This window comes from Panthera pardus, unplaced genomic scaffold (assembly GCF_024362965.1).
Source record: "Panthera pardus isolate Hobbes unplaced genomic scaffold, ASM2436296v1 HiC_scaffold_24, whole genome shotgun sequence".
In the NCBI taxonomy this organism is placed as follows: Eukaryota; Metazoa; Chordata; class Mammalia; order Carnivora; family Felidae; genus Panthera; species Panthera pardus.
In genome coordinates, this window is record NW_026526810.1 from 64992489 (window position 1) to 65048087 (window position 55599).

Genomic DNA, 55599 nt, shown 5'->3' on the forward strand with positions numbered 1-55599 from the left:
TCCGACTTCGGCTCAGGTTACGATCTCACGGTCCGTGAGTTCGAGCCCCGCGTCGGGCTCTGGGCTGATGATGGCCCAGAGCCTGGAGCCTGCTTCCATTCTGTGTCTCCCTCTCTCTCTGACCCTCCCCCGTTCATGTTCTGTCTCTGTCTCAAAAATAAATAAACGTTAAAAAAAAAATAAAAAAAAAAAAAGAAAAGTGTGTTCAGTACGATGACTGCCTCACTTTTCCTAGCTCCTACGGTGTCTTTTGATTAAAGACTTTGTCTTTATGACAAAATTATTTTAATGTTTATTTATTTTTGAGAGGAGAGAGAGACTGTGAGATGACCTGTGCCAAAGTTCAACACTCAACCGACCAAGCCACCCAGGTGCCACTATGACACTTTTTGAATAGCATGAAGACATCCAATACTTCATGTATTTGCTGTCCCTTTCAGAAGGTTGCATGAGAGGGTTAAGAAATGTTAAAAAGTTAAGAAACCTCATTGTCTTCATAGTATTTGGAAGCTGTGAAGGACATTAAAAGCATATTCACTGACACTGACTACATAAGTTTTTGTAAATTGACATGCCCTAGAAAGATCTACTAGTTCAGCCACTAGAATTAGTATCGCTTCTGCTAAATGATGGGATTTTATAAAGGAGTCTGGAGTGGTCATTGCATGACAAGTGTGGTAGTGTCTCTTTCAATGTTTAAGATAAGATGATTAAAAATCTACTTATTCAGAATCTGGTCTAAGAGTCTGCAAAAGATTAAACCTGGACATGGACACTTCTTGGGTGACAGAAGCACAATCATGAGACTCCCTTCATTGAGAAATGTGTTAGAGTTGAATAATAGGAGGAGAAATTAACAATATTTCACATTTACTCAGCCAGCTGGTAGAAAAATGTTAGGTGTTTTCAGAGAGTTATAGTCTATCTCTTAGCAGGACAGTTGTACTGTATGTGGTTCCATCATATTTCATGGAGACTGTAGTACAAACTCTGAAGATGCTTCAACCAACTTAGCTGAGGCAACAATGATTTTGAGACGAGGATGTTAAGCCTTGGCTACTCTTTCAGGAGACAGACAATGATGGGCAATAGATCTTTGCAGTTTGCCATGATGTTGAGGAATATCCCTAGGGCACACCCTTCCTTTTTTTTTTTATTGCCAGAAGCCAAGCTATCCAACTAGCCTGATGGGAGGGCCGGGGCAGTGGACGGATCAGGACTGCATGGCTGCCCACCGAAAGTGAAGCTTCTTGTACTCATGCTTTTATGTAATTTGGTCTTAGCATTGGTCAGGGCAGCTCCCCTACCAGTGAAAGTACCTGGGGATTTGTCAGTTGGGGAATTGCCCACGACAGGCCCCCTGGGACAAGAACCATCGAGGAAAGAAATAAGATTCCGCAGAGAAATTATAAAGCCCTACATCTAGCCACCACCCCCTACAAAGACTCCTCTACCTAACGGAAAGATAGCCCCATATATTTCCCAGCCAAGGAGGGGATAAATGGGTTCAAAATCCTCACTCCAGCAACAAAGGAATATATCCATGGATACAAGTTACTCCAACCCCTAGGCCCACTTGGCCCCCAGGAGGCATTCCAGATGATGATTGGACCTGGTGGGTTAAGGTACAGAATGGTTCATTAGTTCCTAGGTATACATTGTCTCTCTGGGAGCGCATAAGGCATGGGTTCCCAGGGCCCTCTTGGCTCCCTCCTGGCACCCCAGACCAAAGTGAATACTTTTGTTCCTTGTACCACAAATGCTTCAAAGAAACATTTAAGAAGTCATGTTCCGGAGGGAGGAGCCAAGATGGCGGAACAGCATGGAAGCTTTTTGTATGTCTCGTGTCTGTGAAATACAGCCAGACCAACACTAAACCATCCTACACACTTAGAAAACCGATTGGAAGATTAACACAATAATCTGCACAACCTGAACCACAGAATTCAGCAGGTACGCAACACAAAGAGCTGAACTTGGGGAGCAAGAAGCCCCAAAAGGTAGGGAACCACTTTTGCAGATGGAGAGAGGACAGAGACTGGGGAGGGGGGGAGAGCATACGGGAAAAGCACCCCTCCCCAAAAGCAGGTGGAGAGAAAGTGGACAATTGGAAACGGCCACAGGGACTAAACTAAAAAGGGAGAAAGGAGAAAGGAGAGGGTTTAAATGCCACTGAGACTGTAAACAAGGGGAGCTCAAAGGCTGCAACTCTGCAGCTCCCTACCTGGTGGTGCTCTAGTGGGAAGGGCGAATCCTCAGGAACAGAGTGGGGTCCGGGAGGTTCTCGCGGGCCACACGGGGAAAAGCGGTTCCACTGCTGGAAGGACGTTTGGTAGAGACGGTTGAAGCCACCTGGTCCCAGCAGACCCCAGAAAACAGCCACATTCACTGGTGCTGGAACAAGGTCGTTAAGGATGAAGCCTGGTGCCAGATGTGTGTTGTGATTTTCCATGGTCCCTGAAACGCTGAGGCTACACTGTCTCGCAATTTTTTGGGGTGGCGGGCTGGCACCTGCCCGCAGTCTTGGGGCACCGGCAACAGCAGGGTCCAGTGGGCGTTCCTGAGTACAGCTGACATTTGGCCATCACTCATTCTGCCATCTCTCGGTGAGACCCTCCTGCAGAGGGGTGGAGCGGGTCAAAGCCACAGTCCTTCAGAAGTAAGGGGCCAGGGAAAACAGCCGCATCTGAGACAAAACTTGGGAGAGAGGTACTGCCTGGGCCTGGTCACGGAGAGTGGAAAAGCGGGGAGTGGACGAGAGCTGAAGACGGAGGACTGGTGCACGACTGCTGATCCAGGAGAACAGACTGGGTGGCTGGGTGGCGCCATTTTTCACCACTCCCGCGCATGCACATGTGCACTGAACAGAACCGCAACAATCCACCTGCGTAGGCTAGCAGCGCCATCTAGGGGAGAACAGAGCTGTTATACTGAGCCCTGCCCAACTGGACCAACTTCGCTCTTCAAGAACACAAACCTCACCGCTGGCATAATTTATGGACTATAAAGAGCTACATGGACTGACCTCTAGGGGAAAACGAAGCAATTTCAGTCCTACTTCAATCTGTTAGCAGGTTCATCTATTCAAATTTTTTTTCTCTCTTTCTCCTTTTTCTCTTTTACAATTCTTTTCTTTTTCTTGAATACAGAAAGAGAAAAAACTCATTTTTATTTTCAATTTTTATTTAAAATATCTGTCTTTAATTTTTATTACTATATTTTTTACTTTCGTGTAAATTTTTTCAAATTCTACTTTACTTCCATCATTTAATTTTAGTCTACTTCAGTGTACTCACCTTTTCACATTTTCAAACAATTTCCTTTTTTCTTTTTCTTTTTTCTTTTTAATTTCTTTTCTTTTTCTTGAATGCAGAAAGAGAAAAACTTCATTTTTACTTTCAATTTCTTTTAAAAATATTTTTAATTTTTTTTTACTATATTTTTGGCTTTTATGTAAATTTTTTCGAATTCTATCTTACTCCCATCGTTTTATTCAGTCTACTACAGTGTATTCACTTTTTCAAATTTTCAAATGATTTCTTTCTTTTCGTCTTCTTTCTTTTATAATCATTTTTCTCTTTTTCATTTCTTTTTTCTTAAATACAGAAAAAGAAAAATTTCATATTTCTTTTTAATTTTTATTAAAAATATTTTTCTATATTTTTCTACTACATTCTCTACTTTTGTGTATTTGAGTCTACTTTAGTGTATTCATTTTTTTCAAATTCTCAAACGATTTCTTTTTCTTCTCTCCCTCCATTTTTTTCGTTTTTTTATTGGTTTGTTTGTTTCTCTAATCTGTCAAACCACTTTCTACACCCAGATCAAAACAAACCTAGGATCTAGCATCATCTATTCAATTTTTGTGTGGGTGTGTTTTCAATTTTTAATTTTAGTATTTTTTTAATTTTAATTTTCTTTTTAATTTCAATTTTTCTACCTCATTAATTCCTTTTCTCCCTTCAAAATGATGAAACGAAGGAATCCACCCCAAAAGAAAGAGCACAAAGAAACGACAGCCAGGGATTTAACCAACACAGATACAATAAGATGTCTGAACCAGAATTTAGAATCATGATAATAAGAATACTAGCTGGAGTCGAAAATAGATTAGAATCCCTTTCTGCAGAGATAAAAGAAGTAAAAAATAGCCAGGATGAAATTAAAAATGCTATAACTGAACTGCAATCATGGATGGATGCAGCAGCGGCAAGGATGGACGAGGTGGAACAGAAAATCAGTGATATAGAGGACAAACTTATAGAGAATAACTAAGCAGAAAAAAAGAGGGAGATGAAGGCAAAAGAGCATGATTTAAGAATTAGAGAAATCAGGGACTCATTAAAAAGGAACAACATCACAATCATAGGGATCCCAGAGGAGGAAGAGAGAGAAATAGGGGTAGAAGCGTTATGTGAGCAAATCATAGCAGAAAACTTTCTAACCTGGGAAAAGACACAGACATCAAAATCCAGGAAGCACAGAGGACTCCCATTAGATTCAACAAAAACTGACCACCAACAAGGAATATCATAGTCAAATTCACAAAATACTCAGGCAAGGAGAGAATCATGAAAGCAGCAAGAGAAAAAAAAGTCCCTAATCTACAAGGGAAGACAGATCATGTTTGCAGCAGACCTATCCACAGAAATCTGGCAGGCCAGAAAGGAGTGGTGGGATATATTCAGTATGCTGAATCAGAAAAATATGCAGCCAAGAATTCTTTATCCAGCAAGGCTGTCAATCAAAATAGAAGGAGAGATAAAAGGTTCCCTGACAAACAAAAATTAAAGGAGTTTGTGACCACTAAACAGGCCTGCAAGAAATATTAAAGGGGACTCTCTGAGGGGACAAAAGATGAAAAAATATATATACAAATAAATAAATACCAAAAGCAACAAAAGATTAGAAAGGACCAGAGAACACCACCAGAAACTCCAACTCTACAAGCATCATAATGGCAATAAATTCATATCTTTCAGTACTCACTGTAAACGTCAATGAACTCAATGCTCCAATCAAAAGACCTAGGGTAACAGAATGGATAAGAAAATAAGACCCATCGATATGCTGTTTACAAGAGACCCACTTTAGACCTAAAGACACCTACAGATTGAAAATAAGGGGATGGAGAACCATCTATCATGTGAATGGTCAACAAAAGAAAGCTGGAGTAGCCACACTTATATCAGACAATCTAGACTTTAAAATAAAGACTATATCAATAGATGCAGAAGGGCATTATATCATAATCAAAGGGTCTATAGACCAAGAAGACATAACAATTGTAAACATTTATGCATCAAATGTGAAAGCACCCAAATATATAAGTTGATTAATCACAAACATCAAGAAACTCATCGACAGTAATACCATAATAGTAGGCGACTTCAACACCCCACTAACAGCAATGGGCAGATCATCTAATCAAAAAATCAACAAGGAAACAATGGCTTTGAATGACACATTGGACCAGATGGACTTAACAGATATATTCAGAACATTTCATCCTGAAGCAGCAGAATATACATTCTTCTCCAGTGCACATGGAGTGTTCTCCAGAATAGACCATATACTGGGACACAAATCAGCCCTAAGTAAGTGCAAAAAGATCAAGGTCGTCGTACATATTTTCACACCACAACGCTATGAAACTCAAAATCAACCACAAGAAAAAATTTGGAAAGGAAACAAATACTTGGAGACTGAAGAACATCCTACTAAAGAATGAATGGGCTAAACAAGCAGTTAAAAAAGAAATTAAAAAGCATATGGATGTCAATGAAAATGATAACATCACAACCCAAAACCTCTGGGATGCAGCAAAGGTGGTCAGACGAGGAAAGTATATAGCAATCCAGGCCTTCCTAAAGAAGGAAGAAAGATCTCAGATACACAACCTAGCCTTACAACTTAAGGAGCTGGAAAAAGAACAGCAAGTAAAACCCAAAACCAGCAGAAGACAGGAAATAAGAAAGATTAGAGCAGACATTAATGCTATTGAAACCAAAAAAAAAAAAAAAACAAAAAAACCCCCAGCAGAACAGATCAATGAAACCAGAAGCTGGTTCTTGGAAAGAATTAACAAAATTGATAAACCAGTAGCCAGTTTGGTCAAGAAGAAAAAGGAAAGGACCCCCCCCCCCCAGAATAAAATCAAGAATGAAAGAGGAGAGATCACAACCAACACAACAGAAGTAAAAACAATAATATACAATAATAAGAGAATATTATGAGCAATTATATGCCAATAAAATGGGCAATCTGGAAGAAATGGACAAATTCCTAGAAACATATACACTACCAAAACTGAAACAGGAAGAAATAGAAAATTTGAACAGACCCATAACCAGTAAGGAAATCAAATTAGTCATCAAAAGTCTGCCAAAAAGCAAGAGTCCAGGGCCAGATGGCTTTCCAGGGGAATTCTACCAAACATTTAAGGAGGAGTTAACACCTATTCTCTTGAAACTGTTCCAAAAAATAGAAATGGAAGGAAAACTTCCAAACTCTTTCTATGAAGCCAGCATTACCCTGATTCCCAAATCAGACAGAGACCCCACTAAAAGGGAGAACTATAGACCAATTTCCCTGATGAACATGGATGAAAAATCCTCAACAAGATATTAGCCAACCGGATCCAACAATACATTAAAAAAATTATTCACCACGACCAAGCAGGATTTATACTTGGGATGCAGGCAGGGGTGGTTCAATATCCAGAAAACAATTAACGTGATTCATCACATCAATAAAAGAAAGGACAGGAACCATATGATCCTCTGAATAGATGCAGAGAAAGCATTTGACAAAATACAGCATCCTTTCTTGTTAAAAACCCTCAAGACAGTAGGGATAGAAGGATCATACCTCGAGATCATAAAAGCCATGTATGAATGACCCAATGCTAATATCATCCTCAATGGGGAAAAACTGAGAGCTTTCCCCCCAAGGTCAGGAACAAGACAGGGATGTCCACTCTTGCCACTGTTATTCAACATAGTATTGGAAGTCTTAGCCTCTGCAATCAGACAACACAAAGAAATAAAAGGCATCCAAATCGGCCAGAAGGAGGTCAAACCGTCACTCTTTGCAGATGACATGACATGCTACATGGAAAACCCTAAAGTTTCCAGCAGAAAACTGCTAGAACTGATTCATGAATTCAGCAAAGTTGCAGGGTATAAAAGCAATGCAAAGAAACTGGTTGCTTTTCTATCCACCAACAAGCAACAGAAAGAGAAATGAAGGAATCGATCCCATTTACAGTTGCACAAAAAGCCATAAAATAGCTAGGAATAAATCTAACCAAAGAGGTGAAATATCTATACACTGAAAACTATAGAACGCTGATGAAAGAAATTGAAGAAGACACCAAAAAATGGAAAAAGATTCCATGCTCCTGGATAAGAAGAACAAATATTGTTAAAATGTCGATACTACCCAAAGCAAACTGAATTGATATTCAGCGCAATCCCTATCAAAATAACACCAGCATTCTTCACAGAGCTAGAACAAACAATCCTAAAATTTGTATGGAAAAAGAAAAGACTCCGAATAGCTAAAGCAATCTTGAAAAAGAAAACCAAAGCCGGAGGCATCACAATTCCAGACTTCAAGCTATACTACAAAGTTGTAATCATCAAGACAGTAAGGTACTGGCAGAAAAACAGACACTTAGATCAATGGAATAGAATAGAGAATCCAGAAAGGAACCCACAAACGTATGGGCAACTAATCTTTGACAAAGCAGGAAAGGATATCCAATGGAATAAATACAGTCTCTTCAGCAAGTGGTGCTGGGAAAACAGGACAGCGACATGCAGAAGAATGAACCTGGACCACTTTCTTACACCAGACACAAAAATAAACTTAAAGTGGATGAAAGACCTCAATGTAAGACAGGAAGCCATCAAAATCCTCAAGGAGAAAGCAGGCAAAAACCTCTTTGATCTCGACCACAGCAACTTCTTACTCAACATGTCTCCAGAGGCAAGGGAAACAAAAGCAAAAATGAACTACTGGGACCTCATCAAAATAAAAAGCTTCTGCACAGCGAAGGAAACAATCAGCAAAACTAAAAGGCAACCGACAGAATGGGAGAAGATATTTGCAAACGACATATCAGATAAAGGGTTAGTATCCAAAATCTATAAAGAACTGATCAAACTCAACACCCAAAACCCAAATAATCCCGTGAAGAAATGGGCAAAAGACACGAATAGAGACTTCTCGAAAGAAGACATCCATATGGCCAACCGACACATGAAAAAATGCTTCACGTCACTCATCATCAGGGAAATACAAATCAAAACCACAAGGAGATACCACCTTACACCTGTCAGAATGGCTAACATCAACAACTCAGGCAACAACAGATGTTGGCGAGGATGCGGAGAAAGAGGATCTCTTTTGCATTGTTGGTGGGAATGCAAGCTAGTGCAGCCACTCTGGAAAACAGTATGGAGGTTCCTCAAGAAACTAAAAATAGAACTACCCTACGACACAGCAATTGCACTACTAGGCATTTATCCACGGGATACAGGTGTGCTGTTTCGAAGGGACACATGCACCCCCATGTTTATAGCAGCACTATCAACAATAGCCAAAGTGTGGAAAGAGCCCAAATGCCCATCGATGGATGAATGGCTAAAGAAGATGTGGTATATATATACAACAGAGTATTACTTGGCAATCAAAAAGAATGAAATCTTGCCATTTGCAACTACGTGGATGGAACTGGAGGGTATTATCCTAAGTGAAATTAGAGAAAGCCAAAGTCATATGACTTCACTCATATGAGGACTTTAAGAGACAAAACAGAGGAATGTAAGGGAAGGGAAACAAAAATAATATAAAGACAGGGAGGGGGACAAAACAAAAGAGATTCATAAATATGGAGAACAAACTGAGGGTTGTTGGAGGGGTTGTGGGAGGGGGGATGGGCTAAATGGGTAAGGGTCATTAAGGAATCTACTGAAATCATTGCTTCACTATATACTAACTAATTTGGATGTACATTTTAAAAAATAAAAAATAAAGTTTAAAAAAATATAGATGATATTAATGATATAATATTATATAGATATTATATATATTATATTATAATGATATAAGATTATATAGATATTATAATATTATAATGATATAATAATATAGATGATGAAAATAGAAAAAAAAAAGAAGTCATATCCCTATAAATGTTCCACTTGATGTTTTGAGAGCTAGGTGACTTTTCATGAAAATAGCAAAGCAAACGCTTTATGAACTATAAATAAAAGTAGATACATAGTGAAAGTATTATGAAGTAATTAATCAATAAGCAAAAGGCAGGAGGGAACGTTACAAAGAAATAACCATGAGTTTCCTCAGTGGATGATTACAGAAAGTAATGTTTTTAAAAAAGGTTTTTTTTTTTTTTTACGTTTATTTATTTGAGACAGAGAGAGACAGAGCATGAACGGGGGAGGGGCAGAGAGAGAGGGAGACACAGAATCTGAAACAGGCTCCGGGCTCTGAGCGGTCGGCACAGAGCCCGACGCGGGACTCGAACTCACGGACCGCGAGATCATGACCTGAGCAGAAGCGGGAGGCTTAACCGACTGAGCCACCCAGGCGCCCCATAGAAAGTAATGTTTTTAGAATTAGGTAAAGCCGAGAAACATAGATGATGCACGCTACCAGGAAATTGCTAACAAATATAATGCCACGTTTGCCACAATAAAGCAGCCAGTCTAACACACTGCTGTTGTCTGTGTCCGTTTGTTATTTTCACTGATGCCGTTCATTCTTCGGGAACCCCTGGACATGCTGGGGCTGGACACCGGCATTTTTTTTTTTTAGGGAAAGAGAGAGAGAACACATGCATGAGTGAGAGAGGGGCAGAGAGACAGAGAGAGAGAAAGAGAGAGAGAGAGAGGGAGAGTTTCTCAAGCAGGCTGCAGTCTCAGTGCGGAGTTCAATGTGGGGCTAAATCCCATGACCATGGGATCATGACCTGAGCTGCAATCAAGAGTGGGATGCTTAACTGACTGAGCCACCCAGGAGCCCCACAACCTTATTTTTACTGTACACACACAGAGAATTTTTTATTACAATCAAATATCGTATGACTAGCAGTCCTGTGGAGGTGTATGGGGTCACCTAGGTTTATTCTCTTCAGAATTGAGCATAGAAAGTATCAAGCTTACTGTGGTTCAACTGAGGTAATCAAAAAATATAAATTCAAACGTGGATAACCTAATGACCAAACTCTGATGCCTATTCTGAACTTTCTGAACAGAGCTGAGCTGTCAAAACTAAACAGTGAAGAGAAGGAGACCTCAGTGACAGGATCTATTGTCTGAGGGCTTCAGTCTAACAGCTTCAGTAAAGAGTGACTAGATTTTTCTCTTTGGGCCTCAACATAGGGAAGTGAACAGGTATGAACATATCATAGTTAAATTGTCAATCCTCATTTCAGTGTTAAATTTTACAAATTCATTTTCAGATGGAATTATTTCCAAGTTGAGAGTTGCTTAATGCGAAGGGATGTTTGGGCAGTGAGAGTCTCAGCTGGTACAGAGAGAAGGGTGACATGACCCACACAACTTGCTACACCAGGAAACCCCTGTTTCCTGTTCTGGGGCGGCAGCAGCACATACCCAGCCATCCTTCCCTCACCCTGTCAGGCTCCCCTCACGGTGCCCAACCCTGAAATTGAAGTAGACATTTTCCACCTATGATCCATGAAGATCTCAAACATGTTGCTGTCCAGGCTTCTGAAGGTGGTCATGGCTTCAATGTGGTAAGTAGGGATGGCTCCTGTGGAAACGTCCCTCTCCAGTGACCTAAAAACAGGGGAGACTGCAGTGTCTTGTGGATACCTTGGTGGGGGTGGGATAGTATCATATAAAATAGGACTTCTTTGTGCCACATCTTAAACCTCTGATTCCATGTTTTTTCCTTTAGGATCCAGTATTTCCCAGAAGGCAACTCAAGTCCAACCAGCAATGTTACTGCAGGAGAAGGTGGCTGTCACCCTGGAATGCACATATGACCCCGGTGATCTAAGTTATAGTCTACTGTGGTACAAGCAGCCCAGCAGCGGGGAGATGATTTTCCTTGTTCTTCAGGATTCTTAGAAGCAACAAAGTGCCACAGAAGGTTGCTTGTCTTTGAATTTCCAGAAAACAAGAAAATCCATTCATCATGTCATCTCAATTTCACAGCTGGAAGACTCCCCAGTGTATTTCTCTGCACTGATGGAGTCTACAGTAAGAGGCGTGTTGGAGGGAGGTACCCAAACCCCAGGGCTCTTGTTGATACATCCACCTGCTGTAGGGTTCAAGGCATGGAATTGCTGACCCACACAGGAAGTGGCTAGGGCTGTGGCAGCTCAGGTGTAGGCTAGAGGGAAAACCTGACTCTGAAAAAGTACTTCTAGGTAAGAATTATCATGATTAAAAAACATCCTTATTCCTGAATCATTGCCTATATTATGAACATACAAAAATATATACATTTCTTTTTATGAGAGAGAGAGAGCTTGGGTGAGTGGGGTAGGGAGAGAGAAAGTCTTTTAGACAGACTATAGGCCAGCATGGAGCCTGATTTCATCAACTGTGAAATCATGACCTGAGCCAAAGTCAAGAGTCAGATGCTTAACAGATTAAGCCACCTAGGAACCCCACACATAAAAAATTTTGGACAAAGATTTGGAGAGAAATTTGAGAGAAAGAACAGCCACATCACGTCTTTGCCATTGGATTATTAGAATGTGTTAGTGAATTGGCTACAAAAGTTCAAAAACATTTGACTGAGAAATCAGTAAAAATTTGTTTGAACTGCCCGGTTTTCAGGTCAATTTGCTCAGTAGATATTTATTGAGTGTATATTCTGTATGGTCAGACAAATTCTCCTCTACCCTCTTTGGGTTCCTGACTATGTGTAAGAATTAAAGTGACAGTAGACAGATTAACAAGAGGAAAGCGTACAAATTTTATTGAATTTTTCACATTCATGGGAGCCTTCAGAAGAAAATGAAGACCTGAAGCGACTAGAACAGGAAGCTTTATATCTTTAAAAAAAGAAACAAAAAATTTGTGAAGAATTGGCAAGACAATAGAGTTTGGACTAGTGGTAGTTCAACCAGGGCCTGGTAGACATTATCTTCCTTAACTAGGAACATGAGGATTAATTTAACACAGTTTGCTGATTTTCTGGTACCATCTTTGGGCTGGTTAAGACTCTGTCTGCAGTAAAAGAGAATTTATTTCTTACCTTAAGGCAGAGAAAGAGGAGAGGGGCTTTTCTGAGTTTATTGGTGCTTAATTGCCTTCAGTTCAAAATAATTTTTATGTGATGGAGGCATATTTTGGGTTAACGTATCTGGCTTCCTGTAATTTTGCCCCAGGCATTGTGTTCAATAAGGAAGGTTATGAAATCTCTCCATGTGTTTCCTCTTTTTATGTATCATGCTGTTTAATACTATTTAATGACCTAGTCTAGGTTTGTTTGCTGTGAGTCAGTGGTACTCACGTTCACTTTCTAAAGTGTCTACCCTGCGGCCAACTTTGTGCCAGCACTCATTCCACCTTATTAACACCTCTGCACAAATGAGCTCAAATCCCATAGTGAACGTTTACCTGCCTCCCACCAGTCTTCTCCACAAATGATCAGTGATTAGTGGGTCTTTGAGGGTCATGTGGAAGTGTCTCCAACAAAGACACAAGCCTCTTTATTTGTACGTAAATGAGGCATCCTGTTTTCCTACTATGAATCACCATCATGTATCTTATGAAATTCCTCTTTTCATTGTTTCCACATGCTTTATTTAGTCCCATTGATCTATTGTCTCTTTCTATATCAACCTGAGAAGAGAGTTTTACAGAAAACTTTATTACCGGTGAGGGTCAATCACTCATCACTATTTCTGTTTTTTTGCAAGAATCTGGGGGTGGGGGCAGGTAAGTTTTACAATATCAGTGAAATCTTGCCCTTTGCAACCATGTGGATGGAACTAGAATGTATTATGCTAAGTGAAGTAAGTCAGTCAGAGAAAGACAGATATCATGTGATTTTACCCACATAGAATTTGAGAAACAAAACAGATAACATAGGGGAAGGGAAGGAAAAATAAAAACAGAGGGAGGCAAATCATAACAGATTCTTAAATAAAGACAACAAACTGAGGGTTGCTGGAGGGGTGGTGGGTGGGGGGATGGGTTAAATGGGCAATGGATGTTAAGAAGGGCACTTTTGGGAATGAGCACTGGGTGTCATATGTAAGAGATTAATTACTAGGTTCTACTCCCGAAGCCATGACAACACTGTATGTTAACTAATTTGAATTTAAAGTAAAAAAATGTCAAAAATTCTGTCCCGTTTTCCTTCTGCTCAATATCCTTCCATTAAAAAGAAACAAAGCAACAAAAGTGAAAACATGAAAACCAGAAAGCTGGGATTTCACATAAATGACTATGTTAACATTTAAAGTATCCGTTTCCTATTTTTTAAAGTCGGGAAAATGCTATTTTTCTCAGTAGATAAAGGACTTTTAATGTTTTTCATTACACTTTGAAGTTTCTTACCTTTATCTTCAAATGAATTTCTCCCTCTAGATTCCTACATATTCATTTGTATATGTGTATTTATTTGAATTTTCTATTTTGTATTCATTTTTAGTGGTGTTCCAAGTACAAAAAAGGTTATTTGAAAATTGCCATGGTTATACAGCTAAGAATTTCTAACTTTCAAAGTCCTGATGATTTGCAATGTATTCTCATTATCTAGACCATGAACTTGATTTTACAGAGGTAGCCTAAACTTAATCCAACATCTATGAAAGATAGCACAGTAAAAGCCATTCACTCTTGAATAGAGATGCAAATATTTAAATTAACAAATTACAACTGAAGGCAGTGTGTTAACAATGTAGGTTGATTTTTAATAAAAGTTATTTATTCATTTAGATACATCCATTTATTCAGAAAAAGCCATTGAGTGCCTACTGTGTGACACATTTTCTGCTAAGAGCATATTCCATTTAATAGCCTTATTAACATCTCTAGCATGGAAAAGCTCATTTCTTATAAAGTAGACTTATCTAACCCCTACCAGCCTCATCCGTAAAATGGTCAGTAATAGTGAGTACTAGGGGTATACTGTGAAGGGCCCAAGTTTGAATTCTTTCTTTTCTCTGCTCTTGTCCTTCACCCCTCTTCAAAAGCATTTAAGGCCATCAAGTGGCTCATTTTGTACATCTGCAGGCGTGCTATGCTCAATGTTCTACAATCCAAACTCTTCATTCTTTCCTATTTCCTCCTCCATGTGTAACCCCATGTTCTCAGTGTCCTAACATTTGAATGGTAATGGTTGGTTGATAGGTGATCTTGCGCCGTACCTCCCTCTTATATTTGCATTTGGAAAACAGATGTGTAGAATAGAAATCTTAAAAATAAGCATGTGTTTAATTTTTATTACACTTAAAATTATTTTTTTCTATTTTATTTATTTTTTTAAAAATAATTATTTATTTATTTTTGAGAGATTGAGAGAGAGAGAGAGAGAGAGAGAGAGAGAGTAGGGGAGGAGCAGAGAGGGAGGGAGACAGATACCAAAGCAGGCTACTTGCTATCAGCACAGAGCCAGATATGGGGTTTGAACCCACAAAATGTGAGATCAGGACCTGAGCCGAAGTCTGACGCTTAACTGACTGAGCCACCCAGCACTCCAGTTTTTTTTCTTTTCTTTTTTTTAGAGAGAGAGAGAGTGCAAAGGGAGGAATGGGACAGAGGGAGAGGGGGAGAGAGAGAGAGAGAGAGAGAGAGAGAGAGAGAGAGAGAGAGAGAGAGAGAGAATATCTTAAGCAAGCTCTACACTCAGCACCAAGTCGATGTGGGGTTTGATCCCTTGACCCTGGAATCATGACCTGAGCTGAAATCAAGAGTCGGATGCTCAATTGACTGAGCTACCCAGGCACTCCAATGAACATATTTTTTATATTAAACAATATTTTAATTGTGATAAAATGCACCTAAGATTCAATTGGCCATCTTAATAATTTTTAGGCATAGAGGTCAGTGATATTAAATGCATTCACATCCCTATACAGCCATCACCACCATCCATCTCCAGGACACTTTTCATCTCACAAAACTGAAACTCTTTACCCATAAATAATAACTCTCCATTTCTCCTTTCCCTTCAGCCACCCTTCTACTTTCTGTCTTCGTAAATTTGACTTACATACTTTACATATGTGGAGTCATACAGTATTTAACTTTTTGTGACTGACTTATTTCATTTAGCATAATGTCCTCAAGGTTCATTTATGTTGTACCATGTTGTCAGAATCTCTTTCTTTAGAAGGCTGAATAATATTGTATCTAATTGCATCTAATACCACATTTTATTTACATTTCATCTGCTGATGGGTACTTGAATTGCTTCTACCCGCTGGCTATTGTGAATAATGTTGCTATAAACGTGGGCATCCAAATATCTCAGTAATTGCAGTGTATCTCCAAATGCTTTCAAATTTGGTCAGCCTGTCCCAGAAATGGAATTGGTGGATCATACAGTAATTTGATATATATATTCCCAAGGAACTGCCATACTGTTTTACCCAGAAGCTGCATTTTGCATTCTCACCAACAGTAAACAAGGATTCCAATTTCTTCACATCTTTGTCATCGCTTGTTATTATTTTTATTTATTTATTTATATTATTATTATTTTTATTTTTAACAGTAACCATCCAAATGGGTGTGAGGTGGTATCTGATTGTGGTTTTGATTTGCATTCCCCTAATGAGTAGTGATGTTTCGCATCATTTGATGTGCTAATTGGCCATTTGTACATCTTAAGAGGAATGGCTTTTCAAGTCCTTTACCTTTGTTTAAATTAGGTTGTTTGGCTTCTTGTTGAGATGTAAGTGCTCCTTTCATATTTTGGATGTTAAAATGATATATGATTTGCAAAGGTTTTCTTCAATTTCCTAGGTGGCCTTTTCATTCTGTTGATTGTATCCTTTGATGCACAGAAGTTTTAAATTTTGCTATAGTCAGATTTATCTATTCTTCTTTTGTATCTTCTGCTTTTGGTGTAAAATCATGAAATTATTGCAAAATCCCATGTCATAAAGATCTTCGTGCACGTTTTTTTCTAAGAGCCTTTGGTTTCAGTTTCACATTTAGGCCCTTTATTCATTTTGTGTTGATTTTTGTATATGGTGTAAGGTTAGGGTCCCATTCATCTTTTTTGTGATGTGGATCTGAAATTTTCCCATCACCACTTGTTGAATACACTGTCCTTTAACAATGAAATGGTCTTGGAACCCTTGTTGAAAGTCATTAGACCATGTATGCAAGGATTTATTTCTGAGTTCTCTATTCTATTTCATTGATCTATATGTCTGTCTTTATGCTAACACAACACTGTTTGGATTACTGTAGTTTTGTAAAGTGTTGCAGTCACGAAGTGTAGGGCCTCCAGCTTTATTCTTCTTTTTGAAGATTGTTTTGACTATTTGGGGTCCCTTGAGATGCCCTATGAATTTCTGGGTTGATTTTTCTATTTCTGCAAAAAAGGACCTTTAGGATTTTGACAGGAATTGCATTAAAAGTGTAGACCACTTTCTGTAGTATTGACATTAACAATATTAAGTCTCCCAATCCATGAACACAGATGTCTTCCCATTTTTTGTGTCATATTTAATTACTCATAGCAATGTTTTGTAATTTTCAGCATACATTCTTTAGTCCCTGTGGTTGATTTTATTCCTAAATACATTACTATTTAAAACATTTTTTTAATGTTTATTTATTTTTGAGAGAGAGAGAGAGAGAGAGAGAGAGAGAGAACGAGTGGGAGAGGGGCAGAAAGAGAGGGAGACACAGAATCCAAAGCAGGCTGCAGGTTTTGAGCTGTCAGCACAGAGCCCAATGTGGGGCTGTAACCCACAGACCGTGGGATCATGACCTGAGCCAAAATCTGACATTTAAGTGACTGATCCACCCAGGCAACCCTATTATTTTTGATCTTATTGAAAATGGAAATGTTTTCCTAATTTCCTTTTTGGATTATTTTGTTAGTGGATGGAAGTGCAATGGAGTTTTGCGTGTTGTTTTTGTATCCTGCAATTGTGCTGAATTCATTTATTAGTTCTAAGGGGAATGTTCCTCAGACTGGAATTTCAGGTGTTGGGACAGTTGAGTTGGGAACAAGAGATTTGTTCCATGCACTCATGTAGGCCCCAAATCTTCAAGCATGCATAGGAGTATTAACTCCATAATAGAATCATTTTATATCTTTAATACATCAGTGCCCTTCAAAATGTAGTTTAAAAGTTGAGACATGAAAGCATGACGTCTTTGTAAGAATAAGTATTCTAATGTATGATAGTGTGCCGAATAAGATACAGAATTTGTAGTTGGATGATGAGTCTTTAAAGCATTGTTTAGCTAGTAATTGAAAATACTTAGCCAGGAGAAAATTTGGTCTGTTTTATTTACATATATTTTTATTTGAGGATAGTTGACACGTTACATTAGTTTCAGGCATACAACATAGTGATTTGACAAGTTTAAACATTGTGCTGTGCTCACCACAAGTGTAGCTACCATCTGTCACCATACCATTGACTCTATTCCTTATGCTGTGCTTTTATTATTGTGGCTTGTTCATTCGATAACTGGAGGCCTGTATCTTCTGCTCATCTTCACTCATTTGGCCCATGCCCAGCCCCCTCCCCTTTGGCAACCATCAATTTCTTCTTTGCATTTATGAGTCTATAACAGCTTTACTTTTAACAGCTCCGAAATGGGACTAACAGAAATGTACACCAACAGGTGAATATATGAACAAGTTTTTATATCTCTGTAATAGAATACTACTCAGCAACAAAAAGGAACCAACTTTTGATACTTATAGCCATGGAAAAATTTCAAAATAACTATGCCGAGAAGAAGGCAGACAAAAGAGTATGTATGATTCCATTTATACAAAATTATAAATTATGCAAAATGATTCATGACAGAAATGTTGCCTGAAATGGGGGTGGGAGAGGGAGACGGATTACAAAGAGAGATGAGGAAACTTTTGGGGTGATACATATGTCCTCAATTGTGGTGATGGCTTCACAGGTATATGTATATATAATATCTTAAGTCCTATAACATTGTTCACTTTAAATTGATGTGGTTTATTTTTTATGTCAGTTATACATCAATAAATCCATTAAAAATCCAAACTGAACAGATGTCCTTTTTCAGTGTTGTACAAGTCTTCTGGTGTCAGTCAAGATGCAAAATACTTTTCCTCTAGGTTTTTGATGGCCTAATGCTGGAAGCCGAGCTATCCCAGCCTGAGTGGCAGGGCCCGGGCTGTGGACGGATTGGTGAATGCAGGGCGGCCCAGCGACAGTGAAGCTTCTTCTACTCCTGCTTTTAGTAATTTGGCCTTAATCAAGTACCTGGGGTATTGTCTGTTGGGGAATTGCCCCCGGCAGACCCCCTGGGAGAAAAACCATTAGGAAAGAAATAAGGTTCCGCAAGAAATTGTATGGCCTTCCGGCCTTACGTTTAGCCCTTGCCATCCCCTATGGAGACTCCTCTACTTGCAGGAAGGATAGCCTCATGCATTTGCTAGCAAAGGAGGCTGATAAAGGAGAGACATATGGATCTGAAAGCCTCACTCGGGCAACTAAGGAGTGTATCTCTGGGCACAGGTGACTTTAACCCCTAGGCCCACCTGGCCCCCCAGAGGCATTCCAGATGATGACTGGACCTAGTCGGTTAAGCTACAGAATGGTTCATTGGTTCCTAGGTGCATTGTCTCTCTGAGAATATGTGAGGCATGGGTTTCTAAGGCCTTTTTGGCCCCTTTCTGGCACCCCAGACTGAGGCAAACACATTGTTCTTCTAGCTTCATGTGGTTAGGAGGTCATGTCCCTGTAACTGTTCCTCTTAAGGTGTTGAGAAGAGGAGGGCCTTTCATGAGAACAGCAAAGCAAATGCTTTGTAGATTATAGATAAATGCAGATGCATAATGGAATAATGTAAGAAATTAATCAATAATCCAAGGGTATGCGGGAAAATTAGGGGATAATCATCATGTTATTTCTTAAAGGTTGATTACACATAGGAACATCTTCAAAATTAGGTAATGTTAGAAAACATAGATGACGTATGTTATAAGGAAATCACTAGCATATATAATGCCACGTTTGCTACAATAAATCGGCCAGTTCAACACACTGCTGTTGTCTGTGTCCATTTTTATTTTTGTTTTTTATTTTAGTTTTGTTTTATTTTCACCAATGCCGTCCATCCTTTGGGAACCCCTGGACCCGCTGGAGCTGGACTCCGGCAGCCTAAAACTGCTTTTTTTTTTTTTTAAAGGTAGATAATGACTTTCTTCATCCATGTGCTATACTCTTTATTTTCAAACCAGCATCATCCCAGCCTATCTGGCATCCTCCCTGCATATCTGAATAGAAGTTGATAGGTGCTTGTCTCAAATTCCTTCCAGCATAGTTTTGAGGCAGGTTCTGACAATGTGATTTGGAAGGCAGAGGAGAAGGGAAGGAACGTGTGAATTCAAACAGTAGCCAGGCTTGAATTCCTTACTTCCCTCTGTCTGGGAAACCATTCCTATGTTGTCTTTGGACTCATGAAGCTCCTTGATGTGAATCTATGGAGAGTGGCTCCAGAAAACAGCCTGAGCTAAGCTTCCATCTATGTATCTGGAGATAAATGTTTACAGGGCTTTATAGAAGATGTGTCCCTTTCCGGAAGTTTCCCTGATAATCCTCAGAGGTTTCTGTTTTATTTTATAAAATGAACAGTCCTAAAATGGGAGCTGAAGAAGTGTTTGTTTTGCCTTTGGTACATCATAGAAAAAAACAGTTTGTAAAAATTTGTATAGCCTTGGGGGCATTTTCCCATGCTGACCCCAGAGCTTTCTCTTTGATCTTTGACCACCCTGTTGGCCTGAGGGCAGTTACCACAAAATAAATCTTGTAAACTGGTATGGGACCAGCTGCAACATAACTGGTGGGAAGCTTTAAAAATTACAAACTTGTGGGTCTCAATCCTGCAAAAAAGGAGTCATGGAGTTAGTGGTGGGATCGTAGAATCTATAGTTTTAAATCAGTGGCACATTGTTTCTATCAGCTATTGTATGAATATCAGCTGTTATGTCTTTGATAATTTGAAAATCTGGGAAGAGGAAAATCCTAAACTATGCTCCAGGGTTTTGATGCAAAATCACATCTTCAGGGTTACCTACCTTGTGGAAGAAATACACTTGATTAAAGTTTCACAACAAAATGATACACACAGACAACAGTGGAAAGCATACTTGAGGTTATATGGCCACTAAGTGTATAAGATTAGTACTTGCTGCTTCATTCACATATGCTGGTTACGTTATGTTGGAGTCATTGAAATGGTGAAATAAGGCATTGATCTCAGATAATTTTTATAGGGATAGATAACTGCAATTATGATATTTTTCTGACTAGGATTCATATTTTTCACTTTTTAAATGATTTTGAGTGCAAGGATATTTGACTATTGACAAGATAGTATGATTTTTTATTCCTAAAAAGCTTTTATTAAAAAGATTGCATTCCTTACAATTGGTATAATTTAGGACTAAGGAAATACTGTATTCTAGTCAGAGTGAGTCCTCATTCAAAGGCTTTTTACTTATTATTTTTGTGTCATTTAACAAATATGTAGTGAGCATGGATGGAATGAAGGAAGTCTCTGTTCTACATGAGTCAACAGTGAATTGACTATTTATTACCTCCTCTGGTATCAATTCAAAACCTCTTTCTGACATTCTACTGGATTACAGGCTGACTCTGAATGGGTATATGAAAATATAAAAAGCTCTCTTAAAATGCTCAAGAAAATAGCTACAGAAATATCCTAGGATGCTGGGTTAAGGAACTTCCAGGTCAGGTAGACATTAATGCATTTCAGTCCCCGTCCAGCAGGGGGTGCAGCTTCCTAACACAAACACCTTTCCTGAGAAATGTGGGCTTCCACTGATCATTGCTCTGTCTCTCCAATGCTTCTTCCTGCTACGAATGAAGCACATTAGCTAGGTGACACTCTAGAGATGAACTCTTCTCCAGGCTTCGTGACTGTGGTACTCTTGATGCTTGGTAAGTAAAATGCCTCTTAAAATTTGGATTCTTTCTTCTGTTCTGTCAGCAAAACATGTAAGTATAAATTTATCCAGGACGTATATGTCCAAGGTAACACAGGTCTCTTTTCTTTTTCCCCAGGACGAACCCATGGAGACTCAGTGACCCAGATGGAAGGCCCAGTGACCCTCTCTGAAGGGGAGTCCCTGACTATAAACTGTACTTATTCAACAGCAGTGTCCCCCACTCTTTTCTGGTATGTCCAGTATCCTGGAGAAGGTCCACAGCTCCTCCTGAAAGCCTTCAGGGACAAGGAGAAGGGAAGTCACAAAGGTTTTGAAGCCACCTACGACGGAAAATCCAAATCCTTCCACTTGGAGAAGTCCTCAGTGCAAGCGTCAGATTCAGCTGTGTACTACTGTGCCCTGAGTGACACAGTGACAGGGACTGCAGGGGGAGCTGAGCGCAAACTCTGAGCAGAACAGGGGCCCAGATGCTGAATGTCTCTGATCTACTTTGGTTCCAGCACAGTGTATGATGGTTTGCCCCTCAGTGTCTGCTTGATACAAAAGTCATACAAATGGCTAGAGCATGGGAACCAGAAGGAACATTCCCCAAACCCAGCTGTTCATTAGTGCAATGAGAAATTCCAGTAGTTCCTAAGCCAGGACCTAAGTAATTTCAAGGTGAAACCACATAACATTGAAGTGGTGTCTTGCTCACCCTGCAGTGAAAGTCCAGCCCCACAAGCTGCTGAGGCCCCCCTGGTGGGTATTGCTTTGTCCAATGACACACTGAGAGAGCCAGGGTGTGCCCAAGAAGGTGGTGTCCGTCCCATGTCTTCCTGACAGAGGATGGGCAGGAGAGGTGATGGGAGAGCTGCAGCCCCAAACCAGGTTTGAATAGAGAAAGAAGGGGAGGGAAGAAAGGAGGGGAACATATGGAAGTGACAATGAAAAGAGAGACAAGGAACCTCAGTCCAGGTTTCTTTTCTAGACAGTAGACAGAGGCTGATATTCAAAATGAAGAGAGGGGGCAAAAACATAACTGAGGAAATGACTCCTGTCCAGACCAGTTAGGTAGATCATTTGGCTTTCATACAGTAATAAGTGAGATGATTTTCAGTGCCCAGGAATTACAGTGAGAGAAAATGGTTTTGGTCTGATTTTTCTTTTTCTTTTGAAGTTTATTGACTTATTTTGAGAGAGAGAGAGAGAGAGAGAGAGAGAGAGAGAGAGAGAGAGATATGGAAGGGCAGAGACCTGACAGAGGGAAAGAGAAAATCCCAAGCAGCCTCCATGCTGTCAGCACAGAGCCCAACGAGGGGCTGGAAGTCACGAACTGTGAGATCATGACCTGAGATGAAATCAAGAGTCAAAGGCTTAACTGATGAAACCACCCAGGCGTCCCCAGAGACTTGGTTTATAACAAAAAAGTTTCAGAAATAGTATAAATGCAAGTCTTTTTTAAGTTTTGAACTTTTTTAAAGTTTATTTATTGAGAGAGAGAGAGAGAGACAGAGAGAGAATGTGTGTGTGCAGTTTGGGGCAGACAGAGGGAATTCCAGTGAGAATCCCAAGCAGAGAATCCCAAGCAGGCTTCACTCTGCCAGCACAGAGTCCGACTCAGGGCTCCATCCCGCAAACTGTGATATCATGACCTGAGCCATGATCAGGAGCCAGACACTTAACCAAGTCAACCACCCAGATGCCCCTGCTGTCCCTTTCTAATAGGATGTATGAAAGGGTTAAGAAAAGTTAGGAAAGTAAGAAACCTCATTTGCTTCATAGTATTTGGAAACTGTTGATCTACAGTAAAAACATATTGACTGACACTGACTACATCATTTTTCGACGCTTTTTTTAAAAGTTATTAAAAATCTATTAATTCAGAGGGAGCCAAGATGGTGGAACAGCATGAAAGTTTTTTGTGTGTCTCACATCCACGAAATACAGCCAGAACAACGTTAAACCATCCTGCACACCTAGAAAACTGATCTGAGGATTAACACAACAATCTGCACAACCTGAACCACAGAATTCAGCAGGTACGTGGTGCGTAGAGGTGAACTCGGCGAGAGAGAAGCTGGCGGTGGACAGGTTGCTGCCTTTGCAGGTGGAGAGAGGACAGAGACTAGGGAGAGGGGGAGAATACGGGGAAAGCACCCCTCCCCAAAAGTGGGAAATTGGAAAGAGCTGCAGGGACTAAACTAAAAAGGGAGAAAGGAGAAAGGAGAGGGTTTAAATGCCATTAAGACTGTAAACAAGGGGAGCGCAAAGGCTGCAACTCCGCATCTCCATACCTGGTGGTGCTCTGGTGGGAAGGGCGAATCCCCAGGAACAGAGTGGGGTCCGGGAGGTTCTCGCGGGCCACACGGGGAAAAGCGGTTCCACTGCTGGAAGGAAGAGACGGTTTGGTAGAGACGGTTGAAGCCACCTGGTCCCAGCAGACCCAGAGAACGGCCACATTCGCTGGTGCTGGAACAAGGTCGTTAAGGGTGAAGCCTGGTGCCAGATGTGTGTTGCAATTTTCCATGGTCCCTGAAAAGCTGCTGCTACACTATCTCGCGAACTTTTTCTGGGGCGGGCTGGCACCTGGCTGCAGTCTTGGGGCACCGGCAGCAGCAGGGTCCAGCAAGCGTTCCTGGTGCATCCGACATTTGGACATTGCTCGGTGAGACCCTCCCACAGAGGGGTGGAACTGGTCAAAGCCACAGTACTTCAGAAGTAAGGGGCCGGGTAAAATAACCGCATCTGAGACAAAACTCGGGAGAGAGGTACCGCCTGGGGCCTGGTCACGGAGAGTGGAAAAGCGGGAGTGGATGAAAGCTAAAGACAGAGGATGGGTGCTCGATTGCTGATTGGAGAGAACGGAGTTCCCATACTAGAAAGTGGAGAGTAGGGTGACTCCATTTTCACTGTTCCTGCGCATGCGCGTACGCACCTACGAGCGCTGCAACAATCCATACCAGTAGGCTAGTGGCGCCATCTAGTGGAGAACGGAGCTGTTACACTGAGTACCGCCCAACTGGGCCAACCTCGCTCTTCAAGAACACAAGTCTTACCGCCTACTGAGTTTATGGACCATAAAGCTATATTGTCTGACTTCTAGGGGAAAAGGAAGCAATTTCAGTCTTATTTCAATCTGTAGGCAGGTCCATCTATTCAATTTTCTTTCTTTCTTTTTCTCTTTCACACTATTCTTTTTCTTGAATACAGAAAGAGAAAAAATTCATTTTTATTTTTGATTTTTATTAAAAATATTTTTCTTAAAATTTTATTATATTTTTTACTTTTGTGTAAATTTTTTCAAATTCTTACTTCCATCATTCTATTTTAGTCTACTTCAGTGTAATCACCTTTTCAAATTTTCAAACAAATTTCTTGTTTTCTTTTTTCTTTTTTCTCTTTTTCGTTTCTTTCCTTTTTTGTGAATGCAGAAAGTGAAAAACTTCATTTTTACTTTGAATTTATATTAAAAATATTTTTCTTTAAAAATTTTTTACTATATTCTTTGCTTTTATGTAAATTTTTCAAGTTCTATTTTACTTCCATCATGTTATTTTAGTCTACTACAGTGTATTCACTTTTTCAAATTTTCAAATGATTTCTTTTTTTCTCTCTTTTTCATTTCTTTTCTTTTTCTTGAATACAGAAAGAGAAAAATAATTCATTTTTATTTTTAATTTTTATTAGAAATATTTATCTTTAATTTTTTTCCTACTATATTCTTTACTTTTGTGTAAATTTTTTTAAAATCTATTTTACTTCCATCATCTCATTTTACTCTACTTCAGTGTATTCATTTTTTCAATTTCTCAAACAATTTCCTTTTTTTTCTTTCCTCGCTTTTTTTTTCTCTAATCTGTCAAACCACTTTCAACACCCAGACCAAAACACACCTAGGATCTAGCATCATTTATTCGATTTTTGTGTGTGTGTGATTTTAATTTCTTAATTTTAATATTTTTTTAATTTTATTTTTTAATCTTAATTTTTCTACCTCATTAATTCCTTTTCTCCCTTCAAAATGATGAAACGAAGGAATTCACCCCAAAAAAAAGAGCATGAAGAAACGACAGCCAGGGATTTAACCAACAGATACAGCAAGATGCCTGAAACAGAATTTAGAATCACAGTAATAAGAATACTAGCTGGAGTCGAAAATAGATTAGAATCCCTTTCTGCAGAGATAAAAGAAGTAAAAAATAGCCAGAATGAAATTAAAAATGTTATAACTGAACTGCAATCATGGATGGATGCAGCGGTGCAAGGATGGACGAGGCAGAACAGAAAATCAGCGATATAGAGGACAAACTTATAGAGAATAATGAAGCAGAGAAAGAGAGGGAGATGAAGGCAAAAGAGCACGATTTAAGAATTAGAGAAATCAGGGACTCTTTAAAAAGGAACAACATCAGAATCATAGGGTTCCCAGAGGAGGAAGAGAGAGAAATAGGGGTAGAAGGGTTATGTGAGCAAATTAGAGCAGAAAACTTTCCTAACCTGGGAAAAGACACAGACATCAAAATCCAGGCAGCACAGAGGACTGCCATTAGATTCAACAAAAACTGACCACCAACAAGGCATATCATAGTCGAATTCACAAAATACTTAGGCAAGGAGAGAATCATGAAAGCAGCAAGGGAAAAGAAGTCCCTAACCTACAAGGGAAGACGGATCATGTTTGCAGCAGACCTATCCACAGAAACCTGGCAGGCCAGAAAGGAGTGGCAGGGTATATTCAGTGTGGTGAATCAGAAAAATATGCAGCCAAGAATTCTTTATCCAGCAAGGCTGTCAATCAAAATAGAAGGAGAGATAAAAAGTTTCCCTGACAAACAAAAATTAAAGGAGTTTGTGACCACTAAACCAGCCCTGCAAGAAATATTAAAGGGGACTCTCTGAGGGGACAAAAGATGAAAAGTTATGTATATAAATAAATAAATACCAAAAGCAACAAAAGATTAGAAAGGACCAGAGAACACCACCAGAAACTCCAACTCTACAAGCATCATAATGGCAATAAATTCATATCTTTCAGTACTCACTCTAAACGTCAATGAACTCAATGCTCCAATCAAAAGACCTAGGGTAATAGAATGGATAAGAAAACAAGACCCATCGATATGCTGTTTACAAGAGACCCACTTTAGACCTAAAGACACCTACAGATTGAAAATAAGGGGATGGAGAACCATCTATCATGCGAATGGTCAACAAAAGAAAGCCGGAGTAGCCATACTTATATCAGACAATCTAGACTTTAAAATAAAGACTATATCAAGAGATGCAGAAGGGCATTATATCATGATCAAGGGGTCTATTCACCAAGAAGACCTAACAATTGTAAACATTTATGCACCAAATGTAAAAGCACCCAAATATATAAATCGATTAATCACAAACATAAGAAACTAATAGATAGTAGTACCATAATAGTAGGAGACTTCAACACCCCACTCACATCAATGGACAGATCTCTAATCAAAAAATCAACAAGGAAACAATGGCTTTGAATGACACATTGGACCAGATGGACTTAACAGATATATTCAGAACATTTCATCCTGAAGCAGCAGAATATACATTCTTCTCCAGTGCACATGGAACGTTCTCCAGATTAGACCATATACTGGGACACAAATCAGCCCTAAGTAAGTACAAAAAGATCAAGATCATATGTACATATTTTCAGACCACAATGCTATGGAACTCAAAATCAACCACAAGAAAAAATTTGGAAAGGAAACAAATACTTGGAGACTGAAGAACATCCTACAAAAGAAGGAATGCGTGGGGTGCCTGGGTGGCTCAGTCAGTTAAGCGTCCGACTTCAGTTCAGGTCACGATCTCGCGGTCCATGAATTCGAGCCCTGCGTCGGGCTCTGGGCTGATGGCTCTGAGCCTGGAGCCTGCTTCCGATTCTGTGTCTCCCTATCTCTCTGCCCTTCCCCCATTCATGCTCTGTCTCTCTCTGTCTCAAAAATAAGTAAACGTTAAAAAAAAATTTTTTTAAATAAAACAAAGTATGAATGCACTAACCAAGCAGTTAAAGAGGAAATTAAAAAGCAGATGGAAGTCAATGAAAATGATAACACCACACCTCAAAACCTCTGGGATGCAGCAAAGGCAGTCATAAGAGGAAAGTACACAGCAATCCAGGCCTTCCTAAAGAAGGAAGAGAGATCTCAGATACAAAACCTAACCTTACACCTTAAGGAGCTGGAAAAAGAACAGCAAATAAAATCCAAAACCAGCAGAAGATAGGAAATAATAAAGATTAGAGCAGAAATTAATGCTATTGAAACCAAAAAAAAAAACCAAAAAAAACCCCAGTAGAACAGATCAATGAAACCAGAAGCTGGTTCTTGGAAAGAATTAACAAAATTGATAAACCACTAGCCAGTTTGGTCAAGAAGAAAAAGGAAAGGACCCAAAAAAATAAAATCAAGATGAAAGAGGAGAGATCACAACCAATACAACAGAAATAAAAACATAATTATTTTTTTAATGTTTTCTTAATAAATACATAATAAATACATATTAAATTATTAAATTTAAATTAAATTACATATTAAAAATACTTAATAAATACATATTAAAGAACACATATGTTTTCTTTAATAAAAACATAAGAAAAAAATAATAAGAGAATATTATGAGCAATTATATGCCAATAAAATGGGCAATCTGGAAGAAATGGACAAATTCCTAGAAACATATACACTACCAAAACTGAAACAGGAAGAAATAGAAAATTTGAACAGACCCATAACCAGTAAGGAAATCAAATTAGTCATCAAAAGTCTGCCAAAAAGCAAGAGTCCAGGGCCAGATGGCTTTCCAGGGGAATTCTACCAAACATTTAAGGAGGAGTTAACACCTATTCTCTTGAAACTGTTCCAAAAAATAGAAATGGAAGGAAAACTTCCAAACCCTTTCTATGAAGCTAGCATTACCCTGATTCCCAAATCAGACCGAGACCCCACTAAAAGGGAGAACTATAGACCAATTTCCCTGATGAACATGGATGCAAAAATCCTCAACAAGATATTAGCCAACCGGATCCAACAATACATTAAAAAAATTATTCACCACGACCAAGCAGGATTTATACTTGGGATGCAGGCAGGGGTGGTTCAATATCCAGAAAACAATTAACGTGATTCATCACATCAATAAAAGAAAGGACAGGAACCATATGATCCTCTGAATAGATGCAGAGAAAGCATTTGACAAAATACAGCATCCTTTCTTGTTAAAAACCCTCAAGACAGTAGGGATAGAAGGATCATACCTCGAGATCATAAAAGCCATATATGAACGACCCAATGCTAATATCATCCTCAATGGGGAAAAACTGAGAGCTTTCCCCCCAAGGTCAGGAACAAGACAGGGATGTCCACTCTTGCCACTGTTATTCAACATAGTATTGGAAGTCTTAGCCTCTGCAATCAGACAACACAAAGAAATAAAAGGCATCCAAATTGGCCAGAAGGAGGTCAAACTGTCACTCTTGCAGATGACATGACATGCTACATGGAAAACCCTAAAATTTCCAGCAGAAAACTGCTAGAACTGATTCATGAATTCAGCAAAGTTGCAGGGTATAAAAGCAACGCAAAGAAACTGGTTGCTTTTCTATCCACCAACAAGCAACAGAAAGAGAAATGAAGGAATCGATCCCATTTACAGTTGCACAAAAAGCCATAAAATAGCTAGGAATAAATCTAACCAAAGAGGTGAAATATCTATACACTGAAAACTATAGAACGCTGATGAAAGAAATTGAAGAAGACACCAAAAAATGGAAAAAGATTCCATGCTCCTGGATAAGAAGAACAAATATTGTTAAAATGTCGATACTACCCAAAGCAAACTGAATTGATATTCAGCGCAATCCCTATCAAAATAACACCAGCATTCTTCACAGAGCTAGAACAAACAATCCTAAAATTTGTATGGAAAAAGAAAAGACTCCGAATAGCTAAAGCAATCTTGAAAAAGAAAACCAAAGCCGGAGGCATCACAATCCCAGACCTCAAGCTATACTACAAAGTTGTAATCATCAAGACAGTATGATTCTGGCACAAGAACAGACACTCAGATCAATAGAACAGAATAGAGAATCCAGAAATGGACCCACAAACATATGGGCAACTAATCTTTGACAAAGCAGGAAAGGATATCCAATGGAATAAATACAGTCTCTTTAGCATGTGGTGCTGGGAAAACTGGACAGTGACATGCAGAAGAATGAACCTGGACCACTTTCTTACACCATACCCATAAACTCAAAGTGGATGAAAGACCTCAATGTAAGACAGGAAGCCATCAAAATCCTCGAGGAGAAAGCAGGCAAAAACCTCTTTGATCTTGCCCGCAGCAACTTCTTACTCAACATGTCTCCAGAGGCAAGGGAAACAAAAGCAAAAATGAACTACTGGGACCTCATCAAAATAAAAATATTCTGCACAGTGAAGGAAACAATCAGCAAAACTAAAAGGCAACCGACAGAATGGGAGAAGATATTTGCAAACGACATATCAGATAAAGGGTTAGTATCCAAAATCTATAAAGAACTGATCAAACTCAACACCCAAAAACCAAATAATCCCGTGAAGAAATGGGCAAAAGACACGAATAGAGACTTCTCGAAAGAAGACATCCATATGGCCAACTGACACATGAAAAAATGCTCCACATCACTCATCATCAGGGAAATACAAATCAAAACCACAAGGAGATACCACCTTACACCTGTCAGAATGGCTAACATCAACAACTCAGGCAACAACAGATGTTGAAGAGGATGCGGAGAAAGAGGATCTCTTTTGTACTGCTGGTGGGAATGCAAGCTAGTGCAGCCACTCTGGAAAACAGTATGGAGGTTCCTCAAAAAACTAAAAATAGATCTACCCTACAACCCAGCAATTACACTACTAGGCATTTATCCACGGGATACAGGTGTGCTGTTTCGAAAGGACACATGCACCCCCATGTTTATAGCAGCACTATCAACAATAGCCAAAGTGTGGAAAGAGCCCAAATGTCCATCGATGGATGAATGGTTAAAGAAGATGTGGTATATATATACAACGGAGTATTACTCGGTAATCAAAAAGAATGAAATCTTGCCATTTGCAACTACGTGGATGGACCTGGAGAGTATTATGCTAAGTGAAATTAGTCAGAGAAAGACAAAAGTCATATGACTTCACTCATATGAGGACTTTAAGAGACAAAACAGATGAACATAAGGGAAGGGAAACAAAAATAACATGAAAACAGGGAGGGGGACAAAACAGAAGAGACTCATAAATATGGAGAACAAACTGAGGGTTGCTGGAGGTGTTGAGGGAGGGGGGATGAGCTAAATGGGTAAGGGGCACTAAGGAATCTACTCCTGAAATCATTGTTGCACTATCTTCTAACTAATTTGGATGTAAATTAAAAGAAAAAAATAAAACAAGTTAATAAAAACAAAATCTATTAATTCAGAATCTGGCTAAGAGTGTCCAAAAGATTTATCCTGGATATGGACACTTCTTGAATGACAGAAGCATGATCATTTGATTCCTTCATTGAGAAATGTATTAGAGTTGAATAATAGGAGGAGAAATTGTTGTTGTTGTTGTTGTTTTTAACTCAGACACAGGTTTATCTGACACCGAAATCCATTCTCTTGACCACTTTTCACTATGGACTTCTTGGAGACATATTTTTTTTCTTTTTAAAGCTAATCCAAGTTAGTTAACAAATAGTGTAATAATAATTTCATGACTAGAATTTAGTGATTCATCACTTACATAAAACACCCAGTGTTCATCCCAACACGTGCCCTCCTTACTGCCCCTTACCCCTTTAGCCCCCCACCCAAAACCCCACCAGCAGCCCTCAGTTGGTTCTCTGTATTTAAATCTTTTATGGTTTATATCCCTCTCTGTTTTTATATTATTTTTGCTTCCCTTCCCCTATGTTCATCTGTTTTGTATTTTAAATTCCACATAATAGTGATACCGTATGATATCTTTCTCTGACAGACTTATTTTGCTTAGCATAATACACTCTAGTTCCATCCACATTGTTGCAAACCACATGATTTCCTTCTTTTTTATCGCTGAGTATATATATATATATATATATATATATATATATATATATATATACACACCACATCTTCTTTATCCATTCATCTGTCGATGGACATTTGGGCTCTTTCCATACTTTGGCAATTGTCAATATTGCTGTTATAAATATTGGGGTGCATGTGCCCCTTTGAGTCAGTCTTCCTGTATCCAATACTACTACTAAGTATTGGATAAATACCTAGTAGTGCAATTGCTGGGTCATAGGGTAGTTCTATTTTTAATTTTTTGAGGAACCTCCATACTGTTTTCCAGAGTGGCCTCACCAGTTTGCATTCTATTCTGTGCTTCTTGAACAGAGCCGAGCTGTCAAAACTACAGTGAAGAGAAGAGACCTCAATGACAGGATCTATTGTCTGAGGGCTTTAGTCTAAACTCTTCAGGAAAGAGTCATCAGATCTTTCTGCTTTTGTCCCCACCAAAGGGCCATGAACAGATACTGATAGAGAAGAGATATACTGACATAACAATAGGTAGACTGAAAGAGCCATAGTGGTTAGTCTAAACACTTTGTCTTCTTATCATAATATGATGTATTTCTATGTTAGGTGATAGAACATAGTGTGAACATACATGATTCTTAATCTTATGTTGTTTTCATAATCCATCACAGGTAGTATTTTTAAGTGAGTGCCATCCACCCACTTTCATCACAGACATGATGAATGAACATATCACAGTTAAACCATCAAGCCTCATTTCAGTGTTAAATTTTATAAGTTCTTTTTCAGACGGAATTGTTTCCAAGTTAAGAGTCGCTTAATGCGAAAGGATGTTTGGGCAGTGAGACTCTCAGCTGGTACAGAGAGAAGTGTGACGTGACCCACACAACATGCTACTCCAGGAAACCCCTGTTTCCTGTTCTGGGGCGGCAGCAGAAGATACCCAGCCATCCTTCCCTCACCTGGTAGGCTCCCCTCACAGTGCCCAGCCCTGACATTGAAGTAGACAGTTCCCATCTAGTGGAAGATCTCAAACATGTTTCTGTCCAGTCTTCTGAAGGTAGCTGGGTAGTGACTGACCCTTTGGAAATGTGCCTCCTCTATGATCTTAAAATACTGAGATAGGCAGTGTCTTGTGGGTACTGTGGGAAGGAGGGAAGGTAATGTGTAAAATAGAATTTCTTTGTGCCACATCACCTACTCTGATTCCATGTTTTTTCCTTCGGGATTCAGTATTTCCCAGAAGGCAACTCAAGTCCAACCAGCAATGTTACTGCAGAAGGTGGCTGTCATCCTGGAATGCACATATGACCCCGGTGATCTAAGTTATAGTCTATTGTGGTACAAGCAGTCCAGCGGCGGGCAGATGACTTTCCTTGTTTGTCAGGATTCTTAGAGTCAACAAAATGCCACAGAAGTTTGCTTGTCATTGAATTTTCAAAGACAGGAAATCCCATATCTTGTCATCTCAGCTTCATAGCTGGAGGACTCCCCAGTGTATTTCTCTGCACTGACGGTGTCTACAGTAAGAGGAGTGTTGGAGAGAGGTACCCAAACCCCAGGGCTCTTATTGATACATCCACCTGCTGTAGGGTCCAAAGCAAATTGCTGACCCACACAGGAAGTGGCTAAGGTTGTGGCAGCTCAGGTGTAGGGTTAGAGGGAAAACCTGACTCTAAGAAAATAACTCTCTAGGTAAGAATTATTGTGCATCAAAAACATCCTTACCCCTGAAAATTTGTGTTGAAAGTGTTTATTGATCACTAAAATAGTCACGATAAACAATTTGCCATTTTGTAATTATATTCAGCTAGAAGAACTGGCTAAAGAAATTTGTAAACATGCGACTCAAATATCAGCTGAAATGTGTATGAGGTGTTGGATTTTCATATCAATTTTGTTCAGTAAATACGTACTGAGTATATATTGTGTTTCAGGCATTGTTTAGAATAAGGAAGGCTGTGAAATGTCTCTGTGGTTTTCCTTTTTTGCTTTATATTATGATGTTTTGTACTATTGAATTAATTCGTTTAATTAGGTTTGTTTACTGTGAGTCAACTGTACTTACGTGCATTTCCAAGGTGCCTACTCTGTGACATGTGTCTGTACTGTTGTTCATCCCATCTTATTAACACTGCTAGCATCAATGTCCTCAATTTGCATTCTGGAGGTTTACCTGCTTCCCAACAGTCTTATCCACAAGGTCAGTAGTTAGTGGCTTTTGGGGGACCCTGTGAAGTGGCAGACTGTGAATTATCCTCCTTGTTGGGTTCCTGCCTTTCACTTCAACACTCCTTCACAAGCATTTTTTTTGCCAACACGTGGCTCAGTTTGCACACTTCTGAGCCTTGCTTGTTTGATCAGTGTTTCACAATCCAAAGTCCTCATTCTCTCCATTTTCCTCCTTCCACCTCTAAACCTATTTCCCCAGTGCCTTCAGATTCGAGTGGTAATGGATGACGGATGTGTAGGGTAGAAATCTTAACAAGAACCTCTTACATTTTTTTTTTTCATTAAAGAGTTTTACCATTGTAACATAGATTTTTACCGTTTTAACCATTTGTAAGTGTACAATTCTATGGTACTAAATACATTTTCATTATTGTTCAACCAGCACCACCATTCATTTCCACAATTCCAGAATTTTCATTGTGACGAACTGAATGTTTGTATTCATTAAACAATAGCTCTCCATTACCCTATCCTTCCAGTCCTTGGGAACTACCATTCTGCTTTCTCTTTCCATGGGTTTGGCTAGTTCAGATACCTCATAGAAGTGGAATTATGCAGTATTGGTCATTTTGTGATATTTCGTTAGACATAATGTCCTCAGGGTTCATCCACCTTGCAGCCTGTGTCAGATTTTTTTTTTCCTTTTTAAGGTTGAGTAATGTACCGGTGTCTGTACTTGCCACATATTGTTTATCCATATGCATCTGTGGATGGTCTTTGGGATCGCTTGCGCCTTTTGGTGGAAACGTGAATTTATAAGCAGCTCAGTATTTTGGGTTTATAGCCAAATTCTTTGAATCTTTGAATAAATACCAGAAGTGGGATTGCTGGATCATAAGGCGATTTTATTTGAACATTTTTCAGAAACATGTGTACTGGTTAATTGGAACAACTACACTCTAGACTGTGTTATCATAAGCAAGTTTCAAGGAACAGAGAAAGGGAGTGATCACTAGTCATGAAGGATGCTCTCGTATATTGGTGGGTCACAAAACCTTTGCTACCGTGCACTGCTTCAATCACATGTCTAATAATTGCTCTGAATGGAATGGTGAGGCCCCTACACAGATCTATTATAGCAGATTGGGTATCTATTATAACAGGGTTTCTTTCCTTTTTTGGTAAAAGAGCCAAATATGCAATCATTTAGTTCTTCTTTATCAGTTCCACTTGCATCAATAAAGAACCTGTTAAAGAACGTCTTAAAATATTTGAAAGGCGTAGGGAGAAGTCATTTTGCCACCCTCTCGTGTTTCTCTCAAATTTTCTGTGACAGCGATCTATAGTGGCAAAAATAGGGAACAGGTTTTTGCTGTCATCGAGCACTGTGTTCAAAACTGTTAGCTCAGCCATGAACTTTGGTACTTTTGAGCCTCGTTTCATTGTTTGTAAAACAGGAGAGTGATATCTTCTTTAATATTTTGTTGTGACAATTTATCAATAATGTATCCAAGATGATTGACAAGTAGCAGATGACCAATTTATGAGGGTAATCTCAATAGGTACAGATAAAGCATTTTTATAAAATCCGTATCAATTCCTGATTGAACCCCACAGCAAATTAGAAAGTAAAGGGAATTTTCTCAACCTAAAAAAGGGGCTCTACAAAAAACCTACATCAAATGTCAGACTTGATGGTGAAAACCTAAATGCTTTCTCTTTAGTTTCAGAAGTAAGGGAAGAAGTTTGGCTCTCACCACTTGTATTTAATATTGAACTAGAAGTTCTAGCCAATTTAATAAGGAACATGGAAGAAGCAAAAGACATACAGTTTGGAAAGGAAGAAGTGAATTTATCTTTATTAGAATAATCATCTGAGCACAAAATGCAAGGGAATCTACAAAGAAGCTACTAGAAAAAATTGGTTTAACAAAGCCAAATATACACCTACCATATAATCCAGCTATTCTACTCCCTGTTATTGACCCAAGAGAAACGAAAGCATATGTCAATAAGAAATCATATACACAGGGCACCTGGGTGGCTCAGCCGGTTGAGTGTCTGACTCTTGATTTCCGCTCAGGTCATTATCAGTTGTGACATGGAGCCCTGTGCTGGGCTCAGCATGCTGAGTGTGGAGCCTGCTTGGGATTTTCTCTCTCTACCTCTTTATGCTCCACACCACTGTGTTTTCATTCTCTCACTCTCTCTAAAAATAAATTAAAAGATAACATTAAAAAATCATATACACAAAGGTTCATAGCAGCTTTATTTGTAACAGCTTCCCTGGAGCTAATCTGAAGGCCAGCAGGTGAATAGACAAACTGTTTCATAGGCCTGTGATGGGATACTACACAGCAACAAAAAGCAAAAACCTCCTGACAGTTATAACCATGGAAGAATCTCAAAATAATTATGTGGAAGAATATTAAAATAATTGTGCTGAGAAGAAGCCAGACAAAGGAGTACATGTGATTCCACTCATACAGTATTATGAAATATGCCAACTGATTCATGACAGAAGTGTTGCCTGGAATGCAGGAGGGAGAGGGTTGAAAGAAGGATTACAGAGACATGAGGCAAATTTTGAGGTGATGCATATGTTCATTACCTCCATTTTGGTCATGGCTTCACAAATACACACGTATGTCAAATCCTATAGAATTGTTTTCTTTAAATTTGTACAGTTTATTTTTATGAAAATTATACATTAATAAAGCCATAAAGATGCAAATTTACTATGTATCTTCCCTCCATGTTGTGCAAGTCTTCTTGTGTGACCCCAGATGCAAAATATTTCCCCTGTAGGTTTTCACTGGCCTAAAATTATGCTTTGTAAAAACTTATGGATGATGACTTGCTGAATCCATGTGGTATACTGCTTATTTTGAAGCCAGCATCATCCCAACCTATCTGGCAATCTCCCTGTGTATCTGAATAGAGGTTTAATGCTGTTTGTCCCAAATTCCTTCTAGCAGAGTTTTGAGGAAGGTTCGGACAGTGTGATTCGGAAGGTGGAGGACAAGCAAAAGGACGTGTGAACACAAAAAGTATCCAGGACCGAATTTCTTACTTCCCTCTGCATCTGGGAAACCAGTACCATGTTGTCTCTGGACTCTTGAAGCTCCTTGATGTGAATCTGTGGAGAGTGGCCTCCAGGAAACAGCCTGAGATAAGCTTCCGTCTATGTGTCTAGAGATAAATGTTTCCAGGGCTTTAGAGAAGATGTGTCCCTCTCCAGAACTTTATCCTGATAATCCTCATTCCTTACCTTTGGGAGAAAAATAGTTGACTAATGGTTATCAAGAAAATGTGATAAATGCTAATGTATAGCATCTTTGAGGCTAAAACTTGTTAATAGTATAGGATTAGTAATTGTTGCCTAATTCACATAATAGTTACCTTATACATATAAGACTCAACAAAGCAGTGAGAGAATGAGATAAGAATCTCAGATCATTTAATAGGAATTCAACAACTTCATTTATGACGTTTCTTCTGTCTAGAATTCACACTTTTTAACTTTTTAATGTTTTTGAAAATGAAGAATACTTGACTAAAATATTCGACTATAAAATAGTGTGACTTTTCTTCTGAAAAACTTTTATTAAGAAGACAGTATTCCTTAAAACTGGTATTATTTTAGGACCAAGAAACACTGTATTTCAATTAAAGGCCATTTGTTCATTATTTCTGTTTAAGAAATACTTAGTGAGTGCTTAGAAAAGGACAGTAAGTGTTCTAAATATTGGGGTACAGTGCCGAAAAACACAGAATCACTCAGTAATGACTTGACTTCTTATTACTTTCTCTGTATTCAAACCCAACTGTTTTCTGGCAGTCAGTGGATTATAGGCTGGCCCACAGTGGATACGTGAAAACATAAAGTACTGTATTTAATGCTTTAGAGACTGTTATCCTCTCAGCTACAGAAACACGCTGGGATGTTCTGTTAAAGAACTTCCACATCAGGTAGTGTCCTAAGAAGAAAGTAGACCTGAGAGGTCAGGATTGCTGCTGTTCAGATTTCCATGTGCCACCTGAAGACTGCCATGTGCCTCATAAAGTCAGGGACAAAGACATCTTGCTGACTCTGGGAGGACTCTGGCCACCATGCATCCCGTTTCAGTCCCCGTCCAGCAGGGGGTGCAGCTTCCTAACACAAACACCTTTCCTGAGAAATGTGGGTTTCCACTGATCATTGCTCTGTCTCTCCAATGCTTGTTCCTGCTACGAATGAAGCACATTAGCTAGGTGACACTCTAGAGATGAACTCTTCTCCAGGCTTCGTGACTGTGGTACTCTTGATGCTTGGTAAGTAAAATGCCTCTTAGTATTTGGATTGTTTCATCTATTGTGACAGCAAAACCTATAACTATAATTTTATCCAGGAGATTTATGCCCAAGGTAACATAGGTCTCTTTTCTTTTTTCCCAGGACGAACCCATGGAGACTCAGTGACCCAGATGGAAGGCCCAGTGACCCTCTCCGAAGGGGAGCCCCTGACTATAAACTGTACTTATTCAACAGCAGTGTCCCCCACTCTTTTCTGGTATGTCCAGTATCCTGGAGAAGGTCCACAGCTCCTCCTGAAAGCCTTGAGGGACAAGGAGAAGGGAAGTCACAAAGGTTTTGAAGCCACCCTACAAAGCAAATCCAAAACCTTCCACTTGGAGAAATCCTCAGTGCAAGTGTCAGATTCGGCTGTGTACTACTGTGCCCTGAGTGACACAGTGACAGGGACTGCAGGGGGAGCTGAGCACAAACTCTGAGCAGAACAGGGCCTGGGATGCTGAGCGTCTCTGACTGATCCACTCTGGTTCCAGCACAGTATATGATGGTTTGCCCCTCAGTGTCTGCTTGATAACAAAAGTCATACAAATGGCTAGAGCATGGGAACCAGAAGGAACATTCCCCAAACCCAGCTGTTCATTAGTGCAATGAGAAATTCCAGTAGTTCCTAAGCCAGGACCTAAGTAATTTCAAGGTGAAACCACATAACATTGAAGTGGTGTCTTGCTCACCCTGCAGTGAAAGTCCAGCCCCACAAGCTGCTGAGGCCCCCCTGGTGGGTATTGCTGTGTCCAATGACACACTGAGAGAGCCAGGGTGTGCCCGAGAAGGTGGTGTCCATCCCTTGTCTTCCTGACAGAGGATGGGCAGGAGAGGTGATGGGAGAGCTGCAGCCCAAAACCAGGTTTGAATAAAGAAGGGGAGGGAAGAAAGGAGGGGAACATATGGAAGTGAGCAATGAAAAGAGAGACTACTCTTGATCTTGGGATTGTAAGTTTGAATCCCATGTTGTACTTAGAGATTACCTAAAAATAAAATTGAAAAACAATTTGCATGCAAGTTTTGTGCTGATAGAAGTTTTCCAGTCATTTGGATAAACACTAATGCCTGTAATTGCTAGATCATACGGTAGGAGTTTGTACAGTTATATAAATAACTTCTACACTTGTGTTCCAACGTGGCTGAATTCCCATCAGCCATGGAACAGATTTCCTGTTGCCCCTTGTGGGTGTTACAATAAAAAACAAACAGACCAGCCTTGAGAATTCCCAGGGCAGACAAAACCAGTTTAGTTATACAAATAAAGCTTAATTTAGTTTATTTTGCAAGACTAACTAGACCTGCATCATTTTTGGCTGTGCCTCTGGAAATCATAAGCAAAACTTCAACAATAAACCTTTACCAATTACTACTTTGGTGAAATTCATTGGATTTACCTGGGTGATTTCTATGTTTTTGATACCTGCATTGGTGTTGTTAGTGTTTTGGATTTTGGCCATTCTAAAGGATGAAGCCTGTGGTGTCGAATTTAAAAAAAAAATTATTTGTATTGTGTAAAGAACACTTAACATAAGATATAGCTTCTTAAAATTTTAAGTGTACAAAACATGATTGTTGTTTATGGATACAATGTTGTACACCAAATCTCTATTCTTTCATCTTGCTCATTGATTAGCAACTTCCCATTACCCCTTCCCCAGAGCCCATGGCAACGTCTTCTTTGTTCACTCTTTAATTCTATGAACTTGACTATACCACATTTAAATGGAATCATACATTATTTGTCTTACTGTGACTGGCTTATCTCAGTCAGCTTAATGTCCTCAAGATTCATTCATGATGGGACACCTGAATGGCTCAGTTGGTTCAGCATTCCCCTCTTGATTTCATCTCAGAACATGATCTCAGGGTCATGGGGTTGTGAGATCAGGCCGAGTCAGGCTCCATGCTGGGTGTGGGTCCTGCTTAATATTCTCTTTCCCTCTCCCCTGCTAGTGTGATCTTACTCATTGTCTCTCTCAAAAAAAATTCATCCATGTTGCTGCATATTGCAGAATCCCCTCCCCCTTTTTAAGGCTGAACAGTACTCCATTTTATGTATATGCCACATTTTCTTTACCCATTTATCTGTTGTTGTGCATTCAAGTTGTTTCCATGTCTTGCTTATTGTGAACAGTGCTGCCGTGAACATAGGAGTGCCTAATTTCTCTTTGAGATCCTTTCAATTTCTTTGTGATAAATACTCAGAAGTGGGATTACTGGATCATATGGTATTGCTATTTTTAACTTTTTAAAGAACCTGTATCCTATTTTCCATGCTTACACCATTTTGCATTCCCACCAACAGTGTGCAAATGCTCCAATCTCTTATCATCCTCAACAACACCTGTATTTTGTGTTTTGGATAATAGCCATCAATTTTTTAAATGTATAAAGCCTGAATGATATCAAGGAATTTATTATAAATGTAGTGGCAAATACATTGACATAGTTATCATCAAAAAGGAACTAGAGAATTACACATGTTTCAAGTATGTGCTTTTTTTCTGCCACTTTTAAGTAGTGGCCAGTACCAATATTTTAAATACTGAAATACTTAATAGTATGGTCCTGTTCACCTAATTGCATGACTGTGTCAGATGATATTTCACTGGGGTTTTGATTTACGTTTTCCTGCTGACTAGTGACATTGAGTATTTTTTCACATACTTGTTGTCCATTTGAAAGTCTTCTTTAAAGAAATGTCTATTCTAGTCCTTAGTCCATTCTGTTTTGGCTTATTAGTTTTTCTAAAAAATGTTTATTGTAGGAGTTTCCTATATTGTTTAGATATTAACTCCTTTTCATATATGTGGTTTGCAAATATTTTCTCCCATTCCTTAGGATGACTTTTGATGTTGTTGATTGTTGCCCTTGCTGTGCTGAGTTTTTCAGTTTGATGTAGTCCCCCTTGTTATTATTATTTTTTTAATGTGTATTTATTTTTGAGAGAGAGAGACAGAGTATAAGTGGGAGAGGGGCAGAGTGAGAGGGAGAAAAAGAATCAGAAGCAGCTTCCAGGCTGTGAGCTGTCAGCACAGAGCCCGACACCAGGCTCGAACTCACAAGCCATAAGGTCATGACCTGAGCAGAAGTCAGATGCCCAACCAATTGAGCCACCCAGGTGCCCACCCCCCCACCCCCGGCTGTTGATTTTTGGTTTTGTTCCCTGTGATTTTGGTGTCATATCATTGCCAAAATCACTTTTCTTCTATATTTTCTCTTCAGAAAAATAACTCTTAGTTTGTGACTTTTTCTGTTGTTTTGCTTTTTTCTGCTGTAATCTTTGTTATTTCCTTCTGCAGACTGTGGGCTTCCTTTATTCTGTTTTAGTTCCTTGAGCTGTAAATTAGTTTATTTATTGGGAATCTTTTATAGTTAATTATACCCCCATACTGAATTCCTTGGGTATGAGGGAACACTTTTATTTAGGAATGCACTACAGCTTGTATATGAAAGATCAACTGTTAAAATGTTTAAGATATTTTATATGTGTAGGTATGACTCCAAGATTGCTTTTTCTGGTACATTTCACTTAATAGGATACTGAAATTGACCCTTCTAGTAAATAAATATGAGGTGCATAAAAAAGACAGTTGAAGCCTCCCTTGATTCAAATTTGCCCTTGATTTCTTGTGCAGAGAACGATTATACACAATTTTGATGATGATGTCTCAACTTCTCTTAAAGTGGTTTAAGAGGAATTTGAAATGTGCATTTTTCAATAGTCCATAAAGCATTCCCAACTGTGAAAGAATGGAGATTGGAGGGACCACTGATGAAAATGTAAAAGCTATTATTCACACTTGACTTTTCATCCTGTGCTCTATCAAGATATGGAATTTCCTTAATTTTACTTTCCTCCTTTTCTATAAATCTCAATTTCTTTTTGGTATTTCATCTCTCCTGATTTTCTTCTTGTTCTGTTCTCATTTCTATTTTAATATTAATGTTTTTTTTCAAATTTTTAATGTTTATTTTTTTTTGAGAGAGAGAGAGAGGGAGAGGGAGAGAGTGCGAGTGGGGTTGAGGAGCACAGAGAGAGGGAGACACAGAATCTGAAGCAGGCTCCAGGCTCTGAGCTGTCACCACAGAACCGACGCGGGGCTCGAACTCACGGACTGCGAGACCATGACCCGAACCGAAGTTGGAGGCTTAACCGACTGAGCCACCCAGGCACCCCTTAATGTTTTTAAGGTCTGTCTTTTCTTTCTTAGGTCGTACCTTTGTAGGAGTTAAGTTAGTTTGCTCGCTAGGTGTTCTCTTAGACATCTTGGGCTGCCTCTTTGGCAGAATGACATCCCTTGGGATATCTCTATTGGGTGCAGTGGGTTTAGTGAGTGAGGAGGGGGCTTTAGTCTTTGCACAACGGAGCAGCAGGAAAATGCCCTCCTATCCGCTCGCCTTTCTCTGTTGTTTCCTTTTAGGTTTGTCTCTTAAGCAACAGGGAGAAAGAGTTTTAATTTTGACTCAGTCCAATAATTTCTTTTTATCTATGGTCTGATTACTGATATATTTGGACTCATTTCTAATATTTTGGTTGTGCTCCATATGCTTTTGTTTCTTCCTTTTCTTTGCTAGACTATCTTCTGTTGCACTTGTAGAATTTTTTTTTCCTGTTCTAATGACAAGTATACTTAACTTGTGTGAGTGTGTGTGTACATTTTTTATGTCTAATTTTATTCTATAACATGTTTTCCTTGTATCTACTGATGCTTCTCCTTGGGTGTGCTTTTTTTCTTGCTGATTTCCTATATTTAGAAAAACCCAGTGCGTGGCTAGAGCAAACTGTACAGTATCTACATATCAGGACAGTAATTTCAGAAAGAGCTTATCGAATGAGCTGATAAACGACAGGTGCAATGCACCTTAAGAAAAACTAATAGCAAAAGAAAACCATGCAACACAATAACACAACTTTCTTCTGCCGGAAGTAATTTTCACCTACTAGCTTCATGGCTTTTTCCTTCATTCTTCCTAGTCTCTGTTCCTCCTAGAAAAACTTGTGCTCATGTGAGGAATGCTTAAAAAGGTTCATTTAGCATAGTATTTCATAGATTAAAAAAATTCATTTTAACTAGTAATCAATAGCAAAATGGATGCATAAATGGAAGTATATGCACAATATGGAATCTAATGGAACAGAAGGATGTATATGTGTTTGTGTAATAAGATCTACAAGATTTAGTAGTGAGTTTATAAAGCAAGCTACAGAAAGGTACACCTAAAATGTGTCTTTGTATTATAATAAAATATAAATAAATTAACTACATATGTCCTGGTGATTGAAATCTGGTAAAACACCTAGAAACATCAACTCCAAAGTGTACAAGATGAAGAAAGATTTAGGGTAACAAGGATGAAGTTTCAGAATAGGTAGTGGTAGTCAAAAAAAATTTTACTCTAAATATAATGTTTTATTATTCTTAATAATTCATATATTCACCAATTCCTCCTATTGTTAGAAGTAATAAAAAGTCTTAAAAGCCATCAGAAATGTTTATTCATAGTCTCTCTATTCTTGTCAGCAAAAGGGGGAAAGGAGAGAATGATCCCTTTCTTTAGAAGATTTTGTCCAACCACCCAAAGTTGAAGCATTTCTTCCTCCTCTGTGATCACATACTTTTTAGTGATCACATACTTTCTTTCTCCCTGTGATCACAGGGTTTTACTCTTTGACTCTATTACGGATAGTTATGTATATTTTTGTCTTCCCTGTGGACTGTAAACTAGTATGTTATCTACTTTTATTTATTCTTTTAAAATTAAGTAATTAATTCCTATCTTTTAAATTCCAGGTAGTTAACATAAAGTGTTTTGTTAACTTCTGGTGTACAGTATAGTGATTCAAGACTTACCTACAGTTTCTAGGTGCTCACAAGGACAAGAGCACTCTTAATCCCCTTGACCTTGTTAACCCCTCCCTCAGCTCTCTCCTTTTAGGTAACCACAAGTTTGTTCTCTTTAATTAGGACTCTATTTATTGACTTATTTCTCCTTCTGTCTTAATTTTTCCCTTTGCTTATTTCATTTGTTTCTTAAATTCCATGTGAATGAAAGCATATGGTATTTGTCTTTCTCTGACTGACCTGTACCCCTTAGCTAGCCCTCTCTAGCTCCATCTATGTTGCGGCAAATGGTAAGATTTCATTGTTTTTTTTTTTTATGGCAGAATGATATTCCATTACACTTTTATATCTTTTTTTTTTTACTTAAATTCAAGTTAGTTAACATATAGTAGAATACTGGTTTCAGAAGTAGAATTTAGTGATTCATCACTTACATATAACACCCAGTGCTCATCCCAACAAATGTCCTCCCTAATGCCCATCACCCACTTAGCCCATTCCCTCCACCCAAACCTCTCCAGCAACCCTCAGCTTGTTCTCTGTATTTAAGAGTCTTTTATGGTTTGCTCCCTCTCTGTTTTTATGTTATTTTTCCTTCCCTTCCCCTGTGTTCAACTGTTTTCTTTCTTAAATTCCACAAACAAGTGAAATCATAGGGTATTTGTCTTTCTCTGACTGACTTATTTCGCTTAGCATAATACACTCTAGTTCCATCCATGTTGTTACAAATGGCAAGATTTCATTCTTTTTGATCATTGAGTAATATTCCATTGTGTATATACATATATACCACATCTTCTTTTTCCATTCATCAGTCAATGGACATTGGGGCTCTTTCCAGAATTTGGCTACTTTTGATAGTGCTGCCATAAACATTGGGGTGCATGTGCCCCTTTGAGTCAGCATTTTTGCTTCCTTTGGATAAGTACCTAGTAGAGCAACTGCTCAGTCATAGGGTATTTCTATTTAAAAATTTTTGAGGAACCTCCATACTGTTTTCCAGAGTGGCTGGACCAGTTTGCATTCCTACCAATAGTGCAAAAGTGTTCCCCTTTCTCTGCATCCTCACCAATATCTGTTGTTTCCTGCATTGTATGTGCTTTTATATATTCTTAAGATACAGTAAATTACCCCATTGAAACTAAAATCCATAAATATTTATGGATTTATTTTGAACTAATGTAAATAAATCAAATAATTAGCAGGAATTGAAATTTACCAAATTATTTGCTGATAGTAATTTCCATGAAATTTCATAAAAGTAGTCTTTTATGCAGTTCTCTTCTTTTCTGACCATCTGTATTTCCTTCATCAGGAAGCATGGGATGAACGGGGCTGGGGATCTGTGTCTGTGGAGTTGCTTTGTTATAAAGTGATCTTGGATGACGGTTTCAGTCCACCAGGGGGCACTCTAGGTTTTATAAGAAACAGACTTTCTGATGGTACAAGGGTTGAACAGTTAAAGGGAGAACAGAAATCCTGTGAGCCAAATTATAGATAGCAAAGGTGGGGTGGGGGGAGGAGGGGAACAGTGTTTGTATAACGTTCATTTCAGGTTTTTAGTTCTGCCATTGCATATACACTTCAGATCTGGAGTCCATATCTCCATAAATGCATTATGAAGATAATTCTTGGAGCACAGGTACCAGGATAGGAATATTTTTGGGCATCGAAGTCATGGAAACTCAACAGAAAACATCCCATTACTTGTCTTCAATTTTTTAATTGTTATGAGTAAAATTCCCCACACCCACTGACAAAGAAAACTATTTCAATATGCCTAAATATCCTACTTTTTTATATATCTCACCTGACAGTGAAATGAACAAGAATGAAGAGAAGAAGAAAAGAGATAAAAATAAGGAACAAAAACAGAAGGAAAGGGAGATGACAGTATTTACTTTGACCAGCGACATGTGGCCTGGCCAGAATCAGCTGTGTGGGTGAAACAGGTGTCCACAAGTTGCACAGGAGACGTAGATAGGTGGAAATTACATCAGAGTGGACATTATGCAGACATCCATATTTTTTACTAACTGAATTCTGGTTGGAATAATTTTCTATTTCGTCTGTCTTGGTTTCTAGAACTCTCCTGATCTCAAGAAATTGTATTTACTCCTACAATACACAATGCATGCTATCAGATAGTTTTTCTTTATCAGTATTTTTATACAACTGAATTTTCACATTGTCTGTCCAACTATACAGTTTGGGGAATGGAGTCATTCTTCAAGGTTGTGTAACTCACTGAGACACTGACTCTACCAGAAATATCATTCACCCTTTCTCAGTTACTAACCTTCAAATTTCTTACATCAAATGTTTTAAGGAAAAAATTCCTTATAACTGCACATATTGGAAATATCGTCCCTACCTCCCTGCACCGTTGGCAAGCACAGTTTTGGACAGATTACTCTGCAGTCTTCCTGGGCCGCTGTGGGTGGAGTCTCAGTCCCGGGACTGACAGGGTTCAGGTGTGATGGGTGCTCAGTGATTCTGAAGGGACGTGGTGACTGTTGACAACACAACTTCTCTGGACCCAAGACTCTACACTCTTCAGAGTAGGGGTGAAGGCACGTCAGCGACCAGACAAGGAGTCATGAAGAGACAGCGGGGAGCCCTGCTGGCGCTTCTGTGGATGCAGGTTTGCTGTGAGTGGGGGCGTCCCAGATGGGGGCGGGGGAGGTTCACAGCCCGCAGTGGAGGGGGAGCTGCACAGAGCTCCTGCAGGGTCTACACCCTCAGCGGGTGTTCCCGGGAATACTCTATGGGTTTGAAAACTGCCTCAGTGGCTCTGCAGTGACTTCTTTTGTGTTTGGTTTTTGTCTTTCCAAGCAGGGGTGAGAGGGATGGACGTGGAGCAGACACCTGCAGCCCTGAGCCTCCAGGAGGGAGCCAGCTCTACCCTGAGGTGCAATTTTTCCAGCTCGGTGAACAACGTGCAGTGGTTCCGACAGAACCCCGGGGGCGGCGGCCTCACCCGGCTGTTTTACATAGTTTCAGGGATGAAGCAGGATGGGAGGTTGAACTGCACGGTGAACACTAAGGACCGGCAGAGCAGCCTGCACATCAGGGCCTCCCAGCAGGAAGACTCAGCCACCTATCTGTGTGCGGTGCAGGCACAGTGCTCCCTGCTGCTCTGCAGCCTGTCCCCAAACTGCAGCTGGGCTCCCAGCCCAGGCTCCTCCACCAGGAAGCCTTCCTTGTGCAGCCGCATTTGCACAGCGTGCTTGGGACCATCTGGGGCTTTGCAGGCTCAAAGCTGGTGGCGGTAAACGTTGCCAATAAATTGTTTCAAAATGAAAGTGTGTATGTGTACATTGCATAAAGCATATTGGAGGGATGTTAGTTCTTAAAATGTTTAGAATCTCTGATTTTGGAACTTGCTGCCACATGAGAAAGCAAAGATCCGTAGGCTTTGAAATAGAAATTTAAGATAAAGATAAGAGCTTCAATGGAAAAGAATAACATTTTCATGTGAAGTTTTAACTGATTCAATATCTGATTATTAACACAGAAGATAATCTGAAATTAAAATTTCTCATAACTTAAGACATGGTAAGATATATAGACCAGCATTCTGAAAGCTAATGTGTTAGACATAAAAATGTAACACAAGACTATTGGGATTGAGAGGACCCAGACAGGGTTAGAACATTTTGTTGAATTATTGCTGCTTATTGGATTTTTGAAAGGAGTTAGTAATGTTTTATTTTGAAATTCAGGTTTTAAAGCTGACTTTACATTTGCTGTTCAGACTCCTGTCATACAAACAACTCCTTGGTAAATTATCACATTCCTATCATAGATTAGTTTTCAACTCTTGTCTTTCCAATACTGCAGATGTTATTTTTGACTTGTTATAAAACAGTGCATGTTAAATATAGAAAATATGTAATAACCAAAGTTTGAAATTGATAATTGTGTACCAAGCTAATTTATTATTGTTTGTTTTGCTCTCTTCTTAAATTCTAATATAACTTGGATTCTGATTTTTTTCACTCAATGTTATATCCTGAATTGAGTCTTGTCCTCTAACACCTGCTTTTAAATAGCTCAGTGAGAGATTTTCAGAAGTCACTATATTTTTAATTTTCTTCTATCTTTTGCAAAATTTGGCAGTCCTCTTTCTATGTGTTCTGATTATTTTCTTAAAAAAAATTTTTAATGTTTATTTATTTTTGAGAGAGAGACAGAACATAAATGGGGGAGGAGCAAAGAGAGAGGGAGACACAGAATCCAAAGCAGGCTCCAGGCTCTGAGCTGTCAGCACAGAGCCCAATGTAGGGCTCGAGCCCACTAACTGTGAGATCATGACCTGAGCCGAAGTCAGACGCTTAACCAACTGAGCCACCCAGGAATCCCTGATTATTTTCTTTTTGAGATAATGTGACCTGTGATTTTCTTGAGAGTCTAGTGATGGTATGTATTTTATGTGTATTTGAGAGAAATTAAAAGTAGAGGTGATTTATTCAAGAATATGACTGAGAATTAGACTCTTTTCAAAATTGTGTTAGTACGTTTTCACATCTACACTCATATAATTTAGAAGGGAAAGTTGTATCTTTCAATCATTATTATATAGCACAAACTTGTTTACATAGTTGATCATCAGTAGATGTTTATTAAAGAAAGGAAAGGTGAATTCTGCTATGTATTTAGAATTTTTTTTAAGCTTGCGAGTAAATTAAATGTATAAGTTGATGTGTGAAGAATAAACACTTAACAGCCTATATTTGGTTATTGAAGAACATAGTATTTTCTTCTGTTGATCTATGTATTTTTCAATAAAGCTCAATTGTTTTAAGGAAAAAAAAACTTCTTCCTAGACATTTAATTTTTATTGTTCCTTATGATTGGAATCCTTTTTCCTGGGATATGTGGGAAAAGTTTTCATATACATTTATATAAATGCACCTTACTTAAGTCTTCCTAGTGGATTGCAGAAGACATTTAGATTAGCGTTTATTATAGAGATAGCCGGCTACAAATTTCCCTGTCTCATCTCCATGTTTTGACTGAATTAGACAATCCTTGTGCAGGTTTTTTTTAAAAGGTAATTCTTTTAGTGTTGAAGATTGAATCATTGTAAAGAAAGAATTTGCATAAATAATTATTTTCCTTATTCTTCCACCCCTGGTCAAAGGCAGGCTATTTTCTCTACTCTTCCCCCCACCCCTTGTGTTATATCAAAAATAAATAAACATTAAAAAAAATTTAAAAAAGGTAATTCTTTTAGTGTTGAAGATAGAATCAATATAAGGAAAGAATTTGCATAAATAATTATTTTCCTAATTCTCCCACCCCGGCTCAATGGCAGGCTAATTTTCAAGACATCTCATATTCTTCCTAAAGATGGATACAATTGGTGATTTGGTATGATGAGAATGATCCCTCTTGGCTGAGTTATGGTGGTCAGTTATAAGCTAACTGGTTTGTTGTTGTAGGGAAAGTCATTAGGTTAAATTAGGTTTAAAATATTTGAATAAGAAAGGTTGGTATTGTAGCCCAACGCCTCAATCAGCTTTTATTATTTGATTATTTGGTTATACTGTTGGCTCCTGTGCAGTAGAAGGAAGGCAACTCTTGATTGTTCCATTTCCTCCAAGCCTGATAAGGAGTCAGAGGGAAGCACAGCTTATATTTTACTGTTTTCTTCCTTCTTAAACCGAATTAGAAGAGAGAGAAGGTGCAGTTACTATTAGCTCAACTGCTTTCTCAAACTTAAGTGAGAATGTATCCAACGGAAGAAAAAACACTAGCCAGAGTATGCAGAGTCAGTTCACAGCTTAGATCCAGACACATTCAGGCTTTAAAGCTTCATCATGGTTGGTAGATTTGTTGCCACTGTCTCTGGACAGCTTATCACAGGCTTTATCACAGAAATTCTTTCTTCTGTTGTTCTGAAGGCCAGAAGTTGAATTAATTTCATGGGGCTGATATCATGATGCCAACAAGGCTGTACCCCCTCTAGAGGCTCTAGGGAGAAACTATTCTTTGCGTCTTCTTGCTTTGGCTGCTGCCTGCATTTTTTGGCTTGTGACCACATCGCTCTAACCTCTGCTTCCATGGTTTCATTGATTTCTCCTGTCTGCAAACCTCCCTCCACTTCCTCTTAAAAGTATGCATATGACTCCACTGGGCCCAGGATTCTCTCTCCATCTGAGAATCCTTAACTTAATCATACCTTCAAGGTTTTTATTTCTATTTTGTTTTTCTTTCTCTCCATTTTCACCTGATATTTATTTATTTACCATTATTTTGCCCCTTACAGTCGGCATGGTTGCTGCTGTCTTTTCTAAACTGAGGAAATAATATACGTATTAAGAGGCCAGTTGAAAAGTAGAAACCACATCAATTATTTTATTTTCTCAGTGTTTTAGATTTTTATTAAGGAAAATCTATAGAAAGTGGACCACTTTTATTTAGAGTCATATCTATGAATATTGAAATTTAACATGTGATATAGATTCATCTGAGCATTATACAATCATGATACAGAACGACTTCATTGCTCCAGCCAAATCCCTTGTTCTGTAACTTTCTAATCACACTGACTCCCATCCATAACTTTTTGCACACCTTGTTTGTTCTTTGATATTTTTATCTTAAAGGAATGTCATATGAATAGAACCAGACAATACATAGTCTTTTGGTAATGGCGTCTTAGTGAGAAGAAGCTCGTGCCATGGTCACCTGCATGATTTCTGCCTCTTCCTTACTCTCGGTGTTTCCTATCCCTGATTCTTTTTTTTTTTTTTTTTTTTGAGAAAAAAGAATCTTTTTATTTGTTCTTTTTTTTTTTTTTTTGAGAGAGAGAGGTTGCAAGTGAGTGAGGGGCAGAGAGAGAGAGAGAGGGAGAGAGAGAGAGAGAGAGAGAGAGAGAGAGAGACTCCCATGAGGGCCAGAAAGAGAGAGAAAGGAGAGGGAGGAGAGAAAGAAAGAGAGAAGCAGGGATCACCCAAAGCAGGGCTCGAGCTCATCATAAGCTGGGCATGAGTTCACCCAATGTGGGACTCAAACTCATGAACAGTGAGATCATGACCTGAGCTGAAGTCAGATGCTTAACTGACTGAGCCACCCAGGCACCCTATCTCTGATTTTTTTTTAACTTTTAGTTATTTTTATAAAAATAACTCATAATTTCAAGTGTTTAGACTCTTTTAGAGATTTAATTCATAGTCCTAGAAGAAAAACACTACAACCATTAATAATGGAATGGTTCAAGGGTGTGTTAGACCAACTCATATTTTCAAGTTGAGACATGTTATTTATACAAGTCTAATTATATCTATTCTAGTCTAAATTTTTCCACCATTTTAAGACATATTTTATTGATTAAAATTCGCTGTCCTCATACTAGTTGGGGTATGTTTATCATTTGGCTTTTCTAGGAGTTGACATAATATAACACGTCCAACAAGTTTTTACATTTGTTTCAATAACCGTGGCTTTGCAGAGCTGAGCTATAGCATCAGGATGGGTATTGTCTCAGGTAAAGGCTATACTCAAACAAGTTATTTTATTAGTAAGAGAACAAAGGTAATTCAGAAATTATAACATTTATCATTAAAGTGGGAATATATTTCTAAAAGGACAAAGACACAAAAGAATGAAAAGAAAAGTATGAGAATCAGTGGTGCCAACCATCAAAGAGAATTCTCTTCTAAATGGGCTCGGACGGAGTTGTCTGTTTCGTGCAATAATATGTTTGTTTCAAGTTTCTTGGGTCAGCACTCACTTCTGTGAATGGTCTGCTTCTGCTGATTCTCTCAAGAACCTCAGTTTAAGATTTCTGATATGAGCAACATTTTCCATTCTTGTCAATGAAGGATCCATAATGTCATAAGAGTTGGTAAGTGTGTAACTAAGGATCCATTTCTAGTAGTTTATCTACTGAACTGGTAATAAATAATACCTAATAAGGTCATTTCACATGACTCCATGGACATCTTCCTCTGGGGTTTTGTTCAGATATGATTAAATGAAAGGCCAGAGAAAAATCTGGGCCTGGGATGAAAGGAAAAGTGTGAAGGGTTTATTGATCGAGTTCTGTTTGTGAAGGTTGGACTATGTGTGGGTTGGGACATCTGAGCTACATGGGCTGCAGTGAGCAGTTTATGGTAAGACAGCACAGGACTTCGTGAGGGAAGGATGCAGGGCCTGAGGGCTAAGGCTAACATGTACCAGGCCACACTAGTTCCAGGGTGTCTGCTATAGTAACCCATTTCAGTTTTTTTTTTTTTAAGTTTATGTATTTATTTTGAGAGAGAGAGAGAGAGAGACAGAGGGTAAGCAAGCAGGCAGAGAGAGGGAGAGACAGAATCCCAAGCAGGCTCAGAGCTGTTAGCACAGAGCCCAAGGTGGGGGGCGGTGGAGGGGGCTTGAACTCACAAACTGTGAGATCATGGCTTGAGCCAAGATCAAGAGTCAGATGATTAATGACTGAGCCACCCAGGCACCCCCCCATTTCACTTTTAATATTCCATTTGTTGTTCCACTATAAGAGAAGGTTGGGGGTGGGGGTGATAGTAGAGGTGAATTTTCTGTGTGAGGGGAAACCTTACCTAATTGTCCCAGAGAAACTTGCTCTGCTTATAGAGAAATTAACAGAAACGGCACAGGTAGTAAACACAAAGTCCACTTGATATTTAGCTCTTTTTTTGTGATTGCTGTGATTTTCTGATGGGAGGGTTCTCGATCCATGTCATAAATGAAATGCTGTAACTAGTACACACTCATGGCTCCTGGAGGGAATGCAATTGTGTAAGTTCCTTATGGAGATACTCAAACGCTTCCTTGGGACAGAATTCCAGACCATATTCCAGCTTTCCAGATTTTATGGGATTTTGTTGGTTCCAAGACACGAACAGGCACGAACAGCCCCATGTTGATCGTCCTAGAGAGTTTCCGTAGCAGTGTTTGTTTCATGTTGCAACCAATATGTCCCTTCTGTGATGCGTGGTCTCTGCAGAGTTTTACAAGTGTTCAGTGCAGATCATTTGGCTCCAGCAGGCAGTTTCCTAGGTTTGATATATCTTGTTCTCATGGATGCAACAAATCATCATTTTCAGTGATTCTTTACAAAATTGAGGCCACGGTTGCAACATCTAAAGTGGAATTACTGAACTTTTCCGTGGATTTGTCTTTATGTTCTGGCAGAAGCGTTTGCATAAGAACCTTGGTCAGAAAGGTGTGTTCAGTACGATGACCTCATTTCCCCTAGCTTCTGCAGTGTCTTTTGTATTATGAGACATTGTTCATGACAAAAAGTTTTTGAATAGCATGAAGACATCCAGTAATTCATGTATTTGCTGTCCCTTTCTAATAAGATGCATGAGAGGCTTAAGGAAAGTTAGAACATTAAGGAACTTCATCATCTTTATAGTATTTGGAAGCTGGGAACTGCATTAAAAATATATTGACTAACACTGACTAGGTAAGTTTTTGTAAATTGACATGCCCTAGAAATATCCACTTGAATTAATGTTTTTGCTAAGTGATCGGATTTTATAAAGGAGTCTGGAGTGGTAATTGAATGGCCAGTCTGGTATTGTTCCTTTCAGTGTTTAAGATACGATTATTAAAAATCTATTAATTCAGAAACTGGTCCAAGAGTGTCCAGAAGATTAATCCTGGACAAGGATACTTCTTGAACAACAGAAGCACAATCATGAGATTCCTTTCGTTGAGAAATGTGTTAGAGTTGAGTAGTAGGAGGAGAAATTAATAATATTTCACATTTACTCAGCCAGCTGGTAGAAAAATGTTAGGTGTTTCCAGAGAGTTATAGTCTATCACTTAGCAGGACAGTTGTACTGTATGTGGTTCCATCATATTTCATGGAGACTGCAGTACAAACTCTGAAGATGTAGCTGAAGCTATAAGGACTTTGAGACAAGGATGTTAAGCCTTGGCTACTGTATCAGGAGATCGACCCTAATAGACAATAGATATTTGCTATTTGCCATGATGTTGAGGAATATCCTGAGGGCACAACCTTCCTTTTCATAATTTTAGGGAGAGTGAGGCCGGGCGTGTGGGAGGGGCAGAGGGAGAGAGAGACAGACAGAGACAGAGCGACAGAGAATCTCAAGCAGCCTCCACGGGGAGCCCAAAGTGGGGCTCAAACTTATGACTCTGGGATCTTGACATGATCCGAAATCAAGATCGCATGCTCAACAGACTGACCCAGTCAGGAACCCCGTAACCTTACTTTTAATGCACACACACAGAGAACGTGTATTTACAATCAAATATCATATGACTAGCAATCCTGTGGAGGTGTATGCGGCCACCTATGTTTAGTCTCCTCAGAACTGAGAATAGAAGGTATCAAGTGCACTGTTGTTCAACTGAGGTAATAAAAAAATATAAGTTCAGAGGTTGTCTAACCTAATGACCAAACTCTGATGTCTATCCTGGGCTTTCTAAACAGAGCTGAGTTGTCAAAACTAAACTGTGAAGAGAAGGAGACTTCAGTGGCGGGATCTATTATCTGAGGGCTTCAGTCTAAACTCTTCAGCAAAGAGTGACTAGATTTTTCTGCTTTTGGCCCCAACAGGGAGACATGAACAGATACTGATAGAGAAGAGAAATACTGACATAACAACAGGTAGACTGAAAGAGCTACAGTGATGTGTCTAAACACTTTGCCTTCTTATCAAAACGTGATTTATTTCTACGTTAGGTGATAAAACATAGAGTGTGCATACATGATTCTTAATCTTATGTTGTTTTCATAATCCATCACAGGTAGTATTTTTAAGTGAGTGCCATCCACCCACTTTCATCACAGACGCGATGAATGAACGTATCACAGTTAAACCATCAAGCTTCATTTCAGTGTTAAATTTTACAAGTTCTTTTTCAGACGGAATTGTTTCCAAGTTAAGAGTCGCTTAATGCGAAAGGATGTTTGGGCAGTGAGACTCTCAGCTGGTACAGGGAGAAGTGTGACGTGACCCACACAACGTGCTACCCCAGGAAACCCCTGTTTCCTGTTCTGGGGCGGCAGCAGCAGATACCCAGCCATCCTTCCCTCACCCTGGCAGGCTCCCCTCACAGTTCCCAGCCCTGAAATTGAAGTAGACAGTTCCCATCTAAGTGGAAGAACTCAAACATATTGCTGTCCAGCCTTCTGAGAGTGGTCATGGCCTCATTGTGGTAGGTAGGAATGGCCCCTGTAGAAACGTGCCTCCTCAATGACCTTAAAACTGGGGAGATAGGCACTGTGGTATGGGTACCTTGGGAGAGAGGGATAGTAGCGTGTAAAATACAATTTTCTTGTGCCACATCCCTTACTCTGAAACCTCTGATTCCTTGTTTTTTCCTTCAGGATCCAATATTGCCCAGAAGGTAACTCAAGCCCCACCAGCAATGTTAATGCAGGAGAAGGGGGCTGTCATCCTGGAATGCACATGTGACCCAGGTGATCTAAGTTATAGTCTATTGTGGTACAAGCTGTCCAGCAGCAGAAAGATGGTTTTCCTTGTTCGTCAGGATTCTTATAGCCAACAAAATGCCACAGAAGGTCGTTACTCATTGAATTTCCAGAAGACAAGAAAATCCATCCATCTTGCCATCTCTGCTTCATAGCTAGAGGACTCCCCAGTGTATTTCTCTGCACTGACGGAGTCTACAGTGAGAAGCGTGTTGGAGGGAGGTACCCAAACCCCAGGGCTCTTGTTGATACATCCACATGCTATAGGGTCCAAGGCAGGGACTTGCTGACCCACACTGGAAGTGGCTAGGGCTGTGGCAGCTCGGGTGTAGGGTTAGAAGGAAACCTGACTCTAAGAAAGTATCTCTAGGTAAGTATTATGATGCATCAAAAACATCCTTATCCCTGAATCATTGCCTTATGTGTGATAATACAAAAAAACATTTTTTTTTTAAGGGAGAGAGAGAGAGAGAGCCCGAGCAGGGGAGGGGTGGGGAGAGAGAGACAGAGACAGAGAGAAAGAGAGAGAATCTTAATCCAGCTCTAGGGCAGGGTGGAGCTTGATGGGAGGC

The 55599-nt window shown here is 39.2% G+C and overlaps 3 gene segments (V, D, J or C); all 3 read left to right on the forward strand.

The window, feature by feature from the left end:
* The first annotated feature begins 20990 nt into the window (after positions 1–20990).
* On the forward strand, positions 20991–21622 carry LOC109255664 (T cell receptor alpha variable 9-2-like). The segment is given in 2 exon segments: positions 20991–21157; positions 21281–21622. Coding segments are annotated over 2 exon segments (381 nt in total).
* Positions 21623–37659: 16037 nt separating this feature from the next.
* On the forward strand, positions 37660–38175 carry LOC128772818 (T cell receptor alpha variable 9-2-like). The segment is given in 2 exon segments: positions 37660–37717; positions 37841–38175. Coding segments are annotated over 2 exon segments (381 nt in total).
* Positions 38176–46105: 7930 nt separating this feature from the next.
* LOC109255659 (T cell receptor alpha variable 22-like) lies at positions 46106–48315 on the forward strand. The segment is given in 2 exon segments: positions 46106–46235; positions 46423–48315. Coding segments are annotated over 2 exon segments (489 nt in total).
* The last annotated feature ends 7284 nt before the right edge of the window (positions 48316–55599 follow it).